We start from the raw sequence: 72,089 nt of genomic DNA, 5'->3' as shown, positions 1-72,089 counted from the left end.
TTGGTGCTGGAATGGATGGATACACTTAACAGAATTTTATTGAGTCTCTAACATGTGCAGGATGCTTAAGCACTATTCCAGGCATTGGTTTGAGGCAACAGGAGATAAAACAGAGCAAAATCCCTGACCTAACAGAGCTTAAATTTTAATAGGTACAGGATCTTGTATATAATTTCTTACATGTCAGATAAACAGATTAATTTGTACCACGCTTTCACTGTTAATTTGCAGTCATGTCTACATCTTGTTAAGTCTGAGCTAATCCATTTATAAACCAGGCAGTGTGTCCTTCCTCGCCTGTCAGGCCACAAGTCATGTCTTCAATTCTTTCAACAGCCACCACAGCACTTAGCTCCTTTTAGGGCCCCCCACACACTCGGAACTCAATGTTGCTGTACTGGGCTCTGCGACAGTTACAAGAAAAGGAGAGATCATGTTCCACCAAGTTGCATCCAGGACTCAGAAACCCAGAGCCCATTTGGATCAAGAGAGGGAAGCTCAGAGAGGGACCTGTGCCCAGGCTAGAATGCGGCTCACATGTGGGAAAGTTACGTAACTGCCCTTTCTTATTCATCTCCCCAACTAGGTTTCAGTTGAAGCATCAAATGTCCGCCCTTGCCTTTTGCATAGCTCTCTCTGCTTTGGAATTGCCTCTGTGGTACTCTCAGGGATAAATGAAGACTCTGGGACAACACTGGGCTTCTTTCTTCAAGTCCACTGAGCTCTCAGCTTAGAGTTAAGGTCCCACTTTCTTCAGAGACCTGCCCCTTTCCTTGTCTCACTGCCAAAGAAACAGACTGCTCCTGCCAAGGTTTCAGAAACTGCAGTCTTTGGATGGTGCAAGAAATCAAACTGTGTTTTGGTACAAGCCTGAGAAAGCTCTGGGGATCCTGCTTAGGAGGAAATCAGCCAAAATAAAGGGGTAGGAGGGGGTGGGGGTGGGGGGAAGTTGTTTGATCCAATATCGAGTCTCACCACTGACTCCTTTGAACAAGGGCTATCAGATGAAGTCCTCTTTTTGTGAGCTGTGTGAATTGGATTCCATTTACTTTCTGCCTCTTAGAATCAGACAAGCCCTCCACACAGCAAGGGTGTGGGCAACCCTTTCTGAGTTGGATGACTTCGTGAAGCAGCTGTGGGGTGGGGGCAGAGGAGGGGGATTTGAAAGGAGGAGGACTTTGCATCCCTCTATCTGCAGTGCTGAAGGGGCTATATTGGTTGGGAAGCAGAGGTAAAAGGGTGTTGCTCCCAAGGCTTTGCTCTCTTTGCCATAGAGTCGTGGGAGCTTTTGAAGAAAGATTCCCCCACCCCATTCCACACCCAAAACCTGGGGAAGGACTTGGCTCAAATCAGTGATCTGGAAACAGTCAAAATCCAGTTGCTGTTTGGCTCTTCACTTCCAGGGAAATGTGAGCTGTCTGTTTTGGATTACGTTGCTCTTATCACATCAGGCTGTTCTTTATTAGAAGCAGCTCCATTTCCAAGAAACCTGTTTTGCTTCTCATCCCTTGCTGTCTGCAGGGCCTCTGCCTCCTGCCTGTCCCCACCCTCTCCCTCACCATTTCCCCCTCACCCCGTCTACCACAGCTCCAGCTCCCTGCTCGCCGAGGAGATGACATGGCCCTAGCTAGCCCCAGACCTAGAGAACTGAAAGGCCGCTGCAGCTAGGGGCTGCTGCTGATGGCGAAACATTCCCCGCTTCCTGTGCCTTTTCTAGGGTACCACCTATGCAGTTGAAGGGACAACAGACTTCAGCCCGTTTTGTGGTCAACAGTGGGCAGCTTGGCCGAAGCAGCCACTGTGCCTGCAAGTAGGAGTCCTTGGGAGAGTCCTGGTGGCCCACCGTCTGAAAGGCAGGATAAAGTACAACATCGAGCTGAGCCCAGCAGCCCCTCTTCTCCCTCAGAACCCACAAATGGCACAAAGACAGAGTGTGTTCTACTGATCCCCATGTTCCACCAGGGGCCGGGCCTGTTCTCAGCCCACGAGGACTGACCCGGGGCCTTTCTCACCTAGCCATCACTCAGGGAGATCCAGGGAGCCCCCATGCCTCCCTGCAAGGCCCTCTCACTTGCACTTTCCTCTGTGTTCTTTCTGTCTCCCTCTCATTTCCTTTCCCCCACACTTTTCCAACTTCCCCCATCTTTTCATAAACTAAAGGGCTTGCTAATTCCTCCCTCACCAGTGTGAGAAATACTTTCACCCAGAGTCCTCTGAAGTCTTTCTGCCCTTAAACTTTAGAGAAGACTGCCTCAACTCCACTCTCTTATGCCCTCCTTACAGAATTCCAAAGTCTACCTCCAACTTTCTGTGCATTTCTTCAAACTCAAGCAGGCTCTTAAATCCTGCTTCCTCTGTGCAGCAACCATGTGGTTGATGATCTTGTTCTTGTCCTGCTATTTATCTCTATACCCAGATCACCCAGATAAGAACTTGGCATCTTCCTTGGTTTAAAAAAAAAAAAAAAAACAGCATGTCTCATCAGGTGCATATGTCTAAGTAGATGGAGAGTTTATATTAGAGCAACACACACAACTTCAAATCATATTTGGAGATCCCTTTATGTTTCATAGACTCCCTGACTCTGTGAGGCTTCAGCCTCATCCCCTCTCACTGCCTCTTCTTGCTCCGTCTCTCCTCTCATCACCTCCTGGCCTAGTCAGTCTTTGTCATTCCAAAAGAGCAATCCATTTTTAGAGATCTATTTTCCTTAGGCAAAAGACCTATAAATTGAAAACTAAAGAGATGGGAAGATATACCATGTTCTTGAATTGAAAAATTAATTTTGTTAAAGATGACTATACTATCCAATGCAATCTACAGATTCAATGCAATCCCTATCAAATTACCAATGGCATTTTTTATAAAATTAGAACCAAAAAAATCTTAGAATTTGTATGGAGACAAAAAAATACTCCAAATAGCCAAAGTAATCCTGAGAAAGAAAAAATGGAGCTGGAGGAATCAGACTTCTTGATTCCAGACTATGCTACAAAGCTACAGTCATAAAAACAGCATGGTACTAGAACAAAAACAAATATATAGATCAATAGAATAGATTAGACCCACTCCAGTGATCTTGCCTGGAGAATCCCAGGGACGGGGAAGCCTGGTGGGCTGCCATCTATGGGGTCGCAGAGTCGGACATGACTGAAGTGACTTAGCAGTAGCAGCAGCAACAGTAGAATAGACCAGAAAGCCCAGAAATAAATCCATGCACCTATGGTCAGTTAATCAATGATAAAGGAGGCAAAATTATACAATGGAGAAAAAACACCCCTTCAATAAATGGTGCTGGGAAAACTGGTCATCTACATATAAAAGAGTGAAATTAGAACATTCTTTAACACCACACACAAAAATAAACTCAACATGAATTAAAGACATAAATGTAAGAATGGACACTATAAAACTCTAAGAGGAAAACATAGGCTGAACACTTTTTTGACATAAATCACAGCAAAATCTTTTTCAACCCATCTCCTAGAATAATGGGATAAAAACAAACAGGATCTAATTAAACTCAAAAGCTTTGCACAGCAAAGGAAATCATACACAACACAAAAAGAAAACCCACAAAATTGGGGAAAATATTTGCAAACAACGTGATCAACAAGGGGTTACTCTCCAAAATTTACAAACAGCTCATATAGCTCAATTAAATATATATATATAATTTAAATTATATATAAAAATTTACAAACAGCTCATATAGCTCAATTAAATATATATATATATATAATTTAAATTATATATAAAAATTTACAAACAGCTCATATAGCTCAATTAAATATATATATGGCAATCCACTCCAGTATTCTTGCCTGGAAAATCACATGGACAGAGGAGCCTGGTTGGCTACTGTCCATGGGGTCGCAAAGAGTCGGACACGACTGATCGACTTCACTATATATATATATATATATATGTATTCCAGTCAAAAGAATGGACAGAAGAGTCAAATAAACCTCTCTCCTAAGAAGACATATAGATGGCCAGGAGGCACATGAAAAAATGCTTAACATCACTAAGTATTAGAGAAATGTAAATCAAAACTACAATAATATATCACCTCATATCAGTCAGAATATCCATCATCAAAAAATCTTCAAACACTTCTGGTTCAAGATGGTGGAGTAAAAGGAAGTTCACTCATCTCCTCCTATGAGAGCACCAAAATCTCAACTATTGAACAGCCATCAACAGGAAAATGCTGGAACCCACCAAAATAAGATACCTCATGTCCAAAGTCAAAGAAGAAGCTGCAACAAGTTGGTACTGCTACTGCTAAGTCGCTTCAGTTGTGTCCGACTCTGTGCAACCCCATAGACGGCAGCCCACCAGGCTCCCCCGTCCCTGGGATTCTCCAGGCAAGAACACTGGAGTGGGTTGCCATTTCCTTCTCCAATGCATGAAAGTGAAACGTGAGAGTGACATCGCTCAGTCATGCCCAACTCTTAGCGACCCCACGGACTGCAGCCTACCAGGCTCCTCCGTCCATGGGATTTTCCAGGCAAGAGAACTGGAGTGGGGTGCCATTACCTTCTCTGAACAAGTTGGTAGGAGGGGTGCAAACACAATAAAATCAAATCTCATACCTGAACAATAATATCAAAGAAGTTCTCCCACTGTTTGTGAAGGTTCTGAATTCCCCCATCAGGCTTCCCAGCCTGGGGATCTGGCAAAAGGACTGGGAATCCCCAGGGAATCAGACTGTGAAGGCCAGTAGGATTTGATTACAGGCCTGGGGGGACAGAGACTTCACTCTTGGAGGACGCAAACAAAATCTTGCATGCACCAAGACCCAGAGGAAAGGAGTGATGACACCACAGGACACTGACCAGACCTCCCTGCTGCTGTTGGAGGGTCTCCTGGGGAGGTGTGGGTCAGCAGTGGCTCACCATGGGCATGGAGGCCCTGGGAGCAGCAGTCCTGGAGGTCACTATCAAAGCTACCATACAGCCCAGTAGACCCCAAGACTGGGCCACCTCAGGGGAAGCGACCAACAGAGAGGGAGCACAACCCCACCCATCAGTGGAGAATTGGATTAAGGTTTTACTGAGCACGGCCCTGCCCATCACAGCAAGACTCAGTTGTTCCCATCACCAGTCCTTCCCATCAGGAAACTTACAGAGGTCTCTTAACCTCATCCACCAGAGGGCAGACAGAAGAAGCCAGAAAGGCCACAATCCCACAGCAGCTAGAACCAAAACCACATCACAGAAAGTTAACCACGATGAAAAAGCAGAGGGTTTTGTTCCAGATGAAGGGACAAGATAAAACCCCAGAAAAATTATCAAATTAAGTGGAGATGGGCAACCTTCCAGAGAAAGAATTCAGAATAATGATAATGAAGATGATCTAGGCTTTCAGAAAAAAATAGAGGAAAAGATTGAAAAGATGTAAGAAATGTTTACCAAAGACCTACAAGAACTAAAGAAAGAACAGAGCTTAACAATACACTAGAAGGAATCAATAGCAAAATAACTGATTCAGAAGAACAGATAAGTGAACTGGAGGACAGAATGGTGGAAATCACTGCTTCAGAATACAGAAAAAAAAGAATGAAAACAACAAATGAAGACATCCTAAGAAACCTCTGGGACAACATTTAACACAAAACTTTTCAGCACAGAGTAAGATGTGCTTCATTTCTTTTGTCTTTCTGTACTGGGATGAAATTAGGGCCAATTCCTCCCCCATAGTTTTCTGAAAAAAGATAGAAAATGACAATCTATATTCAGTTCAGTTCAGTCGCTCAGTCGTGTCTGACTCTTTGCTACCCCATGAATTGCAGCACGCCAGGCCTCCCTGTCCATCACCAACTCCCGGAGTTCACTCAGACTCACGTCCATCGAGTCAGTGATGCCATCCAGCTGTCTCATCCTCTGTCATCCCCTTCTCCTCCTGCCCCCAGTCCCTCCTGGCATCAGAGTCTTTTCCAATGAGTCAGCTCTTCTCATGAGGTGGCCAAAGTACTGGAGTTTCAGCTTTAGCATCATTCCTTCCAAAGAAATCCCAGGGCTGATCTCCTTCAGAATGGACTGGTTGGATCTCCTTGCAGTCCAAGGGACTCTCAAGAGTCTTCTCCAACACCACAGTTCAAAAGCATCAATTCTTCGGCACTCAGCTTTCTTCACAGTCTATATTAGAGCAACATGAATCTTTTGAAGGCCCACTTCCACTGTTACACCCACCTAGGAGTCTTCTAAAAGGTAAGGTCTCATTCCTGAGTCGATCATCTGCCATACCCTATAGAGGATTAGTATTTTCCTAGTAAACTACAAAGGCTTCAAGGGCACGTATGATGTCTGATTAAGACTTCTCTTATCTTGCAAATATGCTCAATAAATATCTTTTGACTACAGTAAATCTTAGAACATAGTGCTTAACCACTGCAGTCAGGTAGACCTGGGTCTCAATCATAACTAAAGCAAATGATTTAACCTATTCAAATCTTGATGCTGTCCTATGAAAAACTAGCATAACACTGCACAAGGCAGGGTTGAAGATTCTTGCTCTAGGCTTGAGCCACTGGTGAACCTTCAGGAAATCAGCCTTCTGTTGGATTTATCAGTTTAGTCACTGCTGCAATTAAATTTAGTCATCATTAGTAACAGACTTTCAGAATGAGGCATATCTAGCCTCATCGTGCTTTTAAATCTTATATATTATGTTGTGTTATTCAAATCACTTTTTTTGTGCTGCACAGCATATGGGATCTTAGTTCTCCAACGAGGGATCAAACCCATGCTCCCTGCAGTGGAAGCATAGAGTCTTAACCATTAGACTGACAGGGAAGTTCCTAAAAGCACCTTTAGTAAATGCCAAGGATCTGTGTAAAAAGGACCTATTTTGTATGACCCACTCAGGGTCAAATCTAATTTCCTATAAGCAGTACACACAAGCTTCTCACAAGCTCTCATCTTGGTGTATGAGGAATACTTAAGACTTCACTTTTTCTTTCAAGACACATGCCCAGAAGTTGGAGCTGAGTAGAGAGTTGCTTTCACCCACTGGGGAGGGAAGCAACTCCAGGGTAGGCTTTTTGGACAGATTCTCTGGACACACAGTTGGCTACTTCACTTTGGAATTCTAAGCAAGCCCATCCCTTGCTAATGTAACCACCCAGCAGGGAGACTGATCTTTCTCTAGACACCTGACCTCAAATCTCAGAGACCTCTTTCAACACTGTACTCTCTCAACCTGCCTTCAAATGTTATCCCTGAGTCATTCACTGCCAGCCACATGCCACAGCACCTCTGTGACCCCATCACTCTCAGCCCAGGAGCCCACATCCAGCTTCACTGACAGTTCTCATCCTATGGGAACTCCCTCATATTCCCATCAGAAAATCTACAGACATAACTGCATCCTCATCTCCTGCCAGTTACCACCCTGATATCCTTTCTCATCCCAAAGGTCAGTCTCTCAGTAAGTGCACTGGGTCTCATCTCCTCAAAGACTTTGATCATCATATGGTTATTTCCTCTCTATTCTGGATCATATCACTCTCTTTATATTGAATTATTCCATTCAGTTCATACAAAATAAGCTCTTGCATCTCCATTTTTAGAAAATCACTCCCTTGAACTCTTAAAACCATCCAGCCACTACTCCATTTTCCTATACTTTTTCATTTGCCTAAGCGTTGTCTACAAATATTATGTTAATTTATTTTTTACTTACTCTTTACTCACTGTACTCTGAATTTCATTTCCACCACTAAACAACCAACTATTCTTGTCTAGGTTACCAGTAATCTCCATATTGCCAAATCCAGTGAACACATTTTATTCTCATCTCAGTTGATTTCAGGGAACCATTGCAATAGTCAACCATTCCTACTATATTGGAACTCCCTTTCATGACACTCTGCAGGCCTGATTTTTATTATATCCCATTGACTACTCCTTGCCTGTCTGTTCACTCACTTAGTTCCCCTACCCCATCCTTAAACAGTGGTACCCCTCAAACTCCAGCAGCCTCACCCTCATCCTCTTTCTCTATCCTCTCTTGCTATTTAAGCCAGTGGTTCTAAACTAATTTGGTCCATTAATGGATGTCTGTCAAGTACACAAGACATTTTTGATTGTTATATCTGGGAGGATGTCACTGGCGTCTAGAAGGTAAAGTATGGCAATGCTGCTAAACTCTGATACATAATCCTATAATACACAGCCTCTCACAACAAAGGATTATTTGCCCAAAATGTTAACTGTACCAGCATTGATAAACCCTGTATAGCCATTCCCTTGACTTCATATATTGTCTGTGTAGTAGAAAATATATATATATATTGCCTTCTGGTATCTATTTTCCTTTTCTTTCCTAAGTGGAATTGACACCTCACCACGTGGTCAGGTTAGAAACTGTATTTATAGCCTCTCTTGCAGCTAAGCAATATATAAAAGTTCTGGGTCAGTTTCTTAAAAAGAATATGCCATCTTTTCTCCTTTTTCCAAATGATGGAATGTGGTCCTGGTGTAGGAAGTGAATGTCAACCATGCAAAGAAAAAATAATATTCAAAGGGATAATGAATCAATAAGATACATTTAAACTGGATCTTTAAATGACCTTGTGGACTAGAGCTATCTACCTCATCCAGACCACCCACCTCCTCTGAACTATTACATGAATGAGAAACAAACTCGATTCACAGTATCGAAGGTCCTCCAGCCAGTCCATTCGGAAGGAGATCAGCCATGGGATTTCTTTGGAAGGAATGATGCTGAAGCTGAAACTCCAGTACTTTGTCCTGCTCATGCGAAGAGTTGACTCACTGGAAAAGACTCTGATGCTGGGAGGGATTGGGGGCAGGAGGAGAAGGGGACAACAGAGGATGAGATGGCTGGATGGCACAGCTGACTCGATGGACTTGAGTCTCAGTGAACTCCGGGAGTTGGTGATGGACAGGGAGGCCTGGCGTGCTGCGATTCATGGGGTCACAAAGAGTCGGACACGACTGAGCGACTGATCTGATCTGATCTGATACTATAACTGACATATCATCTACATATTGATGGAGCTGGAATTTGTCATCACAGCTTTGCGCTCTCCTCTGAACTCCAAACTTATAAAAATCAATTATGTATTTGATTTGTACTGTTGGATTTCTCCCAAACTTAGCATTTTCAAACTGCTGTTGTTGTTCAGTTGCTCAGCCATGTCTGACTCTTTGCCACCCCATGGACTGCAGCACACCAGGCTTCCCTGTCCTTCACTATCTCCTGGAGCTTGCTCAAACTCATGTCCATTGAGTCGGTGATGCCATCCAACCATCTCATCCTCTCTCACCCCCTTCTCCTCCTGCTCTCAATCTTTTCCAGTGCCAGGGTCTTTTCCCATGAGTCAGTTCTTTGCATCAGGTGGTCAGAGCCAGCTGGAAAGCTGGTTACAATGAACACTAAGGACAGCCTCAAACTGTCTTTACACTCAGACAATGTAAAACTTAACAAGCGACTTAATGGGAGATGATTGTACACAGCAGAAGATGTGTGAGAGGGAGGAACATGAGTTTGGCTTGGGAACACAGATCTCTGCTCAAACATCACTCACTTCTAGTAACAGAAAATGCAAAACAAATCCAACTCTTAGAGGTTGTTTAAGATGTAAGTTAATAACAAAGAAAGGAGGGAGGAAGGAAGGGAGGAAAGAAGGGAAGAGAAAGAAAAACAAGGTACAAAATGTTCTTGACATTTTTATTCCTTTGCAATCAAGAGCAAAAATCACCAGGGAAGAGAGAAATCTAATGAAATACTTGGAAAACTTCATTACTGGAACTAAAGTGATTTGTGCTGGTCTTTGACAAAGATCTTGTTAAACAGTTGGCCTCCAGTCTTAGTCCCTAATGACAGGCTTTCTGAGCATAAATTATCCATGTTTTTTTCCAGCAAGAACTGGTCACACTAGTTTCTTCTCCTTTTCCTGATGTTGCCTCTAGGAGTCTGTATCTACCCAGGATCTCCCCAACACTGGACAGGATGTCTCAAATCTGAGACGGATTTCACAGCTTATCAACAAGAGTCCTGGAGATACCAGTGTTTGTTGTACTTCCCTGCTTTTCCTTCAAAGGACAAAAGGACCTTGAGAATAAGGGTTACAAGAAGCCAACGTTATTCTCGTGACTGTTATGCACCAGGTATTTTGAATCAGTTGAACCACTTAGTTCTTTAGAAAACCCAGTGTGAAAAGTATTATTCCCCATTTTGCTCATGGCAAAAGTGAGGAAAGAGAGTTATAAACCTTTTCTCTGTCACACAGCTAAAAGGACACTGTGTCCGGTCCATTTGATTGCAAAGCATGTGAGCTCTTCTGTACATATGGGACCTCAGCTCTAAGGTAGGACAACTTTTGAGTTAAACCAAACTACATTACTAGAGCCAGAGTGATCTTTTTAAAAACATAGACCAAAAATCATGTCACTCCCCTGCTGAAAATGCTTCTTGAAATAGCTCCTGCCCACCTGAAGATTGCACACACACACAAACAGTATGTGGTGTTTCATTGACATGACTACTTTCTCTCCAACCTTCGCTATACCTCAAACCAGTTCTCCAAATTCAGGGCGGACTGCTGTTCATCTTGCCGACTGCGCCGGTTGTATTGCTGATCCTATTCACAGCGCCCATTGTCTCACCATATCTCACGGTCCACACTGCTCGCTGAACCCAGGGTAGGCAAGCTGTGAGCTAAGAGGCTAGAAGAAAATGCAAGGAACCGTAGGAACTGCAGACACGTTTATTCTCTCTGACTGGCGCAGCAGCCATAGTAGCAGGCATAGCATAGCACAACATAACTACACAAACTGTAACTAAGCAAGTACCTCATGAAGCTTACCTGCAGTGCTACAAGTGATCTCATCTGTAACATAATCATTATTTACAAAACATGGGGCAAGAGCAAGAGGCCATAGGGCAAGAAAGCCTGACCACACCATCTTGGCTAATGTGCTCTTTCTCTACACAGGGTGTGTAAAAAAGAATGTGCAAACTGCCACACGGTTGCACTCATTTCACATGCTAGGAAGGCTACGCTCAAAATCCTCCAAGCTAGGCTTCAACAGCACATGAACTGAGAACTTCCAGGTGTACAAGCTGGATTTAGAAAAGGCAGAGGAACCAGAGATCACATTGCCAACATCCATTGGATCATCAAAAAAGCAAGATAATTCCAAAAAACATATCTATTTCTGCTTCATCAACTACACCAAAGCCTTTGACTGTGTGGATCACAACAAACTGGAAAATTCTTAGAGATGAGAATACCAGACCACCTAACCTGCCTCCTGAGAAACCTGTATGCAGGTCAAGAAGCAACAGTTAGAACTGGATATGGAACAATGGACTGGTTCAAAATGGGAAAGGAGTACGTCAAGGCTGTATATTGCCACCCTGTTTGTTTAACTTATATGCAGAGTACATCATGCAAAATGCCAGGCTGGAAGAATCACAAGCTGAAATCAAGATTTCCAGGAGAAATGTCAATAACCTCAGATATTCAGATAATACCATGCTAATGGTAGAATGTGAAGAGGAACTAAAGAGCCTCTTGATGTAGGTGAAAGAGGGGAGTGAAAAAGCTAGTTTAAAACTCAACACTTAAAAACCTAAGATCATGGCATCCAGTCCCATCACTTCACAGCAAATAGATGGGGAAAAAATGGAAACAGTGACAGTGGGTGGTGACTGCAGCCATGAAGTTAAAAGACACAAGGAGGTCAAACCAGTCAATCCTAAAGGAAATCAACCCTGAATATTCATTGGAAAGGCTGATGCTGATGCTGAAGCTCCAATACTTTGGCCACCTGATGCAAAGATGTGGAAAAGACCCTGATGCTGGGAAAGACTGAAGGCAAAGGGAGAAAGGGGTGGCAGAGGAGGTTGGATGGCATCACTGACTCAGTGGACATGAGTTGGAGCAAATTCTGGGAGATAGTGAAGGACAGAGAAGCCTGGAATGCTGCAGTCCCTGGGGTTGCAAAGAGTCAGACATGACTGAATGAACAACAGTAACAACCCTGAGAAATTCAACATCAGTGGATCTGAGGAGGGGATCAAAATCTGCGTATTAAATAATCACCTGAAATGTTTCTGATGCAAGTGGTTCCTATGATTGCATCCTGAGAGGCATTCCAGGTTGTAAAATTCATTATACTATTGCCTTCCTCTTTGCAATTCTTTCATTTCTTTCATTCAACACTCATTTATCTGACAAACAAGTGGCTCAAATGTTAAGGAATCCACCTGCAATGTGGGAGACCTGGGTTCAATCCCTAAGTTGGGAAGATCCCCTGGAGGAGGGCATGGCAACCCACTCCAGGATTCTCCAGGCAAGAAAATCCCCATGGGCAGAGGAGCCTGGCGGGCTAGTCTATGGGGTCGCAAAGAGTTGGACACGATTAAGCAACTAATGTGATTCATAGCACAGCAAAGAACTGTACTCCAGACTTTCTTCTAGGCTTTGGTAACATAGCTGTTAGAAAAGAAACCACAAGGTTCCTGTTCTCATGGAACTTACAGTCTTATTTGAGTAAAACCAAAGAATTTTAAAATACATATATCATACATCAGGTGGCAAAGAGTATTATAAAGAAAAATAAAGCAGGGTAAGGAAGTAGTGATAGGATGCTACTGTATTATGTTTATTTATTTAATGTTTTCTCCTTGAATGAAAAGACCTCATGTGTCTGCTATACTTCTACATCCTAAGCATCAGGCACCTAACTCCCAACAAATATCTGTTGAGGTAGGAATTGAACTACTTTACAGATGCTAGAAATAAAGACCCTTATAGTGATTTTTACAAAATGAAGAGTGATGACATCGTGCCTAATGCTGCCACCTAGAGTGGCCTATGTAAGCATTCCAAAGTAAAACTAAGTAGTTTATACGCAAGAAACTTAAGTTTTATCACAAAAGTAGAATAATAGGATTTCCACCTCCAATAAAGATGGAGTAACACACATCCGGACCTACTCTTCCACTAAACAACTTTTTAAATGGGCAAATATATACTGTATGTCTGTGTGTGTGAGAGAGAGAGAGAGAAAGAGAGAAACGATGCTTTTCAGGCTTCCAGGCACTGGGTATTAGGCAATACGGGGCAGAGATTCCCTTAAAAACAGCAGAGTAAGCCCAGCTGCCCCAGTTTACTACCTACAGGTATTTCCAGGCAGTAGTGCAGGGAGGTGAAACTCAGGTTCAGCTCAGGCATCTTTCTAAATTGAGGAGAGAGAGCTGTGTATCCAAGGAGATAAAAGTGCCTAGAGTTTGTAACGCAAATTATGAGAGACAGCATCTACACAGATAGATTAAATGTTCAAAAGATCCTGTCCAAATTTTCAGCTGAGTTTTGACCAGGAAATGCATGTGGGGAAACCACGTGAGACCATGGAAAGAAAAACCCAAAGAAGCAGAGATGACAATTAGTGGATTCACACATCCAAGAATAATTTTTGTATTCACCAGCCAAAGTGGAAAATTTTGTAATTTGTAAAAAAGGCAGATTCCTTACCAGCTGAGCCACCAAGGAAGCCCATGAACTCTAAAGCATTACACAAAAAATGGACATAGTTAATAAACAAATAAAATGGAATTTTTAAAACACTAAATTAATCTGAAAAATGGCAGAAGACTAGGAAAAGGGAACAAAATATATATGGTACAAATACACAACTAATAGCAAGATGGTATATTTTTTTTTATTTTTATTTATTTATTTATTTTTTTACTTTACAGTATTGTTTTGGTTTTGCCATACATCAACATGAATCCACCACGGGTGTACACGTGTTCCCCATCCTGAACCCCCCTCCCTCCTCCCTCCCTGTACCATCCCTCTGGGTCATCCCAGTGCACCAGCCCCAAGCATCCTGTATCCTGCATCGAACCTGGACTGGCGATTAGTTTCTTATATGATATTATTCATGTTTCAATGCCATTCTCCCAAATCATTCCCCCCTCTCCCTCTCTCTCACAGAGTCCAAAAGACTGTTCTATACATCAGTGTCTCTTTTGCTGTCTCGCATACAGGGTTATCATTACCATCTTTCTAAATTCCATATATATGCATTAGTATACTGTATTGGTGTTTTTCTTTCTGACTTACTTCACTCTGTATAATAAGCTCCAGTTTCATCCACCTCATTAGAACTGATTCAAATGTATTCTTTTTAATGGCTGAGTAATACTCCATTGTGTATACGTACCATAGCTTTCTTATCCATTCATCTGCTGATGGGCATCTAGGTTGCTTCCATGTCCTGGCTATTATAAACAGTGCTGCGATGAACATTGGGGTACACATGTCTCTTTCAATTCTGGTTTCCTCGGTGTGTATGCCCAGCAGTGGGATTGCTGGGTCATAAGGCAGTTCTATTTCCAGTTTCTTAAGGAATCTCCACACTGTTCTCCATAGTGGCTGTACTAGTTTGCATTCCCACCAACAGTGTAAGAGGGTTCCCTTTTCTCCACACCCTCTCCAGCATTTATTGCTTGTAGACTTTTGGATTGGAGCCATTCTGACTGGCGTGAAATGGTACCTCATTGTGGTTATTTAAAACAAACTGTAACAACTGTGAATCATATTAATGTTAGTCTTCTTCACAGAAATGTTTGAACCTAGAAAACAAAGAAGCAATGTCTTCAAAATTCAAATGAATGACTTTCCAAATAGAATTCTACACACACACTACCAACCACACAAGAGAGTAGAATAAAAATACTTTGGGTCATGAAATGCCTTCTGAAGAAACGTCACTGTCTGATTGGTAGCCAAATACTTCACCCAACTTCACCATGAGGGCACTGCCCACTTCCACCCCACCTCGCTTGCAGTCCAGGAACCCCACTTCACTTTAATGCAACCATATTCACTGGGTATCTGTTCCATATCAGGTGTGGTCCTGGGCACTGGAAATCACAGATAGCTAAGTCACCACTCACATCCTAAAGGAGGGGAGCAGATTTATGTATAAACATATCTAGACACAGCAGATGACAATCAAAGCCAAAGCAGAGAGTGGGAATCTCCTGTGGGGAGGTGTGGAATGGAACAACTAATTGTGTCTGGAGCATTTGGGAAAGTTCCTTGAAAAGCTTGAGACTGTATAAGACTAAGATCCTCCATCTGGTATCACCAGGACCACTCTACAATCTGTCCATACTCTACCTACCATCAAGCAACTGATACGTTACCCCCCCGGGCGCAGGACCCCCATTCTACCTGACTCTCCTTGCTCCTCCACAACTCCCTCTGCTCCACTCCATCAGCCCCCAAAATGCCCTGCATGTATGTCAGGCTCATTGGACTCTATTTGTCACCCCAAAGTTGCACCATCTGCATTTAATCATGAAGGTAAATCATAACAGCAAAAGCTTGAGCACCAGCTATGAATGAGGCCATGAAAGAGAGCAGAGAGTAGCAAGGTCCTGCTCTCTGGAGCTCCTGGTCTAAGATGGAAAGGTGAACCTATGGGCTGTTTTATTGTATTACTTGTAGGTTGTCAGTACCTTGAGAGCAAAATCCATTACATCTACTTCTGCAGACCTTCTCACTGTACGAGCAGAAAACTCAGCACTTAACCCCAAGAAATATCAAGATGGCATCGTCCACAAAAAGAAAATGAATAGCAGAGCCCAGTGCTGCGATTCTGAGCAGCTGGGCCAAGACTCTGTGCCTCACTGTCAGGGAGCCCCCAGCAGTTCTGACACCCAGGCCCAGATCTGTTCAGCTTTCTTCGATGCAGTTACAGAGCTAGGCTTTCTTTCTTACCTGTATCAGGCCCTTACATCCTGTTCTGACAGCTCAGGTTAAGGTAAATGACAGTGAGATTATGTGTCCTACAGGGAGCTGATCAAAGTATCTCACTGCCTCCCTGAGATCTAGGGGGGCCAGGTCATGGAGAAACTGCCAAACCCCATCATTTTGAAAAGAAGTCTTAGCATTGCCTCCTTTGCCTGACATGAGCCAAATGCTCCAACATGTCCACCTCTTTGGCTTAAAATAAATGAGCTGACAATTCAAAATGGTAGGAAGGGGATAAATGTAAGACCAAACATCATTTTGATAAGAAAGCAGCCATTCTTTTTGTCCATTAACAGAGCTAAAGAAAAGCCTTTGGTTAAGTTTCCTGACAACTGAAGTATAAGTGTAATCTCATCTCATACCCCTGATGCTCACTTATATCCCTGTAAACACACCACATGCACACTTGACACAGAACTTGGGAGAAGAAATATATACCAGTCTCATCTCAGCTGATTCTCCAAGCTACAGAGCTTACTCTGTCTTAATGAGCAAACAAGAGATTATTATTTACATTCATGTATGACAAACCTAAACAGCATATTAAAAAGCAGGGACATTACTTTGCTGACAAAGGTCCATATAGTCAAAGCTATGGTTTTTGCAGTGGTCATGTGTGGATGTGAGAGTTGGACCGTAAAGAAGACTGAGCACTGAAGAATTGATGCTTTTTTTAATCTATTTACTTTAATTGGAGGATAATTTCTTTACAATATTGTGGTGTTTTTCTGGCATACATCGACATGAATCAGCCATGGGTGCACATGTGTCCCCCCATCCTGAAACCCCCCTCCCACGTCTCTCCCCATCTCATCCCTCTGAGTTGTCCCAGAGCACTGGCTTTGAGTGAATTGGTGCTTTCGAACTGTGATGTTGGAGAAGACTCTTGAAAGTCCCTTGGACTACAAGGAGATCAAACCAGTCAATCCTAAAGGAAATCAACCCTGAATATTGGAGGAATTGATGCTGAAGCTGAAACCCCAGTACTTTGGTCACCTGATGTGAAGAACTGACTCATTGGAAAAGACCCTGATGCTGGGAAAGATTGAAGGTGGGAGGAGAAGCGGATGACAGAGGACAAGATGGTTGGATGGCACCACCGATTCAATGGACATAGGTTTGGGCAAGTTCCAGAAGATGGTGAAGGACAGGGAAGCCTGGAGTGTGCAGTCCATGGGGTTGCAGAGTCAGACACGACTAAGTGACTGAATAGTCAACAGAAACAGTGAAGAACAGTAACCATGCCCTGTGGTTTGGAGGGACCTGACTACCTGACACATCTCCTCACCTGCCCCTTTCCCACCGTATCTCCCCTGGGCCTTTCCAGAGCTCCACCAGGACCCCAGCCTAGGATCATCCCACGGACTTGGACTGAGCACCCTGAGACCACACCTTGAAGACAGAGCTGCAGACTGTAGAAGTGTTGGTAGCCGGTGGGCAGCGTTGCCCCCATTGAAGAGTGTTTGCAGTCACATGTTCAGAGGCACTTAGACCTTCCTTGTCCAGAGGCAGCAAAGAGCTGGGGTCAGGTTCCAGGTCCGCCACTTACCGGCCCTGTGGACTCAAGCAAGTGACTTTACTCCTCCTTGCCACTGCTTCCTCAATGTAGAATGAGAGTAAGAAGGCCAGAAACAGCTCAGATTTATTGTTGAGTGTGAATGAGGCAATACCTGTAAAACACAAGAGCTGGGATCTGCATGGAGCTCACATGCATGGATGCTGGCTCATTTTACCATTGTGTCTGTTACTTGCTTTCCTGGCCTGGCTGTGCCCCAAGCACAGCACAAGGCCAGGCATGGAGCAATAGCAAACGATTCACTATGTGAGCCTGGGACAAAGGCCCCACTCCCTGCCCTCCCTGCAGGCCTGCACACCCCCAGTGCAGGCATCTCCCCCAGGCTGGGGGCTGGCTTAGGGTCAGCAAGCATTCTGCGCAGAAGGAGACAACTGTCCCAACATCAGTTCCAAAACTTCCTAGAATGTCCAGCAAACTCTTGTCTACAGCCCATCATAGAACAGAATACTCAGGATGTTAAAACAGGGCCCAGCTCCCAGGCCCCATGTCACCCCCTCATTCCACTGTGCCCTCAAAGGAGCCAATGCCTGTAGGCCAGGGGTGGGAAGAGGAGGCATTCAGTTCAGCTCCACCATAAAAACCACTTTGGGGCATGAATGACCCTAAGTCGTGATCACCTTTTTTCCGGTGAATATAATGAGACTACAGGAACATAGATCATTTTGTTCTGAATAAATTCACGAATAAAAGTTTAAAAAAAATTTTTTTAATTACATGCCAAGCACCCTTTCTCAACAAATGGCTAGAAAATATACCCCAGAAAATGAGAAAATAGCCCAGTAAAAGGACCCAGAAAACAGAAGATCTGACCCAAGAAGGACAAGAAGTTTTCCAAATGAAGGTAAAGGGATGTCCCAGGATGTTAGCTGGTCATCAAGCCCACAGACCTATCAAGATTGGCACAAGAAGTTAGAAAGTTCCAACATGGGTGACCCCAAGAAAAAAGAACTGATAGATTAACTAAAATCAAACTGAGGGGACTTCCCGTGGTCCAGTGGTTAAGAATCTGCCTTGCAGTGCAGGAGAGGTAGGTGATCGGACCTACCTAGGGAACTAAGATCCCACATGCCAGCAGAGCACCTGAGCCTATGTGCTGCAATTACTGACCCCACAGCCTCTGGAGCCCTTGAGCTAGAGAATCCATGCACTGCAGTGAAAGATCCCACAGGATGCAACAAAGATCCCATGTGCCACAACTGAGACCTGATTCAGCCAAATAAGTACAATAGTGCTAAGAAGAGGCATTCAGTTTCAGTAGAGCATATTAGAATGGATTAATGATGGACGTGTGCAAAACAGGCAAATCAAAAAGTAAGGCAATGATTAATGCTGGGAAAAACAAATCCTTATTCCAAAGAGTAACATGTAATTATGTATTCCTTTGATAAAAATAAATATACATTTTAATTTTTTAAATATATTTATCAAGGAGCAGAGTCTGCCTAGAAGCCTTATTCTTCTCCTTTTATAAACACTTGATTTTTTTTAAATTTTATATCTTATATCATTTGCTGACAATGGAAAAAATGACTTAATGTGTATACTAACATTCCTTGTACATATACACACAAACTTCTACTCCTAGCTCCCAATATTATAACTGGGAAACCCAAAATTCAGTGTTAATAATATTATAACCGTGGAAATATTGTCACAGCTGTAGACCAGAAGAAGAAGAAGAGTTGGGAAAGCTGTGCACAGAGAGTCAGTTGGCAAAATAATATCTAAAATTGAAAAAGTCAATATATTTTTAGCATATTTTAAAACATGGGGAAAAAATTCAGATAAATCAGCTAAGAGTTTAAGGTTTCTCCTCCTGAGGAACACAACCCAATGTTAGGGAGCAGGACTCCTTCAACCCTAGTTTATATTTTATGAGTCTGCTTTTCTTTAATAGTAATTTTAATTAAAATGTTTAAAAAATTATAATCACCAATGTGCTTAGGCTTCCCAGCAAACCCTGCTTTTTTCAGAAAAATAAAGATCTTGAAATTAAAATGAAGATCAACTGCTGCTACTGCTAAGTCACTTCAGTCATGTCCGACTCTGTGCAACCCCATAGACGGCAGCTCACCAGGCTCCCCAGTCCCTGGGATTCTCCAGGCAAGAACACTGGAGTGGGTTGCCATTTCCTTCTCCAACACATGAAAGTGAAAAGTGAAAGTGAAGTCGCTCAGTCATGTCTGACTCTTAGCGACCCCATGGACTGCAGCCCACCAGGCTCCCCCGCCCATGGGATTTTCAAGGCAAGAGTACTGGAGTGGGGTGCCATTGCCTTCTCCGAAAGATAAACTAGAGAAGCAAATATATTATTCTGTAAAATTGAAAAGACAATTAATGCAATGTATATCTAAAACTTGGACAAATTACAATCCAGGAATTCAGAACTCAAACTCCACGCCCCATTTGGTCAAGGGATATTCAGTTCAGTTCAGTTCATTTCAGTCGCTCAGTCCTCTCCGATTCTCTGCGACCCCATGGACGGCAGCACACTGGGCTTCCTGTCCATCACCAACTCCCGGAGCCTGCTCAAACTTATGTCCATCAAGTCAGTGATGCCATCCAACCATCTCATCCTCTGTCATCCCCTCCTCCTCTTGCCTTCAATCTTTCTCAGCATCAGGGTCTCTTCCAATGAGTCAGTCATTCGAATCAGGTGGCCAAAGTATTGGAGTTTCAACTTCAACATCAGTCCTTCCAATGAATATTAAGGACTGATTTCCTTTAAGATGGACTGGTTGGATCTACTTGCAGTCCATGGGACTCTCAAGAGTCTTCTCCAACACGACAGTTTAAAAGCATCAATTCTTTGACGATTTCGCCAATCAAAGGAGATTGGCACATTACATTTAACTTTTTTTTTCAATTTCCTGCTTATTGTCATGCCTCACTTCCCAAATTATTTGGAACTGAGAAGGCATATTAGAATTTAGCATGGCTATCTTTGGATCAGTAGAATCTCTTTAGTCACATTTCCTCTTTGTTCATTGTGGACAATAAAAGGAAAAAGATTGAATAAATATTGTGCACATATAAATCTATGAACCAGTCTACAATTTCTAATTTAAAGCCCAGTTCTTGATCCTGCCCACATGGAATGGAGAAAACAGAAGTAAAAAGGCATTATGACCCATGTATTCTTATGATTCCAAAACACAAAATTATAGTTAAGTAAATTTGTCCTTATAAATTTCTTAACAATTTGTAATGGAAGACAAATGTACTCCAAATTACAGTGTTGGTTTGCTGATATTCCTTCTGCAATTAAAATTTAAACCTAGTGTTCCACCAAAACAAGAGACAGCAAAAATATAAACATTTTTCTCTGTTATTTAATCATCTTCTGCTGTTGGGTTATTGTTATAGGTTAGTTGAATTAGAAAATCCTCCAGAGCATTTACATTCAAGGTATGAAAAAAATTTAGATGGAATAAGTCCAAATGTTACAAAAAATTAATTTAGAAACTAGTGAAAATATAACACCCTAGCAGTGGGTCATTTGTTTTGTGAGTCCTGTTATTAACAGCAGAACATAATAGAAAGACAGGAATCTAGGATTTGAATCCTGGAAATGCCACAGGAATGTCATTAGATAATAGACAAGTCAACTCCCTTTTCTGTGCTTCATTTTTCATCTGTAAAGGAAGATGATCTAACTGGATGATTGCTCAAGTTTCTTTCATGTCTTAGAAGAATACAATAGATACATCAGAGACAAGACAAAAATTTCCTCTTTCTCTACAATGGCATCCCTTAGATTGATTTATGTAATTATATGCAGGCATTTGAAAATCCTACAGTCTCCAAGGATGTGACTATCCATTATGGCAACAACAACAAAAAAAAATGTGGTTGTCTACTTTCAGCTAAATCTTAAACAGCATCAGCAAGACTAAAGCTTGGATACATCTCAATTACCCACACAAATTAAGGGTGTGGTGTCAATAAGACTCCAAAGCTCTTCCTCTTAGCTTTGAGATCCATTATATTTTCTGTTTAACTGCAAACTCAAATTAACATTTTGATTTACTCTGGCTGATTTTCAAATTTTTTGACCTAATTACATACTCAATGATGTAGTCTAAAAAGGTGCCTGGGTGGATAGATAGAAGAGACACTGTCTTTGAATTCTACATAGTCCTTGAATTTCTAAAGGCTGGTTCACACAAAGACCTAGTTGACACGGTAATAGAAGAGACCTCTGTGATGTATGTCCTGCTCACAAGTCCTTTTTTCCTGAGAACAGCTCTCCGCTCTGGTTCTCTAAGCCACGTGTTAGTTACATAAGCACGCTCAGGACTCACTTGATTGGCAGTGGTTGAGCATCAGAGCCAAACTGAGCCAATCAGAGCTCTGTGACTGAGAGAGTGAAACCTCAATATGGGTTTGGGTTCACTTATATGAAAACTACATAAACTTGAGAACTGGGGCACAGCCATTATCGTATGAGTGTTAGTAGCAGAGAGAGCCGATTTGCAAAGACAGACCAAATGAAAGACAAAGAGAGCAAGAGAATTTGCAGAAAGAAATGGAAGCAAAATATAAAGAAAGCTTGCTTTCTGGGCTTCCTTTGGCCTTCTTAGTCCTTTTTTTTTCCTCCTAGTCCTTTTTGAGTCACATGTGCGTTCCTGCTATGGCTCCCAGGTCATTATACTAAATTTTTCCTTTTGGCTTAGAGTAACTTGAACCAATTTCTACCATTAGCATCAAAAATATTTGCTACTGTTAAATTGGCTTTTTTCAACAAAACTGAAAATTGTCACGAGGAAATCTTTTGGATTGCTTTCCCCCCCTCCTTTTTTCTGAATTAACTTGTCATTTGCTCAGAGAGAAAGTAGCTTAGTATCACAAAGCTCCAAAGTATTAAAAGGTGGTTGCACATTTAGAATTTTTGTCTTATTTTCCATGCTAGTCTCTATTCTGTGAAGTTTAGGTTCTAATGTATAACTAGGATGATAGTGTACTTATTAGGTTAATAGAGGGTCATAGTAGTAGAACTTTTTATTGTAATATCCAGCTACATTCCTGAATCAGTCACAAGTGAATCCATAATTAATGATTTTTGAGAACAATGGAAAAATGTTCCTACTAATAGATGAATAAAATAGCCAATGGAGCCCCTTGGTTGCTATTTGTAGACTGCTTCCAGATAGCTGCAAAATACATGCCACATTCTGTAAAAATTAAAGCCCCAAAGCCCTTCAGATAAAGGGGAGCAGATGCTATGATGCAAAATGGACCAAAGTGAATGTCCAAGTCTTTACAACTGTCTCTTCTCTGTGGATCTTAGACTCTTTACATCGTCTGGAACAGTAAAAGTACAATACGAGACCCATAGGCCAAATGAAGCCCAATAGAGTATTTGTTAATTCCTTCCTTCCTTGGAGGGACATTTTGTTGTTTCTCTCCAAGAAATGTTGCTAAACTTTTTGTTCCTCTATTTCCACATCTGCACCATGTGGGTCCCTACTTCATATGGTTTCGGCAAGGAAGCTCTTACACACAAAGTGCTTAGAAGTGTGCCTGGCAAATCAAAATGCTCAATTAATTATAGCCATTGTTGCCAATTTTTATTATTACTGAGGATTTTTTTAACAGACTAGCTAGTTACAGGTGTCTCCTTGCTAGTTCTTTGACTGCTACCAACATAAATTTCATGAGATTTGTTGTACAAGTTTGTAATTGTAATCAAAGCTGAATATATTTAATGATAGTAATTTTGAGACATTCAAGTTAAATTCCACTAAAAATAAATAATTATATTGCATCAAACTTAAAGCATTATTAACTAAGAATAGGGCTGATGATAGCCTGCAAATAGCACATGACTCTGGCTTCCCCAGTGGCTCAGACAGTAAAGAATACACTTGCAATGCAGAAGTCGTGAGTTCAATACCTGAGTTGGGAAGATCCTCTGGAAAAGAGAATGGCTACACACTCCAGTATGCTTGCCAGGAGAATTCCATGGACAGAGGTTCCTGGCAGACTATAGTCCAGTTCAGTTCAGTTCGGTTGCCCAGTGGTGTCTGACTCTTTGCGACCCCATGAACCACAGCATGCCAGGCCTCCCTGTCCATCACCAACTCCCAGAGCTTACTCAAACTCATCTCCATTCAGTCAGTGATGCCATCCAACCATCTTATCCTCTGTCAGCCCCTTCTCCTCCTGCCCTCAATCTTTCCCAGCATCAGGGTCTTTTCAAATGAATCAGCTCTTCGCATGAGGTGGCCAAAGGATTGGAGTTTCAGCTTCAGCATCAGTCCTTCCAATGAACACCCAGGACTGATCTCCTTTAGGATGGACTGGTTGGATCTCCTTGCAGTCCAAGAGACTCTCAAGAGTCTTCTCCAACACCACAGTTCAAAAGCATCAATTCCTCAGTGCTCAGCTTTCTTTATAGTCCAACTCTCATATCCATACATGACTACTGGAAAAACCATAACCTTGACTAGATGGACTTTTGTTGACAAAGTAATGTCTCTGCTTTTTAATATGGTGTCTAGGTTGGTCATAACTTTCCTTCCAAGGAGCAAGCATCTTAATTTCATGGCTGCAGTCACCATGTGCAGTGATTTTGGAGCCCCAAAAAATAGTCTCTCACAGCTTCCATTGTTTCCCCATCTATTTGCCGTGAAGTGATGGGACCAGATGCCATCATTTAGTTTTCTGAATGTTTAGCTTTAAGCCAACTTTTTCACTCTCCTCTTTCACTTTCATCAAGAGTCTCTTTAGTTCTTCACTTTCTGCCGTAAGGGTGGGGTCATCTGCATATCTGAGGTTATTGATATTTCTCCTGGCAATCTTGATTCCAGCTTGTGCTTCTTCCAGTCCAGCATTTCTCATGATGTACTCTGCATACAACTTAAATAAGCAGGGTGACAATATACAGCCTTGACGTACTCCTTTCCCAATTTGGAACCAGTCTGTTGTTCCATGTCCAGTTATAACTGTTGTTTTTTGACCTGCATACAGGTTTCTCAAGAGGCAGGTCAGGTGGTCTGGTATTCCCATCTCTTTCAGAATTTTCCACAGTTTGTTGTGATCCACACAGTCAAAGGCTGACTCTAGTCCATGGGATCACAAAGCATTGAACACAACTGAGCATCTGAAACACACACACAGATCACCTGACTCATTTGGAGGTCATTACCAATATTGACGGAACAAGAGTAGCTAACCATATAACCTTTACACATCTGGATTTCACATCATGAGGGAAAATTGTTGAAAACATATAGACAAAGGAAAATAAAAGACAGATACATCCTGTTCATCTGAGTTCTAATGTTTATTCCAAATTAGATGTTCTGGGCTCCCATGTTTTCAGCTCTATAAAATTCTGAGCCTAGAAAGCAACTGTGGAAAATTCTTAAAGAGATGGGAATACCAGACCACCTGACCTGCCTCCTGAGAAACCTATATGCAGGTCAAGAAGCAACAGTTAGAACTGGACATGGAACAACAGACTGGTTCCAAATTGGGAAAGGAGTACATCAAGGCTGTATATTGTCACCCTACATAACTTCTATGCAGAGTACATCATGTGAAATGCTGGTCTGGATGAAGCACACGTTGGAATCAAGATTGCAGGGAGAAATATCAATAACCTCAGATATGCAGATGACACCACCCTTATGGCAGAAAGTGAAGAACTAAAGAGACTCTTGATGAAAGTGAAAAAGGAGAGTGAAAAATTGCCTTAAATCTCAACATTCAGAAGCTAAGATCATGTCATCCAGTCCCATCACTTCTTGGCAAATAGACAGGAAAACAATGAAAACAGTGAGAGACTATTTTCTTGGTCTCCAAAATCACTGCAGATGGTGACTGAAGCCTTGAAATTAAAAGATGCTTACTCCTTGGAAGAAAAGCTATGACCAACCTAGGCAGCATATTAAAAAGCAGAGACATTACTTTGCCAACAAAGTTCCATCTAGTCAAAGCTATGGTTTTTCCAGTAGTCATGTATGGGATGTGAGAATTGGACTATAAAGAAAGCTGAGCTCCAAAGAACTGATGCTTTTGAACTATGGTGTTGAAGAAGACTCTTGAGAGTCTCTTGGACTTCAAGGAGATCCATTCAGTCCATCCTAAAGGAAATCAGTCCTGAATATTCATTGGAAGGACTGATGCTGAAGCTAAAACTCCAATCCTTTGGCCACCTGATGCGAAGAGCTGATTCATTTGAAAAGACCCTGTTGTTGGGAAAGATTGAAGGCAGGAGGAGAAGGGGGTGACAGAGGATAAGATGGTTGGATGTCATCACCAACTCAATGGACATGAGTTTGAGTAAACTCTGGGAGTTGGTGATGCACAGGGAAGCCTGGCGTGCTGCAGTTCTTGGGGTTGCAAAGAGTCGGACATGACTGAGTGACAAACTGAACTGAACTGAGAAGGCAACTGTTTTTATGGTTACCCAGAAGTAGAATATTACTGCTTAGAGTAGACTGTCTCTTCTATAATCCTGCAGAATAGCATCACATCATAAGAGATGCTGTTCATTTAGAAAAATATGTGCATTGTGTTGAACCTCATTGTGAATGTCCACCCACCCTACCTCCAGCCATAATCTGGAAGGATATGAACAGATTAGAAGTGAATCACTCTTCACAATTAAGTGAGAAGAGCTAAGAATTTCAGCAGGCAACCCAGGCAGGACAATAAGGAATGATAAGCAGAAGGCATGGGCCACAAGAAGGAAGGTCAGCCCTCCACACCACCTCCCTATAACCAGCCAGGAACAGGTAATTTTAGGACAATGAATCTAATGCTCATTTTTAAAGTGCTGTCTACATGATGCTATGCTGTAATCCCTTCAGTTTCCACAAAACTTCAATAAGAAAAAGAAAATAGTAGTAGGAACCAAGAACAGTATTTAGGAAGCGCACTGTAGCACAGATGAAGACAAGTAAACTCCACAAAAATCCACAGCTGGGATTTTCCACAGCAATAGATTATTTGGATTTTAAAATAAAAGTTGACTTCAGAAGGTGAGAGGACTAGGTCATACACACAGCTGACATTGGGGTTGCACATGAATGACTTACTGCTACACAGAGGAGAAATACATCTTCCACTTGACTGCAAATATCTCTGAACATCATCTTGATGTCTTTAACTTTATCTTACCATTGTCTGATTGTTTAGTTCCTACTTGGGTCCCCTTCAGAACTATTGTGTTCTGAAGCTTATTTTTATGGTTACATTCCATTTCTTAAACAATGCCATCTACTGTGGCTCCATGTTTACATAAAATGGTGATTGAATACTGATACGCAGTCACAGTAAAAGCAGTCCATACAAAATAGGGTTGGACTTCAAAGGAAAAACAATTTAAGTGGTGTTTTTTTTACTTCTACATTCATTTCTCTCAATATGTAGCTAATGTGAAATAACATTCCCACTTTACTGAGACCAGAGTTAAGTACCAAGAAATTTATTTATCCCACAAATATTTATTGCCCTCAGCGGTACAACTGATGCTGCTAGGAGGCAAAGTCATAAATATAAATACGAAATGGTCACAATTTAGTTAGGGGAAGAGAAATGAAAACAAAAGTGGAGGCCTGCTTGTCGCACACAAAGAAAACATAAGCAGGTCTAAAGGATCCTGGCTTGGGGAGATGTAAAAAGTCCAAGGAAAAGCGACAACTGGAGCAAGTTTTGAAGGATTCATGGGAGTGCACCAAGACAACAGGAGAGAAAGGGCATTGCAGGAAGGGGCATGAACTTGTGAGCAGCCACCACTCCAAAAGGAAACACGAGAAACTCCATGTGTAGGGAAATCAATCTGCTGGAGAAAAGGGAAAGGCGGGCAGTCTTGGGATTCTGAAGGTCCTTGCATGACTGAGATCTTCTGCCTTTAATCCATGAATGACATAGATCCAGATTGAGAAAGACCAGAGTGATAAAGAGGATACATTGCTTTAAAAGGGTAGGTTGTAGATGTCCATCAGCAGATGAATGAATAAAGAAGTAATGGTTCATATACACAATGGAATATTAGTCATAAAAAGGAACAAAATTGGATCATTTGTAATGCTGTGGATGGACCTAGAGTGTGTCATACAGAGTAAAGTAAGTCAGAAAGAGGAAAATAAATATCATATATTAACATATGTATTTGGAATCTAGAAAAATGGTACTGTTGACCCTATTTGCAGGGCGGGAGCAGAGGCCCAGACACAGAGAACAGACAGGTGGGCACAGAGGGGAGGGGGGTGGGGTGCACTGGGAGAGAGGCTCTGAGGCACACACACACCCATGTGTAAAGCAGAGCGCTAGTGGGAAGCTGCTGTAGAGCGCAGGCAGCTCAGCTCGGGGCTCTGTGATGACCAAGAGGGGCGGGAGGGGGCTCAAGAGGGAGGGGACGCATGTATACATACAGCTCACTCACCTTGTTGTACAGTAGTAACTAACACAGCATTGTAAAGTATTCATTTTCCAATTAAGAATAAATAAAAGAGTGGGTTGGAAGGAAACAGAAATGGAATCTGGAACTCCAGAAGACCTAAACTATGATGACGGCTGTGTGGGGGAGCAAGGACATTAAATCCTTATTATTTGCCAGACCTAAATAGGATGCCTCTACTTTATTCCCTGAGCCTGGCTGCCTACGTTGACCATTAAACTTGTTTAAAGAAGGAGTGAGGCGGGGGGGAAAGGTCATCTTTTTTTTTTTTTTCCTGGATAATTCCCAAATTACATACAAGCAATTCTACATCCAAGCAATTTTTTTATGCATTTTTAACTGCCTCCTGGAACCATCCCCATTAATTAGTTCTACAGCTTGTTAGATTTCCGTCCTGATTTCTAAGCAGAAAACCCTCTAAAAAGAAAGAAGAAGAAGAGAAAACCTTCTGCTCCCACTGAGATTTATATTATTTTTTGTTTGTCATTGTTGTTTCATCATTTTTTAATTGAAACACATTTTTCCAGTTTAACTCTTTCTTTTGGTTTGAAATTTTTTAGGATGGTTTGTTTTGTTGTTTGTTGTTGTCTTTATTTTTTAGTTTTTATTGAAGTACAGTTAATTTACAGTGTTATTTTCAGGTGTACAGCAAAGTCAAGCAGTCGTATATATACATATATTCGCTCTTCTAGATTCTGTTCCCATTACAGGGTACTGAGCAGTTTCCTATACTGTACAGTAGGTCCTTATTATTTATCTATTTTATATGTAGTAGCACCTGACGAGGGAGTAATCTCTAAAATACACAAACAACTCATGTTGCTCAATATCAAAAAAAAAAAAATTACCCAATCAAAAGATGGGCAGAAGATTTAAATAGGCATTTCTCCAAAGAAGATCCATGGATGGCTAAAAGGCACAAGAAAAGGTGCTTAACATCATTGTATCAAAACTTGATACAATGAGGTATCACCTCACATGAGTCAGAAAGGCCATCATGAAAAAATATACAAATAATAAATGCTGGAGAGAATGTGGTGAAAATGGAACCCTCCTACAGTGTTGGAGGGAATGTAAATTGGTGCAGCCACTATGGAGAGCAGCGTGGAGGTTCCTTAAAAAACTAAAAATAGAGCTACCATGTGCCCCTGCAATCCCACTCCTGGACATATATTCTGAGGAAAATATGACCTGAAAGGATACATGTGCCTCAGCGTTCATTGCAGCAGTCTTTACAACAGCCAAGACACAGAAGCAACCCAAATGTCTGTCCATCACACTGACAGAGAAATGTATAAATACAATGGAATATTACTCAGCCATTTAAAAGAGTGAAATGATGCCATTTTCAGCAATGTGAATGGACCTAGAGATTGCCATATTGAGTGAAGTAAGTCAGACAGAGAAGAATATTGTATGACACCCTTTATATGTGGAATCTAAAAAATACATGATGCAAATGAACTTACAAAAGAGAAACACACCCACAGACTTAGATAATGAACTTATGGCTGCCTAGGGGAAGGGATGGTTAGGCAGTTTGGGATGGACATGTACATACTGCTATGTTTAAAATGAATAACCAGCAAGGACCTACTGTACAGCACGGGGAACTCTGCTCAGTGCTGTGTGGCAACCTGGACGGGAGGGGAGTATGTGGTACAACGGATATACGTATGTGTATGGCCAAGTCCCTCCGCTGTTCACCTGAAATTATCACAACATTGTTAATTAGCTGTACTCCAAAACAAAATTAAAAGTTTAAAAAAAAGAAAAGCTACATGCACCCCAGCTTACAATAGCCAAGATATGGAAGCAACCTAAATGTCCATAGATAAAAGAACAGACAAAGATGTGGTACATACATACGATGGAATGCTACTCAGCAAAACAAGGGTTAAATAATGCCATTTTCAGCAACATGCATGGACCTAGAGATTGTCATAGTGAGTGATGTAAGTCATACTGAGTGATGTAAGTCATACTGAGTGATGTAAGTCAGAGAAAGAGAATCCCTTATATGTGGAATTTTAAAGAAATGATACAAATGAACTTACTTACAGAACAGAAACAGACTCACACACTTGGAGAATGAACCTACGGTTACCAGGGGGAAAGGTCAGAGAATGGGTTAGTTAAGGAGTGTGGAATTGACATGTACACACTGCTATATATAAAATGGGTAGCCAGTAAGGACCTACTGCGTAACTCAGGGAACTCTATGTTAGGAGGCAGCCTGGATGGGAGGGGATCTGGTGGACAATGGATACATGTGTATTTATGGCTGAGTCCCCTCAATGTTCGCCTGAAACTGTCACAACATTGTTGTTAATCAGATATATTCCAATTCAAAATAAAAAGTTTTTTAAAAAAATAAAAGATCCACGCACCCCAGTGTTCACTGTAGCACTATTTACAACTGCCGGGACATGGAAGCAACTAAACACCCAGTGAGACTTAGATGGCTAACGGGAGGACCCCAGGACTTGGTCTGTAGATGGCAGTGGAGGGATGAGGTTCTGAGTTCAGGAAGCAACATTAGCTTCACATCCCTGCTGCTGCTGTTGCTGCTGCTAAGTCGTTTCAGTTGTGTCCGACTCTGTGAGATGGAGTGATTTACAGTCCTCACCAGCCTCTTCAAATCACCACCACTGACCTCTACTGCCCCAGACAATCTTGAGAAAGACATGTTGTATTCCTACCATCTTTACATGTGACCAATCCAAATAATCTTTTGCCAAATCCCAATGGAGTGTAGGGATTCTTGTGAAGGATTTGTGAAACTTTGTTGTTTTTAAACCAAGATTTCTCATTTTGTTTCCTTTTTTCCCTTCCTTCTCTCTGGCTTTGGGAGAGAGCTCAGCTTTCAGTTCGATGGTAAGTTGTCAATTCTACACCTCCTCCCCAAAGGGCTGTCCTGGAGTCTTTTATGAATGACAATGGAAACAGTCTCAGCTGACTCAACAAGGTGTACAAGGATGTCCTCAATGAAGACTCATGTGCTATAGCTAGATTGTATTTACATGCATTAACTCATTTCAGAGGAAAATTTAGATGTAAGTATTGTATAAAATACTTTTAATAGAAAATTAGTCATGACTTGATGGATAAAATTCAACTGATGATATTCAAAACCAGCTAGCCTTTTAAAAAGACTATTTTATTTCTTAACATATTATGTTTTTTTAATAACACACCATATTCTGCTTTTTAACATCTGTGTATACTGCAATTAGTGGAAACCTGAAAAGGATGATTCTGAACACTTTCTCTTTTTCCCCAGAATGAATATTAATATCTATGAGTTTTCCTTCAGGCAATTTTAAGAAGTTAGTGCTAGAAAAACCCAGAAAAAAAAACATGTAAAGGGATCCCTTAAAAGTGCAAGTGAGGCCACAGACACCCACAAAGGTTAAGTGACACCCAAGGTCACACAGGAAGAATGTGGTGCAGATTGAACTCTACCCAGGTGTCTTGGTCCAGATATTTTTAGCTACATCTCTTCTTTAAAAAAAAAAAAAAAAGGTTTTTTATTTGTCTTAGGTTTACACCAAAATTCAGAGGAAAGTACAGAGATGCACCATATTCCCCCTGCTGTCCCATGGTAGAATCTGTCTGATTACCAGCATCACTCACCAGAGTGGTACATTTTCTTACTAAGAATAAACCTTAGTAAGAATAAATAAGGATAATCCTTACACTAACACATCATAGTCACCCAAAGTCCATTGGTCTACTGTTTACCTTGGGATTCATCCTCAGTGTTATACATTCTGCAGTTTTATATAAATACATAATGACATGCATCCATCATTATAACATCCTAGGGAATATTTTCACTGCTCTAAAAATCCTCTGTGTTCTGCCTGTTCATTCCTCCCCCAGCCCCCACCCCTCATAATGACTAGCCTTTCCACTGTCTCCATAGTGTTGCCTCTTCCAGAATGTCATACAGTCCAAATCATATCGTATGCAGACTTCTCAGATCCGCTTCTTTCACTTAGTAACATGCGTGTCAGTTTCCTCCTTGCCTTTTCATGGCTTTATCGAGTCATGAAATGCTCATTTCTTTCTAGCCCTGAATAACCTTCCAGAGCTACACTCAGAAGTGGGCCTGGCTGACCATGGCCCCCTACTCAGACTGTTCCGCTGACTTGGTTCTGTTGCTGGGCAGAGCTGCTGGTTGCGTCTTCCGCTTGGGCTCTGCAGGTAGGAACCGGGTCTGACACGATCCTGGCGCTGGTGGTTGCAAGCCCCGCCCCTTTCTCCGTCACAGTCAGATTCCCGGCAGTTCCCATGGGGGCTCCCTAGATGACGGGTCTGGATGTCCCCCCACTGCCAGGCTCTCTCTATCCACTGGAAGGGTCATAGGCTCAGGGGCGACTCCTTGGCGCGATGCTGAGGCGGCCTGGGGCAGGACCTTGCAGTCAGCCCACAGAGGTTCCTCTCACCTTCTAACGCGTCTGTCTTGGTCTCTGAGCTCTCAGTGCTGTTTCAACCTCAACTCTGTGTTCTAAGAGTCTCTCAGTGGTGACTTGTCCTTGAATTGTTGTTAGCTGTTCTTGTGGTGAGGAATGAAGTCAGGAACAACCTGTGTTGCCAAGTTGGTGACATCACTCCTGAATAATAGTTTATTTACCATTTGACAATCGAAGGACATCTTGGTTGCTTCCAAGTTTTGGCATTCATGAATCAAGCTGCTATAAACATCTCTATGAAGGTTTTCATTAGGACATAACTTTTCAGCTCCTTTGGGTGAATACCAAGGAGCACAATTACTGGATCATATGCTAAGAATGGGCTTCCCAGGTGGCGCAGTGGTAAAGAACCAACCTGCCAATACAGGAGGCATAAGAGACACGGGTTTGATCCCTGGGTCAGAACAATTCCTTGGAGGAGGGCATGGCAACCCACTCCAGTATACTTGCTTGGAGAATCCCATGGACAGAGGAACCTGGCAGGCTGCAGTCCATAGCGTCATACGGAGTTGAACACAACCGAAGTGACTTAGCATGCATGCTAAGAATATGTTTAGCCTTGTAACAAACTGCCAAACTGTCTTCCCAAGTAGCTGTAACATTTTGCTTTCCCACCAGCAATGAATGAGAGTTCCTATTAGCTACATCTTCACCAGCATTTGGTGTTAGTGTTGCAGATTTGGGCCATTCTAATAAGTGTGTACTGGTATCTCATTGCTATTTTAATTTTCATTTCCCTGAGGATATATGTGGAGCATCTCTTCATATACTTATTTGCCATCTTTGTACTTTCTTTAGTGAAGTGTCTCTTAAGGTCTCTGATCCAGTTTTCAATTGGTTGTTTGTTAACTTAGTTTGAGTTTTAAGGGTTCTTTGTATATTTTGGATAACAGTCGTTTTCTTTTGCTACATTTTTGTACATGCAAAATATATTTTCTTTGAAATACCTTAGCAAGAAAAATAAAACTAATTAAGCTGTAGGCTTCAGACTGCCTCAGATAATCCCACTCATCTATGATGATATCCTAGTTAGTAAAAAATCATAATTGTATTGATTTATGTATTCATATATTCAACAACACTTCTCAGGCATTTATTATGGACCTTACACAGGGCCAGACACTGAGGATAACAAGAAGATAACATGGTCGAAGCTCCTAAAAGGGTTTCAAAGTCCAGAAAGCAAGACACATTAAAACAATGGTTAATATGTGCTCTAATCCTAGGATGTAAAAAGTTCTGGAATACAGAGGAGGGAAGGTTTGAAAAGTGAAGGGACAATTTAGGACTCTGACCTATGGCTAGGAATTTTCCAGAGGCCGAAGAAAGGAAAAGCATCTCGGGCCGAGACAAGCAGGAGCACACACGTGAAGCTGTGCAGATGCAGACTCAGGAGGAAATGGGTGACAGCCTTCTGGCCAGAGTAGGCAGATCCTGATTCCTGCCCCCCCCCCACCTCCCGCCCCCACTAGGTTGAATACGTTCTGAGGTTAGATACAAGGTTTTCAAGCCTGTGTTGGTAGTTCCCATCTCCAGGGATCTAGTTAGGACTGCCCAACTTTTTCTGACTATAAAATGGTCTAGAAGGGAAATTTCCTGCTCAGAGAGTGCCCTCTATGGGTAAGAAGTCGCATGAGGCATTTCTTTCCAAGAGATACGCAAGTAGATAGATAAATATTTCTGATTAGAATTGCCTCCTTTAAACCAAAAACTACAATGAGGTGCTGCCTCACACCAATCAGAATCATTAAAAACTCTACAAATAACAAATGCTGGAGAGGATGTGAACAAAAGGAAGCCCTCCTACATTGTTGGTGGGAATGTAAAGTGGTTCAGCCACTATGGAGAATCATACGGAGGTTCCTCAGAAAAGAAAAACAGAATTACCAGACAATCCAGCAATCCCACTCCTGGGCATACATCCGGACAAAATTCTAATTCAAAAAGGTCCATGTAGCCTTATGTTCATAGCAGTACCTATTCACAATAGCCAAGACATAGAAAGAACCTAAACATCCATTGATGGATGGATGGATAAATAGGATATGGTAAATATATGCCATGGAATACTACTCAGCCATGAAAAAGAACCAAATAATGTCATTTGTGACAACATGAGCAACTAGAGATTATCACACTAAGTGAATTGAGTCAGATAGAGAAAGACATGTGAAAGTGAAAGTCGCTCTGTCCTGTCTGACTCTTTGCGACCCCATGGACTATACCGTCCAAGAAATTCTCCAGGCCAAAATACTGGAGTAGGTAGCCTTTCCCTTCTCTAGGGGATCTTCCCAACCAGGGATTGAACCCAGGGGTCTCCCACATTGCAAGCGGATTCTTGACCAGCTGAGCCACCAGGGAAGCCCCATCACACTAAGTGAATTAAGTCAGATAAAGACATACCATATTGTATTACTTATACATAGAATCTAGAATATGACGTAAATGAACCTAACCATGAAACAGAAACAGATTCATGAACATAGTGAACAGACTTGTGGTTGTCAAGGGGGAGAAGTTTGGGGAAGGGAAAGAGTAGGAGGTTGGACTGAGCAGATGTAAGCTAGTATCCAGAGAATGGATAAGTAGCAAGGTCCTACTGCATAGCTGATAATATCTGAATCACTTTCCTATACAGCAGAAACCCATACAACATTATAAATCAGTTATACTTCAATAAAGTAATAAATAATTGCCTGCCTTCAGCCTCAGGACAATCTAAGAAATACAATTTCCTTGACAAGTTACCTTAGTCAACAATAAGACAATACGTAGGAGACAGAGACACAGGCTAAAGAAAATTAAGACCCAACAGGCTAAGTGACCTCAGACTTCTGAGCTGTTTTTAAAGTGAGTGAACTGCCTCAGACGACCTTTGCCTCTCCTTTCTCCAAAATTCTCTGACTTCTGAAAAATATGGCTCATTGTATCCTGGATGAACACAAAATGCTTGTATTTGGACGATAGTTGCAGGAATTAATGACTCTGAGTAAACCAGAGAATCCCTACTGGGAAAAAAATGTCGTTTATGGCTGAGGCAGCTTTGGTCTCTGGATTTTCCATAGCAGTCAGGGATAATGGCCCAACAGTTTTTCCTTTTCCTTCCCTTCACGTTGTTTTGGCAGTAAAATGCCTACTTGAGACAGAAAACAAAGTAAATACAGCAGAATCCTGATCCATCCCTAAAACACAGCCCAACCACCATATTAATCTACAAATCTGCCAAACCACACAGCAACCAAAAGACACTTTTTGACTGTATTACAGGATTCAGAGGATATCTTCTTCCTTAACAATTCCATTTTGGGGGCTTTCCATATGATGAGCTTAAGTGAGCCAGCCAACTCAGGTAAGTACAGAGGGGAGCCTCGAAACTTGCGGCAGCTTGGTATTTGGACAGTCCCCACAGATAACCTAACAGATGCATTATGGAGCAAAAACAGCTTTTGTAAGAGGAGAAGACAGTATGAAGAGGAGAGAGAAAGGGGATGGATGCAAACAATGAGTGGTCATGTGGGAAAAATTAGTCTATTTTCTCAGCTTCTGCCAAAAAAAATGTCACCGGCGATATCAAGAGGTGGAAAATGAGAAACTTCCATTATCATCCAAAAACCACGTGACCATTTCCTGCTCAACTTGGGAAGGAAAACGACGGTAAGCCTGACTTCCAAGGGGTTGTGGTCTTCTGGCACCCTCTACTGTCAGGGAGGGAGACTGCAGCCGCCTGCCCCGAGGAAGCGAATGAGACCAAGACAGAATCCGTCCTTGGGCTGAGGATCAACACACTGTTAAATGGTAAGAAGACAGGAGTGTGAGAGGGAGAGAGCGGACAGGAAAGTCTCAAGTTCTTTCCAAGGCTGCAGCCAGGATTGAGGCCGTACTCAGTGGAGAGCACCGCTCTTCAGAGTCCCACAGAGCTGGGTGATTACATGAGTGAAATGCCTAGAAATGCTTCACAGAAGGCAGTTCTTGACATCAAATAGGAGTTCAAAGGAGACTGGACGGATGACAGAGGGCAGTGAAGGCAAAAGAGAGACCTTCAGTGGAACGCGTCATCTTAACCCGTGTGTCTAACTCTGTCACTCATTTAAAAGTTTTTCATAAATCGCATCAATCCTCCAGATTTTTTTAATCCAGATTTAATTTTGATTTAATTTTTAATTTCTTAATTTAATTTAATTAATTAAATTTTAATTTACTTAATTAATTTTTAATTTAATTAATTAATTTTTAATTTAATTAATTATTTAATTTTTTAATTAAAATTTTAATTTTTTATGTTTGAACTACTGACTAAAGTAGCAAGAAGCATTGTAATTTGAATTTTTATAGAACCTTATAAATTCTCAGTTGTTCTATAAGGTATTATGTTTGGGCCATTACAATTCAGAAACTTTAGAAACTGCTGTGCCTGAATCAGGGAATTTTCAATTTAGGGGCAGATGGAAAATGTCTATTCCTCATCACTATAAGAGGTGTTATTCTCCAGTTTGTTTCATTCTACTTAAAAGTGTTTTGTGGCACAATGGACCGTGCATGCTAAATTGCTTCAGTCTCGTCCGACTTTTTGCGATGGGCACTGTAGCCCACCAGGCTTCTCTGTCCATGGGGTTCTGCAGGAAAGAATAATGGAGCGGGTTGCCAAGCCCTTCTCCAACAATCGACCATAGGCTGCCACTAATGAACAGACACTTCTGCTGTTACCCCACCATCTGTGAAATAGAGGCTGCCAGTTTGTGAGTGAGAGGTATTCTAAGACGGTCTTTACATTCCACAGCAAATTCTTGTTCAAGGCTGAGAGCTCTCCGACTCCCTTGCCAGTTCCTAGATTGCAGCAGTTAGGTCAACGAGGCTGCAGTAACAAGTAGGTCCCTCCAATAAGCTCTTCTCTTGCTCATGTCACAATATCAGGGTGGCGTCCCCCTAACAGCAGGCTTCCATGTGGTGATTCAGAGGCCTGGGTTTCTTCCATCGCGTGGCTCTGTCACCTGCAGGGTCACAGCAGCAGCATCTGCATCCTGTCCTGGAAAAGACAAGCTCAGAGACAGACTCCATCCTTTGTGCTCAAACACACTGGCTAAAGCTCAGGCATAAATCCACACCTGACTGCCGTGGTCCAGCTGTGTGCTCAAGAAGAACAGAGAATTTGATGGACAACCAAATTTTCTAGGTTATGTCTACCAGAACTTCCGAGGCCAATTTGCATTCTCCCTTCTGATAACTCTGGTGGCTCAGATGGTGAAGAGTTTGCCTGTAAGACGGGAGACCCAGGTTCGAACCCTGGGTTGGGAAGATCCCCTGAAGAAGGAAATGGCAACCACTCCAGTATTCTTGCCAGGAAAATTCCATGGACGGAGGAGCCTGGTGGGCTACAGTCCATGGGGTCGCAGAGTCAGACACGACTGAGCGACTTCACTTTCTAGTTTTTCTGATAACTCACACTATTTAAATTCCTTATTTTATAAATCCTTCATATTAATCCATCACAGCACTTCCAAATGCTAGCATAACACTTACAAGTTGTATCACTTTGGACAAGCTATACAGTACCTTTAACCTTCATTTCCTTCATCTATAATATAGCGATAATGATACACACTGTAAGGAATAAATGAGTTAATGTATATAATGCATTCAACATGATGCTAGCTGTTAATTAGAATGACATTTATTATCTCCTTCTTCTATCTTGACTGTTTTTGCATATCAAAGCAGATTAATGTCTCTATTTTCAGATTATCATATGGAGTATTTCATCCATGTCCTCGATGAATCAAGTCTATTTTGAAAATGAGACATAAAACTGGTGAAGAGTTAAGATTTGAGAATATTTATACATAATATTGAGCCAAATATAGAAGAATTTTAATTAAAAAGTACATGATTAATTATCAAATTATCTGTGTGTACAATGAAATTTTCAGAGAAGAAAGTAAGACCCTATGGGGGAGTTGGGATTTGGATTTGATCTTTAAGAGTAGGTTCTAGATAAGCATAAGAGGTAAGAATGAGGACAGAGGCTCTATAGGAAGCTAGAATGACCTCAGAAACACAAAGGAGGGAGGCAAAGACCAAGAAAGCAGGAACATGGGGGTGAAGGGGAGAGGGAAAAGTTGAGAGACAAAGGGATGATATGGTTTTTCTAAATGTATATGAGCAAAAAATATTAAGCTGAAAAGGTAGGTTGGTGCTAATAGAAAACTAAACAGATAGACTGGTGACTAGCAAATCTAAATGTGGGGGGAAATCCTCTTGCAGGCATGGGAAGATACATAAAAAGAGGTGGAATGTAGGAGTTCCAAGTTCTGTACAAGTTCCAGAGCCACCGCCTAATTTGAACCTTGGTTCTGCCACTTAAAACCTATGACCTTGGCCAACTTTGCCACCCTGTCTGTGCCTTAGTGTTCTCATATGAAAAATGAGGTGACAAGCTCTCTTGGAGATGCTGGGAGAACCAGGTGGCTCAGTTCATGCAAATCCATTGGAAGGAGACTTGGCACATGGTGGTGGGTCTCCCATTAGGGAAGCCTTTTTTATCCTGAGATTGAAGTCAACCTCAGATCAGATCAGATCAGTCGCTCAGTCGTGTCCGACTGTTTGAGACCCCATGAATCGCAGAACGCCAGGCCTCCCTGTCCATCACCAACTCTCGGAGATCACTGAGACTCACGTCCATCGAGTCAGTGATGCCATCCAGCCATCTCATCCTCTGTCGTCCCCTTCTCCTCCTGCCCCCAATCCCTCCCAGCATCAGGGTCTTTTCCAATGAATCAACTCTGAAGTCAGCCTAGCTCTGTGCAATTTCTACTAGTAGGATACCTTTCTCTCTTAGTGATTACAAACTCCCTGGAATCACTGGACCTTTAAAAACCTTCAATTAGTTTGTGTTTCCTGCTTGGTGTCATATATATAAGCAGACCCAGACATTTGCAAGTCCAACTCAAAATATCACTTGCCTTATTAATTCGCTAGGGCTACCATAGCAAAATACCACAGACTGAGTCATTTAAACAACCCAATTTTTCTTTTCACAGTTCTGGAGGCCAGAAGTTCAAAACCCAGGTCTTGACAGGTTTCACTTCTCCTAAGGTCACCTTCTTACTGAATCCTCACATGGCCTTGCCATGTGTGCACAGCCCTGGTGTCTCCCTGCGTGTCCAAATGTCCTCTCTTCTAAGTACAGCAACCATATTGGATGAGGACCCACTGTAAGGCTTCATTTTAGTTTAATCACCTCTCTAAGGGACCTGTCTCCAAATGCTGTCCTTCTGAGGTACTGGGGGTTAGGGCTTCATCATATGAATTTGAGGGGACACAATTCAACCCACAACACCAGGCCTGACCTTTCCACTCATTGTATGATACTGTCTCTAGTCCCCCATCTAGGAGGTCTCTTTTTATGACCGTTATCTCATAATAAGCAGTGTGAAACTTTACCAAGAAAGCCAAGAGGTATGCTTGTGATGGCCATCCCCAGATACATACTCAGCACCTCCTGTGCCGTGCTCTGGGTGGTGTGCCAGGATCCATCCATATGTGGAACAAGCTGCCTGCCCTTATGAAGCCTGCACTCCAGGAGATCTACATCTAAGAAAATACATAACAGAGCTCGGAGTACATCGGATGTGAACAAGTGCCATGGAGAACAAGAAAGGAAATAAAGGAGAAGGGGAGCCCCCTGAACAGGGTGCAGGGGAGTGACTATTTTGTAAGGAGTGGTCATGCAAAGCCCCTCTCCTATGGTCATGTTTTAGCAATGACATGGGGAAGTCAGGAAACAAGTCATGTGGATAATTGGAGGAAGAACATTTCAAGCCAAGAAAACATCAGGTTCTAAGATTCTGGGGGGAAACTGAGGTTGATGAAGCAAGAGCCTGTTATACAGAGTGAAGTAAGTCAGAAAGAGAAAAACAAATATCATATCAGATCAGATCAGATCAGTCGCTCAGTCGTGTCCAATTCTTTGCGACCCCATGAATCACAGCACGCCAGGCCTCCCTGTCCATCACCAACTCCCAGAGTTCACTGAGACTCACGTCCATCGAGTCAGTGATGCCATCCAGCCATCTCATCCTCTGTCCTCCCCTTCTCCTCCTGCCCCCAACCCCTCCATCAGAGGTTTTTCCAATGAGTCAACTCTTCGCATGAGGTGGCCAAAGTACTGGAGTTTCAGCTTTAGCATCATTCCTTCCAAAGAAATCCCAGGGCTGATACCCTTCAGAATGGACTGGTTGGATCTCCTTGCAGTCCAAGGGACTCTCAAGAGTCTTCTCCAACACCACAGTTCAAAAGCATCAATTCTTTGGCGCTCAGCCTTCTTCACAGTCCAACTCTCATATCTATACATGACCACTGGAAAAACCATAGCCTTGACTAGACGAACCTTTGCTGGCAAAGTAATGTCTCTGCTTTTCAATATGCTATCTAGGTTGGTCATAACCTTCCTTCCAAGGAGTAAGCGTCTTTTAATTTCATGGCTGCAGTCACCATCTGTAATGATTTTGGAGCCCAGAAAAATAAAGTCTGACACTGTTTCCACTGTTTCCCCATCTATTTCCCATGAAGTGGCGGGACTGGATACCATATATGAATGCATAAATATGGAATCTAGAAAAATGGTGCTGATGAACCTATCTGCAGGGCAGGAACGGAGATGCTGACACAGAGAACAGACTTGCGGACACAGCGGGGGAAGGAGAGGGAAGGACAAGTTGGGAGAGCAGCCTTGACACGTACTCTGCCATGTGTAAAGTGGATAGCTGGTGGGAAGCGGCTGACAACCCAGGGAGCTCAGGCCAACACTCTGTGACAACCTAGAGGGGGCTGGGGGGCTGGGAGGGAGGCTAAGAGGGAGGGAACATGAGTATACTCATGGCTTAGAACTCAGCATCCAAAAACGGAAGGTCAGGGCACCCAGTCCCATCACTTCATGGCAAATGGATGGGGTTTTCCATTTTTTAATGGAAACAGTGGTGGATTTTATTTTCTTAGGCTCCCAATCATTGAGGACAGTGACAGCAGCCATGAAATTAAAAGGAAACACTTGCTCCTGAGAAGAAAAGCTATGACAAACCTAGACAGTGTATTAAAAAGCTGAGACATCACTTTGCGGACAAAGACCTGTGTGGTCTAACCTATGGTTATTCCGGTAGTCATGTAAGGATGTGACAGTTGGACCGTAAAGAAGGCTGAGCTCTGAAGAACTGATGCACTTGAACTGTGGTGCTGCAGCCCCTTGGACCCCAAGGAGATCAAACCAGTCAAACTTAAAGGAAATCAATCCTGAATATTCATTGGAAGGATTGATGCTGAAGCTCCAATACTTTGGCCACCTGAAGTGAAGAGCTGACTCACTGGAAAAGACCCTGATGCTGGGAAAGATTGAGGGCAGGAGGAGAAGGGGATGACAGAAGATGAGATGGTTGGATGGCATCACAGACTCGATGACCATGAGTTTGAGGAAGCTCTGGGAGTTGGTGAAGGACGGGAAGCCTAACATGCTGCAGCAAAGAGTCAGACACGACTTACTACAGCAACAACGGTTGATTCACGTTGTGTACACCAGAAACCAGTACAGCATTGTAAAGCAACTTTCTTCCAGTTAGAAAAAAAAAAGCTCCTGAGGTGGAGGTGGCTTGGAATATCCATTTGGCTGGAGCAGAATAGATGAGGAGGAAAGTGCTTGGAAAGGAGAGGAGAGCTAGGTCGGGCCTTATTCTATCATTGTAGGGATGTTGACTTTTGCTGAAGTCAAGTGGGAAATCCCTAGAAGGTTTTGAGCATGGTCTGATTTATGTTTTTAAAGAATCACTCAGATTATCATGTTGACTATAGACTGAGTCAGGGAGTGGGGAATGGTGAGCAATCCAGCTAGTTACAATTGTTACATTGGGAGGTAACAGTAAAGTAGAAATAGTGAAGTTAGTGAGAAAGGCTTAGAATCTTGATGTATTTCCAAAGGAAAACCACCAGGAATTTCTGTTATGACATCTACTGCTTATGATGCCGTCTAGGTTGCATTTGGCATCCTGCCAATCAGCACTGTCAAAGTTTTAGTGCATCAGAGCATTCTCTGTATCCTGGAGACAAGTGTACAGCTTAAATCCATGCACATCCTCCCAAGCTCAATCTCCATATCAAAATAAATGAGCACTAACATTACATAAATCCTGCCTAGGGAACTGGATAAAGCAGCCATCTTTAACCATTATGCTCTGATCATAGGTTATGAAAAGTCCAAAGCCAAAAGGAACGCAGAATGCTTCCAGCTGGTATGATATTCGGATAAAAAAATATAGAATGTCATCATGTCTGTGACACATTCCTAATCAGAAAGGGAAAAGAGAGCAGAAGAAAGGAAGGCAGACCAGGTAAGTGATAGAGTGTGCTGTTCCTAAAGCAAGCTACAAAATTGCTTTCTAATTGCTGACATTAATAATTTGTATCTTGAACTATTTTATTTAAGATGAAGACATTAACATAGTTCTACTAATCTATTCCTTCCCTGATTTCCTCAGATAGACTGAGATCTTTTTGTTGTTGTTCAGTTGTCCAGTCATGCCCAACTCTTTGTGGCCCCATGGACTGCAGCACACCAGGCCCCCCTGTCCCTCACCATCTCCTGAAGTTTGCCCAAGTTCATGTCCATTGCATCTGTGATGCCATCCAGCAATCTCATCCTCTGATGACTTTTTCTCCTTCTGCCCTCAGTCTTCCCAGCATCAGGGACTTTCCAATGACTCGACTGAATACATCAGATGACCAAAACACTGGAACTTCAGCTTCAGCATCAGTCCTTCCACTGAGCATTCAGGGTTGACTTCCCTTAAGATTGCCTGGTTTGATCTCCTTGCTGTCCAAGGGACTTTCAGGAGTCTTCTCCAGCACCACAGTTTCAAGGCATCAATATTTTGGCATTCTGTCATCTTTACAGTCCGGCTCTTGCAACTGTAAGTGGCCACTGGGAACACCATACTCTTGACTATACAGACCAGTGTCAGCAGAATAAGTCTTTGGTTTTCAACACACTGTCTCAGTTCAGTTCAGTAGCTCAGTCATGTCTGACTCTTTGCAACTCCATGAACCACAGCACGCCAGGCCTCCTGTCCATCACCAACTCCCAGAGTTTACTCAAGTCAAAGGCTTTGGCATAGTCAATAAAGCAGAAATAGATGTTTCTCTGGAACTCTCTTGCTTTTTCAGTGATCCAGCGGATGTTGGCAACTTGATCTCTGGTTCCTCTGCCTTTTCTAAAACCAGCTTGAACAGCTTGAACATCTGGAAGTTCACAGTTCACATATTGCTGAAGCCCGGCTTGGAGAATTTTGAGCATTACTTTACTAGCGTGTGAAATGAATGCAATTGTGCAGTAGTTTGAACATTCTTTGGCACTGCCTTTGTTTGGGATTGGAATGAAAACTGACCTTTTTCAGTCTTGTGGCCACTGCTGAGTTTTCCATATTTGCTGACATATTAAGTGCAGCACTTTCACAGCATCATCTTTTAAAATTTGAAATAGCTCCACTGGAATTCCATCACTTCCACTAGCTTTGTTCATAGTGATGCTTCCTAAGTCCCACCTGACTTCACATTCCAGAATGTCCGGCTCTAGGTGAGTGTGATTGATCACACTTTCGTGATTATCTGGGTCGTGAAGATCTTTTTTGTACAGTTCTTCTGTGTATTCTTGCCACCTCTTCTTAAAATATTCTGCTTCTGTTAGGTCTATACCATTTCTGTCCTTTATTGAGCCCATCTTTGCATGAAATTTTCCCTTGGTATGTCTGATTTTCTTGAAGAGATCTCTAGTCTTTCCCATTCTATTCTTTTCCTCTATTTCTTTGCATTGATCAGTGAAGAGGCTTTCTTATCTCTCCTTGCTATTCTTTGGAACTCTGCATTCAGATGGGTATATCTTTCCATTTCTCCTTTGCCTTTTGCTTCTCTTCTTTTCTCAGCTATTTGTAAGGCCCCCTCAGACAGCCATTTTGCTTTCCAGTGGAAAACCATTTCTAGTGGACAACCACTAGACCATTCAGGTATGACCTAAATCAAATCCCTTATGACTGTACAGTGGAAGTGAGAAATAGATTTAAGGGCCTAGATCTGATAGACAGAGTGCCTGATGAACTATGGATGGAGGTTCGTGACATTGTACAGGAGACAGGGAGCAAGACTATCCCCAAGAAAAAGAAATGCAAAAAAAAAAAAAAAACACTGTCTAGGTTTGTCATAGCTTTCCTGCCAAGAAGCTTCTGATTTGATGGCTGCAGTCACCATTTGCAATGATCTTAGAGTCCAAGAAGAGGAAGTCTGTCACTACTTCCACTTTTTCCCCTTCTATTTGCGGTAAAGTAATGGGCCCAGATGCCATGATCTTCAGTTCAGTTCAATCACTCAGTCGTGTCTGACTCTTTGCAACCCCACAGAATGCAGCATGCCAGGCTTCCCTGTCCATCACCAACTCCCAGAGCTTGCTCAAACTCATGTCCATCACATTGGTGATGCCATTCAAACCATCTCATCCTCTGTTATCCACTTCTCCTCCTGCCTTCAATCTTTCCCAGCATCAGGGTATTTTCCAATGAGTCAGTTCATCACATCAGATGGCCAAAGTATTGGAGTTTCAGCTTCAGCATCAGTACTTGCAATGAATATTCAGGACTGATTTCCTATAGGACTGACTGGTTGGATCTCCTTGCCATCCAAGGGACTCTCAAATGTCTTATTCAACACCACAGTTCAAAAGCATTAATTCTTCGGTGCTCAGCTTTCCTTATAGTTGAATTCTCACATCCATATCCATACGTGACTAATGGAAAAACCATAGCTTTGACTATGTGGATCTTTGTCAGCAAACTAATGTCTCTGCTTTTTAATATGCTGTCTAAGTTGGTCATAGCTTTTCTTCCAAGGAGCAAGAATCTTTTAATTTCATGGCTGCAATCACCATCTGCAGTGATTTGGAACACCCAAAAATAAATTCTGTCACTGTTTCCATTGTTTCCCCATCTATTTGCCATGAAGTGATGGGACCAGATATCATGATCTTAGTTTTCTGAATGTTGAGTTTTAAGCCCACTTTTTCACTCTCCTCTTTCACACTCATCAAGGGACTCTTTAGTTCCTCTTCAGTTTTTGCCATAAGCGTGGTGTCATCTGTAAATGTGAGGTTATTGATATTTCTCCTAGCAATCTTGATTCCAGCTTGTGTTTCTTCCAGCCCAGCATTTCTCATGATACACTCTGCATATAAGTTAAATAAGCAGGGTGACAATGTACAGCCTTGACATACTCCTCTCCCGATTTGGAGCCAGTCTGCTGTTCCATGTCCAGTTCTAACTGTTGCTTCTTGACGTGCACACAGATTTCTCAGGAGGCAGGTAGGTGGTCTGGTATTCCCATCTCTTTTCCACAATTTACTGTGATCCACACAGTCAAAGGCTTTGGCATAGTCAATAAAGCAGAAGTAGATGTGGGGTTTTTTTGGGGGGAACTCTCTTGCTTTTTCGATGATCCAGAGGAGGTTTGCAATTGTTCTCTGGTTCCTCTGCTGCTGCTGCTGCTGCTGCTGCTAAGTCACTTCAGTCGTGTCCGACTCTGTGCAACCCCAGAGATGGCAGCCCACCAGGCCCCCCCATCCCTAGGATTCTTCAGGCAAGAACACTGGAGTGGGTTGCCATTTCCTTCTCCAATCCAGCCTGAACATCCGGAAGTTCACAGTTCACATACTGTTGAAGCCTGGTTGGAGAATTTTGAGCATTACTCTGCTAGCGTGTGAGATGAGTGCAATTGTGTGGTAGTTTGAGCATCCTTTGGCATTGCCTTTCTTTGGGATTCGAATGAAAACTGACTTTTCCAGTCCTGTAGCCACTGCTGAGTTTTCCAAATTTGCTATCATAGTGAGTGCAGCACTTTCACAACATCATCTTTTAGGATTTGAAATAGCTCAACTAGAATTCCATCACCTCCACTAGCTTTGTTAGTAGTGGTGCTTCCTAAGGCCCACTTGACTTCACATTCCAGGATGTCTGGCTCTAGGTGAGTGATCACACCATCATGGTTATCTGGGTCATGAAGATCTTTTTTGTATAGCTCTTCTGTGTATTCTTGACACCTCTTCTTAATATCTTCTGCTTCTTTTAGGTCCATACCATTTCTGTCCTTTATTGTGCCCATCTTTGCATGAAATGTTCCCTTGGTATCTGTAACTTTCTTGAAGAGATCTCTAGTCTTTTGCATTCTATTATTTTCCTCTATTTCTTTGCATTGATCAGTGAAGAAGGCTTTCTTATCTCTTCTTGCTATTCTTTGGAACTCTGCATTCAAATGGGTATATCTTTCCTTTTCTCCTTTGCCTTTCACTTCCATGATATTAGGTTTTTTTTTTTTAATATTTAGTTTTAAGCCTGACTCTTTAACTCTCCTCCTTCACCTTCAAGAAGTTCTTTAGTTCCTTCCTCGCTTTCTGCCGCTAGAGTGGTATCATCCGCATATCTGAGATTGTTGATATTTCTCCCTCCTATCTTGTTTCCAGCTTGTAACTCACCCAGCCTGGCATTTCTCATGATGTGCTCAACATACAGGTTAAACAAACAGGGTGAAAGCAGACAGCACTAACATACTCCTTTCTCAATGTTGAACCAATCTGTTGTTCCACACAGGGTTCTAAGTATTGCTTCTTGATCCACATACAGATTTCAGGAGACAAGTAAGATGGTCTGGTATTCTCATCTCTCTGAAAGGTTTCCACAGTTTTTTATGGTCCCCACAAAGACTTTAGTGTAGTTGATGAAACAGAAGTGGATGTTTTTCTGGAATTTCCTTGCTTTCTCTATAATCCAGTGAGTGTTGGCAACTTGATCTCTGGTTCCTCTCCCTTTTCTAAACCCAGCTTAGACATCTGGAAGTTCTTGGTTCACATAACACTGAAGCCTAGCATGAAAGATTTTAAGCATGACCTTACTAGCATGGGAGGTGAGTGCCACTGTCCAGTAGTTAGCACATTCTTTAGTACTACCCTTCTTGGGAATTTTTCTTATTTAGGATGAAGACTTTAGCATAGTTCTACTCATTTATTTCTTCCCTGATTTTTGTTCACATTGTCTGAGATCTTGCTGCTGCTGCTGCTGCTAAGTCGCTTCAGTCGTGTCCGACTCTGTGCGACCCCACAGATGGCAGCCCACCAGGCTCCCCTGTCCCAGGGATTCTCCAGGCAAGAGCACTGGAGTGGGTTGCCATTTCCTTCTCCAATGCATGAAAGTGAAAAGTGAAAGTGAAGTCGCTCAGTCATGTCTGACTCCTAGCAACCCCATGGACTGCAGCCTACCAGGCTCCTCCGTCCATGGGATTTTCCAGGCAAGAGTACTGGAGTGGGGTGCCATTGCCTTCTCCGTCTGAGATCTTAGCTCAAGAGAATTTTTATGAAGTGAAAATTATAGAGTAAGAGGTGGACGGAGGGCACAGGACATGTGTGTGGTTGTGTTTTGCCAGCCCTAAAGGGAAACCGAGCACTGAGGGGACCAGGGACTGAGCATTTCAGATGTGCCCAGTAAACCTGCTGCACCAGCACGCTGGCTGCAAGACTTGTGTGTCTGCGGACACCACCTTCCAGGGCTTTCCACCCAGCTTTCACCTTCCCTATGGTGAAGAATCCCATCGATGGAAGATAACATGAAAAAGAATATGTATGCATATATATTAAAAAACTAAATCACTTTGCAAAAGTCTTACATGACTTAGTGACTAAACAACAACAACACGTGAAACTAATACAGCATTGTAGATCAACTATGCTTCAATAAAATAAATTTAAAAAAAAAGAAAGTGTGAAAAAGTGTTTACAGTATGCTACCCTCTGAGTAAAGAATTAGGGAAGATAATTATATATTTGAATTTGCCAATACCTGCAATAAGAAACACTGAAAGTATATGCAAAAAAAAAAAAATATATATATATATATATGGGTAGGGAATAGACTAAACAAGCACAGAAGTAAAGTGACTTCACAAAGTATACTTTTAAATATAGCTTTTTTTAAAGTGTGAATCATGGACTTATTTTTGTTGTTGAAGTATAGCTGGTTTACAGTATACAGCAAGGTGATTCGGTTATACATATGTATATATATATGTGGATATATGTATGTATTCTTGTTCAGATTCTTTTCCACTGTGGGTTGTGCGATATTGAGTATAGTTCTCTGTGCAATAGAGTAGGTCCTTGTTGTTTATACAAAATTATTCTTTTTATGTAAAGAATTGGAAACAACATGTAAACAATTCTTTGAAAAAAAAAAAATTCCATGACAAAGAATCAGTAGCTCCTAACACCCAGCAGGGAATATGCCACAAAGACAAGAATTGGAATCCAGCATGGGAAAACTGGCCAAGAACTCACGGTGGCAGCTTTGGAACCATCGTTGGAAAAAACATTTTAAATACATCCGATGGGAAGATGTTGGTCTATGAGCTTTGTGTTACTATGGGCTGAGAATGTCTAATGGGATTGGGGCGATTGAAATGGCTGTAATTTAGCCTCAGTAATGGCAACCCACTCCAGTACTCTTGCCTGGAAAATCCCATGGACAGAAGAGCCTGGTAGGCTGCAGTCCATGGGGTCGCACAGAGTCGGACTCGACTGAAGCGACGCAGCAAGAGCAATGTACAAGGATGGGCTTCCTTGGTGGCTCAGAGGTTAAAGTGTCTGCCTGCAATGCAGGAGACCCGGGTTCAATCCCTGGGTTGGGAAGATCCCTTGGAGAAAGCAATGGCAACCCACTCCAGTATTCTTGCTTGGAGAATCCCATGGACAGAGGAGCCTAGTAGGCTACAGTCCTCGGGGTCGCAAAGAGTCGGACACGACTGAGCGACTTCACTTTCACTTTCATGTAAAGGATAGAATTCATTCCACCTATATGTACTTCACAGAAGTATTGGTTTCACAGCTCGTCTTTTCTGGCAGTGAGCAGAACTGCTCTCATGAACTTCATGATGAGAGGCTCGTGTAACAATGGGTGCAGTTTCAATGGCACCTGCTGTCAGCGATGATTGAAGCTGAAGTGTTGGTATTGTTGATATCATATGACTAGAGTCCAGGCCCCAAGCATCTTGCGCGGTTACCGTATCCTGGTGTGATGTGTGCAGTGGTGGCTCCTCTGACTATATTAAGGGGGCCTCTTCTCAGAGCTGAGTGGTACACAGTTGGCATTGTGGGAGGCCTCTTCCCTGTGACCATAGGTGTGTGTGCCCAGTGAGAAGTTTCTGAAAATGGGAGCCCAGGGAGTGGGCCTGGATCTGGTCTGTGTCCTCACTGGGATCTGTGTTTTTTGACCTCCCACTGCGGCTGGTGCCACTCCGTACTCAGTGGCAACTGATGGTGGATTAGTTCTCTGCAGCATGTCTCTTCTGTATGACAAAGAGAAAGTAATCAAGCATGCAGAAGTCACACAGGTGTATGGAGCTCTAAAATATGATCCCATCAGTCTGATGCTGGGAAATCTACCTGGATCCAGTAAACATATTTATGCGCGTTGCCAGTATTCTAACAACTGGAGGCAGTAGAAAGAAGTGAAGTGACCAGCTTCTGACTTCTTAATACATCAAATATCTGGCTTGTTAATAGGGGCAGATATTAAATAGTTTGTGCAAGCAGCTTTTGTTGAAGTTTAGAAGATAAGAATTTGAGACTTCCCTGGTAGTCCAGTGGCTAAGAATCCTCCTGCTAATGCAGAGGACACAGGTTTGACCCCTAGTCTGGGGATATTCCACATGCCATGGGGCGATGAAGCCCCGTGTGACGCAACTGCCGAGTCTGCTCTCCAGAGCCGCGAGCTGCAGCTACTGAAGCCCATGCCCCTAGAGCCTGTGCTCTGCAACAAGAGAAGCCACACAACGAGAGACCTACACTCAGCCACGAAGAGTCAGCACAGCCAAAAATAAATAAATAAATAATTGTTTAAAAAGAGAGCGAGTGCTACCAGTTATAGGGAACAGGATAGTCTCAAAGTATCTAGAGAAAAAAAGAAGGTAAGAACTCATTGCCATATGTAAAACAGATAATCAGTGTAAGTCCATTGCATGAAGCAAGGACCCATAGGCTTAGGGAGAGGGTAGGGAGGGAGGCAGGAGGGGGGTTCAGGATGGAGGGGACACATCTATACCTATGGCAAAAAAAAAATCACAATATTGTAAAGTAATAATCCTCTAATTAAAATTTTAAAAAAAAAGGACTTGTGAGCACTTTTCAAGTGTGCCAGTAATATAATGCTTCAGGCCTGCTTTTTCTTCTAGAGAATAAATTCCATAGTTCTCTGCCAAATAGCACACACACATTTTCAATTCTCATGTTGAGTAACTCGAAAATGTTCTTCGAAGTGGTCAATCAGGAGATGGCAAGAGTGAACATCAACATTTTAGGAATTGGTGAACTAAAATGGACTGGAATGGGAGAATTTAATTCAGATGACTATTATATCTACTACTGTGGGCAAGAATCCCTTAAAAGAAATGGAGTATCCTTCATAGTCAGCAAAAGCAAAATGCAGTACTTGGGTGCAGTCATAAAAATGACAGAAATGATCTCTGTTCGTTTCCAAGGCAAACCATTCAATATCACAGTAATCCAAGTCTATGCCCCAGTCACTAATGCCGAAGAAGCTGAATTTGAACAGTTCTATGAAGACCTACAAGACCTTCTAAAACTAACACACACACACACAAAAATGTCCTTTTCATCATAGGGGACTGGAATGCAAAAGCAGGAAGTCAAAAGATACCTGGAGTAACAGGCAAGTTTGGCCTTGAAGTACAAAATGAAGCAGGGCAAAGTCTAATAGAGTTTTACCAAGAGAACACACTCATCATAGCAAACACCCTCTTCCAACAACACAAGAGACAACTCCACACATGGATGTCACCAGATGGGCAATACCAAAATCAGACTGATTATATTCTTTGCAGCACCAAAGGTGGAGAAGCTCTATACAGTCAGCACAAACCTAAATCAAACCCCTTACAATTACACAGGGGAAGTGACAAATAGATTCAAGGGATTAGATCTGATAAACAGTGCCTGAAGAACTATGGATGGAGATTTATAACACTGTACAGGAGGCAGTGATCAAAACCAGCCCAAGAAAAAGAAATGCAAAAAGGCAAAATGATTGTTTAAGGAGGCCTTACAAATGGCTGTGGAGGAGGAAATGGCAACCCACTCCAGTACCCTTGCCTGGAAAATCTGATGGACGAAGAAGCCTGGTAGGCTACAGTCCATGGGGTCACAAAGAGTTGGACATGACTGAGCGACTTCACTTTCACTTTCACTACAAATGGCTGAGAAAAGAAGAGAAGCAAAAGGCAAAGGAGAAAAGGAAACGCAGAGTTCTGAATCTGCAGAGTTCTGAAGAATAGCAAGGAGAGATAAAAAAGCTTTCCTAAATGAACCATGCGAAGAAATAGAGGAAAACAAAATAATGGGAAAGACTAGAGATCTCTTCAAGAAAATTAGAGATACCAAGGAAACATTTCATGCAAAGATGGACAATATAAGGACAGAAACAGTATGGACCTAACAGAAGCAGATATTAAAAAGAGGTGGCAAGAATACACAGATTGAAAGTCGTTAAGTTGTGTCTGACTCTTTGCAAACCCATGGACTACACAGTCCATGAAATTCTCCAAGCCAGAATACTGGAGTGGGGTAGCCTGTGCCTTCTCCAGGGAATCTTCCCAACCCAGGGATCAAACCCAGGTCTCCTGCATTGCAGGCAGATTCTCTATCAGCTGAGCCACAAAAGAAGCCCAAGAATACTGAAGTGGGTAGCCTATCCCTTCTTTAGCAGATCTTCCTGACTCAGGAACTGAACTGGTATCTCCTGCATTGCAAGCAGATTCTTTACCAACTGAGCTATCAGGGAAGCCCAGCATACACAGAAGAATTATACAAAAAACATCTTCATGATCCAGATAACCACAGTGGTGTGATCACTCACCTAGAGCCAGACATCCTGGAGTGCAAAGTCAAGTGGCCCTTAAGAAGAATCACTATGAACAAAGCTTAGGAACACATCACTTCAGGCATTCTATTTATCAGATCTAATCCCTTGAATCTATTTGTCACTTCCACTGTGTAATTTTAAGGGGTTTGATATAGGTCATACCTGAATAGTCTAGTGGTTTTCCCTACTTTCTTTTAACTCTGAAATTTTCAATAAGCAGTTCATGATCTGAGCCACAGTCAGCTCCCAGTCTTGTTTTTGCTATGAACTAAGCTACCGACTAGATGGACATGAGTTTGAGTAAACCCCCGGAGTTGGTGATGGACAAGGAGGCCTGGCATGCTGCAATTCATGGGGTCACAAAGAGTCGGACATGACTGAGCGACTGAACTGAACTGAAGCTAGTGGAGGTTATGGAATTCCAGCTGAGCTTTTCAAATCCTAAAAAAAATGATGTTGTTAAAATGCTGCACTCAACATGCCAGCAAATTTGGAAAACCTGTCAGCAGTGGCCACAGGACTGGAAAAGGTCATTTTTTTAAATTCCAATCCCAAAGAAAGATAATACCAAAAAATGTTCAAACTCTGGCACAGTTGCACTTATTTCGCCCAAAAGCAAGGCCATGCTCAAAATTCTCCAAGTGAGTCTTCAAAGTACGTGAACCAAGAACTTCCAGATGTACAAGGTGGATTTAGAAAAGCCAGAGGAACCAGAGATCCAATTGCCAGTATCCATTGCATCATAGAAAAAGCAAGGGAACCCCAGAAAAACATCTACTTCTGCTTCATTGACTATGCTAAAGACTTTGACTGTGTGGATTACAACAAACTTTGGAAAATTCTCAAAGAGATGGAAATGCCAGACCACCTTACCTGCCTCCTGAGAAACCTGTATGCAGGTCAAGAAGCAACATTTAGAACCAGACATGGAACAATGGACAGGTTCCAAATAGGGAAAGGAGTACAGCAAGTCTGTATATTGTGACCCTGCTTATTTAACTTACATGCAGAGTATATCATGTGAAATGCCAAGCTAGATGAAGCACAAGCTGGAATCAAGATTGCTTGGAGAAATATCAATAACCTCAGATATGCAGATAAAACCACCCTTATGGCAGAAAGTGACCAGGAACTAAAGAGCACCTTCTTGATGAAGGTGAAAGGGCAGAGTGAAAAAGTTGGCTTGAAACTCAACATTCAACGAATGAAGATCATGGCATTCAGTCCCATCACTTCATGGCAAATAGACGGAGAAACAGTGGAAACAGTGGCAGACTTTATTTGTTGGGGCTCCACAGTCACTGCAGATGGTAACTGCAGCCCTGAAATTAAAAGATGCTTGCTCCTTGGAAGAAAAGCTATGACAAACTTAAACAGGATATTAAAAAGCAGAGACTTTACTTTGCCAACAAAGGTTTGTATAGTCAAATCTATGGTTTTTCCAGTCATGGCATATGGATGTGAGAGTTGGACCATAAAGAAAGTTGAGTGCTGAAGAATTGATGCTTTTGAACTGTGGTTTTGGAGAAGACTCTTGAGGTTCCCTTGGACTGCAAGGAGATCAAACCAGTCAATCCTAAAGGAAATCAACTCTGAAGATTCATTAGAAGAACTGATGTTGAAGCTGAAGCTCCAATACTTTGGCCACCTGAAGGAAAGAGCCGAATCATTGAAAAAGACTGATGCTGGGAAATATTGAAGGCAGGAGAAGGGGACAACAGAGTATGGGGTGGTTGGGTGGCATCACTGACTCAATAAACATGAGTTTGAGCAAGCTCCAGGAGATTCTGAAGGACAGGGAAGCCTGGCATGTTGCAGTCCATGGGGTCCCAAGGAACTGGACACAACTGAACAACTGAGCAACAACATTGAAATGTTCTAATGAATGTGAAAACCAAGGTTTTTGATGCAGGAATTAAGTATTTTATCTATTTTTAAATTTATTTGGTTAAGTGAAATTTAGCAAACTTGTGTACCTACATTTGTTTGTTTGGGGTGTTTTTTTTTTTTTTTTGAATGTGGAATATTAATGAGTAGTGTCCTAAGTGATACAGGGGTTTGGTAAAGGGACCAAAGAGAAGTAAAGGGTCATCTGCAGTCTTTTTTTGAACACTTAGAACTTAGCACTTAACATAATTGTGGTGAGTTGGTGAGGGCTTCTGGATATTTGGGGAAAAGTGATGACTTTACTTCCATTGAACTTAGCAGAAACACCAAACAGAAAACAAAGACATAGGAGTTCTCCACGTTGTCCTCACAGTGCAGATGTTATCATGTTTGGCTTCTCATTGTTCAACATTGTTAGAGCGGCCCACAAAGTTAATTATATGTAAAATTCCTGTTCTATATTAAACTGGCTGTGTTTAGTCGTGTCCAACTCTTTGCGACCCCATGGAGCCCAGTCCGCCAGGCTCCTCTGCCCTTGGGATTCTCCAGGCAAGAAAACTGGAGTGGGTTGCCATGCTCTCCTCCAGGGGATCTTCCCAACCTGGGGATTGAACCCAGGTCTCCTGCATTGCAGGCAGATTCTTTACTGTCTGAGCCACCAGTTCTATATTGTATTTGTATAATTCTTATTTTTGAAACTTCTAGAACAAAATATCCTTAAAACACTTGGGGAAAAAGCTCAAAGCATGAAAATTGTCACTTTTTTTAAATGCATACAAGCAACATATGCATAATTGCTGAATACTTTTGAAAAATGTATTGCAATGTTTAAAGGCATACATGCTTGTCTTTCTCATCTCTTCAAGCTTTAAAGCTTTTATCAGAAAAGCCTGTTTGTTTTACACTTGAAATTATTAAAGTAATTTTTCCCCTTAGATCTGGTTTTTTGCATTGCCTTTCAGAGGAATCACTAAAAAACAGAACAAAAAGTGAGACTTCTTTCATGAACTATATCAATTATGACTGTAATGGAAAGAATGCATTATGAGTTTCCCCTAGCAGAATTGCCTTCTCTACTCCATAGACCATTATTTCTCTCTCTCATGCCATTTGTAAATTTTTGATGCAGAAGAATTACTTTTGAAATTTCTTATGAATGAAATTAAGTGTATGATTATTAAAACAGGTGTTTTGACAAAAGATTTATTTCAGTAATCCAGAAATTCTAACCGCCTCAAGTTACATACATGCTTATTTCTGAAATAATAAAGGTTCCAGCCAGATATTTTAAAGTAAAAATTATCACAATTACTGTTATTAACTACTATCATTTTTATTGAAAAATAACCACCTCTGAAGATACTGGTTCCCCACAGCTTTCTCAAACAAAAGCTGTTTTTTGTTTTTTTTTTTCATACTCCATGTGGTAGGTTAAAAAACGAACTCTAAGAAGAGATCCACATTCTAATTTCTGGAATGTTACTTTGTATGGCAATTTTTGCTGCTGCTGCTGCTGCTAAGTTGCTTCAGTCGTGTCTGACTCTGTGCGACCCCATAGACGGCAGCCCACCAGGCTCCCCCATCCCTGGGATTCTCCAGGCAGGAACACTGGAGTGGGTTGCCATTTCCTTCTCCAATGCATGAAAGTGAAAAGTGAAAGTGAAGTCATTCAGTCGTGTCCGACTCCTAGCGACCCCATGGACTGCAGCCTACCAGGCTCCTCCGCCCATGGGATTTTCCAATCAAGAGTACTGGAGTGGGTTGCCATGCAGATGCCATTAAATTCAGGATCTTGAGATGGGGAGATTATCCTGGATTATCTGGGTAAATTCAGAATGCAATCACATATATCCTAAGAGTGAGGCAGAGAGATTTAACACACACACAGAGGAGACAGTAATAGAAACGTTGTTATTTAGTTCAGATCAGATCAGTCACTCAGTCGTGTCCAACTCTTTGCAACCCCATGAATCACAGCACACCAGGCCTCCCTGTCCATCACCAACTCCCAAAGTTCACTGAGACTCACACCCATCAAGTCAGTGATGCCATCCAGCCGTCTCATCCTCTGTCGTCCCCTTCTCTTCCTGCCCCCAATCCCTCCCAGCATCAGAGTCTTTTCCAATGAGTCAACTCTTCGCATCAGGTGGCCAAAGTACTGGAGTTTCAGCTTTAGCATCATTCCTTCCAAAGAAATCCCAGGGCTGATCTCCTTCAGAATGGACTGGTTGGATCTCCTTGCAGTCCAAGGGACTCTCAAGAGTCTTCTCCAACACCACAGTTCAAAAGCATCAATTCTTTGGCGCTCAGCCTTCCTCACAGTCCAACTCTCACATCCATACATGACCACAGGAAAAACCATAGCCTTGACTAGACGGACCTTTGTTGGCAAAGTAATGTCTCTGCTTTTGAATATGCTATCTAGGTTGGTCATAACTTTCCTTCCAAGGGTAAATGTCTTTTAATTTCATGGCTGCAGTCACCATCTGCAGTGATTTTGGAGCCCAGAAAAATAGTCTGACACTGTTTGCAGTGTTGCCCCATCTATTTCCCATGAAGTGATGGGACCAGATGCCATGATCTTCATTTTCTGAATGATGAGCTTTAAGCCAACTTTTTCACTCTCCACTTTCACTTTCATCAAGAGGCTTTTGAGTTCCTCTTCACTTTCTGCCATAAGGGTGGTGTCATCTGCATACCTGAGACTATTGATATTTCTCCCGGCAATCTTGATTCCAGCTTGTGCTTCTTCCAGCCCAGCGTTTCTCATGATGTACTCTGCATAGAAGTTAAATAAGCAGGGTGATAATATACAGCCTCGACGTACTCCTTTTCCTATTTGGAACCAGTCTGTTGTTCCATGTCCAGTTCTAACTGTTGCTTCCTGACCTGCATACAGATTTCTCAAGAGTCAGGTCAGGTGGTCTGGTATTCCCATCTCTTTCAGAATTTTCCACACTTTATTGTGATCCACACAGTCAAAGGCTTTGGCATAGTCAATAAAGCAGAAATAGATGTTTTTCTGGAACTCTCTTGCTTTTTCCATGATCCAGCGGATGTTGGCAACTTGATCTCTGGTTCCTCTGCCTTTTCTAAAACCAGCTTGAACATCAGGAAGTTCACGGTTCACATATTGCTGAAGCCTGGCTTGGAGAATTTTGAGCATTACTTTACTAGCATGTGAGATGAGTGCGATTGTGCAGTAGTTTGAGCATTCTTTGGCATTGCCTTTCTTTGGGATTGGAATGAAAACTGATCTTTTCCAGTCCTGTGGCCACTGCTGAGTTTTCCAAATTTGCTGGCATATTGAGTGCAGCACTTTCACAGCATCATCTTTCAGGATTTGGAATAGCTCAACTGGAATTCTATCACCTCCACTAGCTTTGTTCGCAGTGATGCTTTCTAAGGCCCACTTGACTTCACATTCCAGGATGTCTGGCTCTAGGTCAATGATCACACCATCGTGATTATCTGGGTCGTGAAGATCTTTTTTGTACACTTCTTCTGTGTATTCTTGCCATCTCTTCTTAATATCTTCCTGCTTCTGCTAGGTCCATACCATTTCTGTCCTTTATTGAGCCCATCTTTGCATAAAATGTTCCTTTGGTATCTCTGATTTTCTTGAAGAGATCTCTAGTCTTTCCCATTCTGTTGTTTTCCTCTATTTTTTTGCATTGATCGCTGAAGAAGGCTTTCTTATCTCTTCTTGCTATTCTTTGGAACTCTGCATTCAGATGCTTATATCTTTCCTTTTCTCCTTTGCTTTTCGCTTCTATTCTTTTCACAGCTATTTGTAAGCCCTCCGCAGACAGCCATTTTGCTTTTTTGCATTTCTTTTGCATGGGGATGGTCTTGATCCCTGTCTCCTGTACAATGTCACAAAGCTCATTCCATAGTTCATCAGGCACTCTATCAGATCTAGGCCCTTAAATCTCTTTCTCACTTCCACTGTATAATCATAAGGGATTTGATTTAGGTCATACCTTAATGGTCTAGTGGTTTTCCCTACTTTCTTCAATTTAAGTCTGAATTTGGCAATAAGGAGTTCATGGTCTGAGCCACAGTCAGCTCCTGGTCTTTTTTTTTGCTGACCGTAGAGAGCTTCTCCATCTTTGGCTGCAAAGAATATAATCAATCTGATTTCGGTGTTGACCATCTGGTGATGTCCATGTATAGAGTCTTCTCTTGTGTTGTTGGAAGAGGGTGTGTGTTATGACCAGTGCATTCTCTTGGCAAAACTCTATTAGTCTTTGCCCTGCTTCATTCCGTATTCCAAGGCCAAATTTGCCTGTTACTCCAGGTGTTTCTTGACTTCCTGCTTTTGCATTCCAGTCCCCTATAATGAAAAGGACATCTTTTTTGGGTGTTAGTTCTAAAAGATCTTGTAGGTCTTCATAGAACTGTTCAACTTCAGCTTCTTCAGCGTTACTGGTTGGGGCATAGACTTGGATTACTGTGATATTGAATGGTTTGCCTTGGAAACGAACAGAGATCATTCTGTCGTTTTTGAGATTGCATCCAAGTACTGCATTTTGGAGTCTTTTGTTGACCATGATGGCTACTCCATTTCTTCTGAGGTATTCCTGCCGCAGTAGTAGATATAATGGTCATCTGAGGTAAATTCACCCATTCCAGTCCATTTGAGTTCTCTGATTCCTAGAATGTCAACATTCACTCTTGCCATCTCTTGTTTGACCACTTCCAATTTGCCTTGATTCATGGACCTGACATTCCAGGTTCCTATGCAATATTGCTCTTTACAGCATCAGACCTTGCTTTTATCACCAGTCACATCCACAGCTGGGTATTCTTTTTGCTTTGGCTCCATCCCTTCATTCTTTCTGGAGTTATTTCTCCACTGATCTCCAGTAGCATATTGGGCACCTACTGACCTGGGGAGTTTCTCTTTCAGTATCCTATCATTTTGCCTTTTCATACTGTTCATGGGGTTCTCAAGGCAAGAATACTGAAGGGGTTTGCCATTCCCTTCTCCAGTGGACCACATTCTGTCAGATCTCTCCACCATGACCTGCCCATCTTGGGTTGCCCCACGGGCATGGCTTAGTTTCATTGAGTTAGACAAGGCTGTGGTCCTAGTGTGATTAGATTGACTAGTTTTCTGTGAGTATGGTTTCAGTGTGTTTGCCCTCTGATGCCCTCTTGCAACACCTACCGTCTTACTTGGGTTTCTCTTACCTTGGGCGTGGGGTATCTCTTCACGGCTGCTCCAGCAAAGCGCAGCAATTGCTCCTTACCTTGGACAAGGGGTATCTCCTCACTGCAGCCCTTCCTGACCTTCAACGTGGGATAGCTCCTCTAGGCCCTCCTGCGCTGGTGCAGCGATGGCTCCTTGGACGTGCGATTGGTCCTCCCAGCCGCAGTCCCTGGCCTCAGGCTTAGGGGAGTGGGGTAGCTCCTCCCGGCCGCCGCCCCGACCTGGTCGCGGGGTAACTCCTCTCGTCGCCACCCCTGACCTTGGACGCTGGGTATCTCCTCTCGGCAGGCCCCCCTGACCTTGGACGCAGGGTAGCTCCTCTTGGCCGTTCCTGCGCCGTCGCAGTCTGGTACTCTCGGCCACTGCCCCTGACCTTGGACGTGGGGTAACTCCTCTTGGCCACCGCCCTTTGGGCATGGGGTCCTCCCGGCTTCTGCCCCTGACCTCGGATGTGGGCTGGCTCCTCTCGGCCGCGCTTAGTCGCTAAGCCATGTCTAATTCCTTGCAATCCCAAGGACTGCAGCACGCCAGGCTTCCCTATTCATCACCAACTCCCAGAGCTTGCTCAAACTCATGTCCATTGAGTTCGTGACACCATTCAAACCATCTCATCCTCTGTCATCCCCTTCTCCTCCTGCCTTCAATCTTTCCCAGCATCAGGGTCTTTTCTAGTGAGTCAGTTCATCGCACCAGGTGGCCAAAGCATTGGAGCTTCAGCTTCAGCATCATCCTTCTAATGACTATTCAGGACTGATCTCCTTTAGGATGGACTGGTTTGATCTCCTTGCAGTCCAAGGGACTCTCAAGAGTCTTTTCCAACACCACAATTCAAAAGCATCAATTCTTTACCTCTCAGCCTCTTTATGGTCCAGCTCTCCCATCTATACATGACTACTGGAAAAACCATGGCTCTGACTACATGGACCTTTGTTGGCAAAATGATGTCTCTGCTTTTTAATATACTGTCTAGGAATATGAAGATAGAGCAGAGAAAGATTTGAAGGTGGTAGCTTTGAAAATTGGAAAGATATAAAGCACAAGCCAAGGAGTGCCAGGAGCCTCCAAAATATGAAAGAGACAAGGAACACATTCTCCCCTAGAATCTCTGGAGGAAGGGCAACACCCTGATTTTGGCCCAGTAATGCTGAGTTTGTACTTCTGACCTCTGTAACTGTGGGAGAATAGATTTCTGCTGTCTCAAACTACAAAGTTTGTATTACTTTGTTATACCACCTACCTGATAGCTACAGATTAAGCAGATGGTTTGTTACCCTGAGTGCTACTTCTAAACGTATCTTTCCCCCCATCCACCAGACACCTCTCCCTTTGACTGTCATTTGGCCACCTCCTGACTACTCCCTGCTCATCACGGGCTTTAGTGCTCATCTGGCTTCATTCTCTTTGCCCTTACCCTTTCAGCCTTCTTGGCAATTTCAATCTTCTCTTTTGCAGACTTTTCACTACTCAGTTAAGAGGATGTGCCCTCCATTCCACTTCAGGCATCCACACTCTCATGATTCTCCCAAAATCTTGAGATCATCACCAGTAAACTTACACCCTCCAAAATTTCAGTTCTAGTCACGCTCCTCTCCACCCACCATCTCCAACCTTCATGGTGAGGACTCATTTATCTGCCTCAGCCCTCTCTTGACCACATAGGAGCTGCCATTGCACTGACCCTACTATATATCACTACTCCACCCCCTTCCATTTCCCTCCAGCTCAAGAAGCTTTGATCTGAGAATCATTTCCTTTTCAACTCCATTACTGGTCCTACCCCCTGTTTTGCTCATCTGATTAAACCTCCAATCGGCTTATCCAAACCATTTACTTACTTTGAGCTAAACACCTCACTTCATTTTTTTTTCATTTATCTTTTTGAATTTATTTTTAAGTGGAGGGTAATTGCTTTACAATGTTGTATCGGTTTCTGCCTTATAACAACGTGGATCAGCCATAAGTATACATATATCCACTCCCTCTTGAGCCTTCCTTCCCCCATCCCACCCACCTGAATCATCTCAGAGTGCCAGGCTGGGCTCCCCGTGTTATACAGCAGCTTCCCGCTAGCTGTCTACTTTACGCGTAGTACTGTGTGTGTGACAGTACTACTTTCTCAATCTGTTCCCCCTCTCCTTGCCCCCGCCATGCCCACAAGTCCATTCTCTACCTCTGCGTCTCCATTTCTGACCTGCAGATGGGTTCATTAGTACCATTTTTATAGTTCCCACGTGTGCGCAAATATTTAAAATGTCTCGTTTTAAATTCACGATGACTAATCTCAACTCAACACTGCCCAACACTCTTACCCCACTTCCCTAGGATATTTGTTTTCTTTCTCCAACGCAAATATTTTAAAACTTCTCGTTTTCAACAGACACACATGTCCCTCACTCAATCTCTGCTGAGGACGTTGACTCATTCTGGAGTGGAAAACAAAACAAAACTCAGGAATCAGATGAAACTAACCTCATCTTCCTACCACTAAAGCTACTCAAAGCCCACTTTTCCTTCTCTATTGATACAACGGAAGAATCGTCCCAGCTCCCAGCAGGGACCCACTCTTCCACGTTTGCACTGGGTCTCTTCCCTGCTAGAGGAATTTGACCCTATAGTCTTCCCTTTTCTCTTGCATTATTGACTGCCCTTTCACAACTGGACTTTCCCCACTGACTCACATACATGTCTTGATATCATTCATCTAAAAAGCTTCTTTTAAACAAATACTTCTTTTTCACTCCCACACTGGTCTCCAGTTACTTCCCATTTCTCTGCAGTCTTTCACAACCAAACTCCTCAAAATTCATTTATACTCACTATCTCTAGTTTCTTACCTTCTTTTCTCAATATGCTTTTTTGGGGTTTTATTCCTCACCCCATCCCCTTCATGAAAAACTCCTACAGTATTTATTAAAGTCCCCAAAAAAACAGTGGTCATTCCCTATTCTCGTATTGCCCAATCACTTAGCAGCTTTTAACCCAGTTGGCTACTTCTTTTTCATACTCACTTTTTCCTGGGTTTCTCTGATACCATGAAAATTGTCAACCTGAGTTCTATTTCTAAACATACCTTTCCCTTTTATCCATCAGTCTTGACCACCAGCTACCTCTTCCTTTCATAGTCATCTGGCCACCTTCTGACTTTTCCTCTTAGCTCACTGGCTACTCCTCTGTTTTGTTTTTTGGCTCTTTCTTCTCTGCTGAGTCTCTAAATGTTGGAATACTCTAGCTCCTATCCTTAGCCTTCTTCTCTTCCCTATCTACACTTTCTTCCAATCTCATCTTGTCCAGTTCCATCACTATGAATACTACCTACATATTGCTAACTTCAAAATTCATACCTGCACCACTGTTTTCCTACTAAGATCCAGACCCATATATCCAGTTACCTCCTCAACATCGAAAGTTTAACTAACCCTAAGGAGAACCACCAGCCACAAGCATGTAATTAAGTGGTAATCCCATATATGTGCTGGGCTGTGCTCAGTCGCTCACTTATGTCTGACTCTTTGCCTCCTCATGGAGTATAACCCACCAGGATCCTCTGTCCATGGGCTTTTTCAGGCAAGAATACTGGAGAAGGTTGCCGTTTCCTAATCCAGGGGATCTTCCCAACCCAGGGATTCAACGTGCATCTCTTGTGTCTCCTGCATTGGCAGGCAGATTTTTTTACCACTGCACCACTTGGGAAGCCTAACACAATATATGTGTATCGCCTTGCTTGTGCTTAGTCACTCAGTCGTGTCTGACTCCCTGCATACGGTACCACCCTAAATTCAGTTGCTCAGGCCAAAATCCTCTTTCAGTCATCACTTACACCCAACCCTCAGCAAGTGCAACATATATTTCTCAAATCCAAGCCACTTAGCATCATCAATATTCTAGTCCGTGCCTTCACCACATCTCACCTGCAGCATTGCAGCAGCCTCCTTTATGCATCCCTCTTCTCCTACTCTTGTTTCTTGATAACTCATTCTCTGAAGATCAGCCATAGCAAGTTTCTCCAAGAGTAAGAGTGATCACTGTCAATCCACTGAAATCTCTCTGATAGCTTCCTGTGGCAATTAGAGTAAAATCCAAATTCTCTAGTAGAGCTTACCACGTCCTCTGTGACCTGACCCTGGTACAGCTTTGTTATAGAGATGGAGCTTTCTTCTGCCCATTGTGCCTTTTCTCAGGGTTCCTGCTATCTTTTTGTTCTCTTTAATCTTCTTTTTCTTTTTTTTCAGCTTTATTGAGATATCCATGATCTATAACCTGTCAAATCATCACACTGTACTCCTGTATCTTTAACTTGTGAGGAGTGGATGCCCGTGATGTTAGGCAGCACCACCTCCACCACCCCTCTTTCATACTCACTTCCCTTGCACTGAAGATGCTGAGGATGGGAAAAGCAATAAAGTTCTATGGGTCCTGGGTCTATAGTACAGGGCCAGATGGGAGGGTTGGTTGGACGAATGTCCAACTATCCTGAAACATTCTTTACTTCATAATGCCCTGGTTATGCCCTGCAGTGAAGACTGTTTAAATACTGATAAATCCAGCTCCGTCTACCTGATGGTTAGTAAAGAGTCTGTCAAACTCTGGTATTAGGTTATCTTTCAATCTTACTTTAATGCCTGTATAACTTACAGGCATAACTCAAGTACACGAAACCTTCATTTTCTATTTTGCTTCATTTCTCTGTTAGTAAGATAAATTAGTTCAGAAGACTCCTCATCTGCCAATAATGAAAACACAATCTTGCCAATAAAAAGCAGTTCAACAACTTCTTGTTTAAAGTTTCATCTTTGGGGAGTGCTATAGTGCTTAGTCACTCAGTTGTGTCCAACTCTTTGTGACCCCATGGACTGTAGCCCACCAGGCTCCTGTGTTCATGGGGACTCTCCAGGCAAGAATACTGGAGTGGGTTGCCTTGTCCTCCTCCAGGGGATCTTCCCAACCCAGAGATCGAATACAGGTCTCCCACATTGCAGGTGTATTCTTTACCATCTGAACCACAGGGGAAGCCCAAGAATACTGGGGTGGGTAGCCTATCCTTTCTCCAGGGGATCTTCCTGACCCAGGAATTGAACTGGGGTCTCCTGCATTGCAGGCAGATTCTTTACCAGCTAAACAACCAGGGTAGCCTCTCATCTTTGGCGAAGTAAATACTGATTCAAGTTCTGGATTCTCACTTGTCTCCTTCTTCCCACATTCTTTCTGGGAGTCATCTAAGTTCCAGAGGTCTTAGGTCCCAGCTTTGGGTAAGGAATATGTGGTCTACGTATTTCCACTTGTCTTCAATGTCCCCCACTGATGTGAAGCTTGCCCCCACCCCCTGTTCCTGGGCATCAGACTCTGCACAGCTACTTCACTGCTCCTCTCCAAGCCTCCAATCCTACCGCTGGCAGTCTGCTCACTCTCTGCCCTTTGGCAGAATCCTTTCAATCAGACATCACTCAACTCTTCCATCGTCATCCATTTTGGAGTTCTGGAAACTCTTGGCTATTTTCCTTGATTTGCTTTTGATTGTAATGTAGCCCTGGCTTGTCCAGTTATCTCCTATTTGGGAAATTGTTCTGTGCTGTTCCAGCACTCTGCTGCTCAGTGTCACATTGAGCATGGGGCTTCCCCAAGAGTCTGAAAGTCTTCAACAGTGATACTATGGAATCAAATCCCCAGCTTTTCTGCTTTGGAGTGCTAAAGCATGAATCAGTTTACAGTCTCTGGTGTGGGGAAAGGGAAGGGCCTTCACAGGGGCACAGTAGCATCTAAGCTCTTGTTACTCCCTCTTGGACTCCCCCTCTCAACTCATTGCCCTAAGAGTAGTAAAGTTCAGTTCAGTTCAGTCGCTCAGTTGTGTCCAACTCTTTGCGACCCCATGAATCGCAGCACACCAGGCCTCCCTGTCCATCACCATCACCTGGAGTTCACTCAAACTCACATCCATCGAGTCGGTGAGGCCATCCAGCCATCTCATCCTCTGTCGTCCCCTTCTCCTCCTGCCCCCAATCCCTCCCAGCATCAGAGTCTTTTCCAATGAGTCAACTCTTCGCATGAGGTGGCCAAAGTACTGGAGCTTCAGCTTTAGCATCATTCCTTCCAAAGAACACCCAGGGCTGATCTCCTTTAGAATGGACTGGTTGGATCTCCTTGCAGTCCAAGGGACTCTCAAGAGTCTTCTCCAACACCACAGTTCAAAAGCATCAATTCTTCGGTGCTTGGCTTTCTTCACAGTCCAACTCTCGCTTCCATACATGACCACTAGAAAAACCATAGCCTTGACTAGACAGACCTTTGTTGGCAAAGTAATGTCTCTGCTTTTGAATATGCTATCTAGGTTGGTCATAACTTTCCTCCCAAGGAGTAAGCATCTTTTAATATCATGGCTGCAGTCACCATCTGCAGTGATTTTGGAGCCCACAAAAATAAAGTCTGATGCTGTTTCTACTGTTTCCCCATCTATTTCCCATGAAGTGGTGGGAGTTACTCAAATTCTTTTCTTTCCCTTTCCTACTTTTGGCCTGTGGTGTAAATTCTATGTTCTTGGTCTCCTGATACACAAAGTCAATATGTTATAATTTTTAAAAATGGTCTTTACTCTCCCCTCAATGCTGGCCCTAAGCCTATGGACTGTGGCATAAATTTACAGAAGTCTACAAAGAAGCTCAAGAATGATTAATTTGCCTCTTTCAGGATGCATCTCTCTTGAAAGTCACTACCTTTAGAAATCCTGGATTATGTACGAGAAGAAAAATGGGTTCAAATAATTCTTGAAAAGGGAAGAGGGGAGAAACAACCCCTTAATATCTTTAAAATATTAACCCCTGCTACACTGCCTTTTTTATTTCTTTTGTAGGCCTTCATAGTTTTCTGTGTCTCCCAAGGATTTTATTGGCAATATATAAAAGGGGGTCATGTCAGGACCTGCCATCCAGTTGCTAATTTTTTTTTAATTTACTTACTTTGAAGGATAATTGCTTTACAGAATTTTGTTGTTTCCTGTCAAACCTCAACATGAAACAGCCATAGGTATACATATATTCCCTCCCTTTTGAACATACCTCCCATGTCCCTCCCCATCCCATCCCTCTAGGTTGATACAGAGCCCCTGTTTGAGTTTCCTGAGACACACAGCAAATTCCCATTGGGATGTATTTTACATACGGTAATGTAAGTTTCCACGTTACTCTCTCCATATACGTTACCCTCTACTCCCCTCTCCCCATGTCCATAAGGCTATTCTTTATATCTCTTTCTCCACTGCTGCCATGTAAATAAATTCTTCAGTACCATTTTTCTAGATTCCGTACATATACATTAGTATACAATATTTATCTTTCTCTTTCTGACTTATTTCACTCTGTATAATGGGCTTTAGGTGCATCCACCTCATTAGACTGACCTAAATGTGCAAGGAGATCCAACCGGTCCTTTCTGAAGGAGCTCAGCCCTGGGATTTCTTTGGAAGGAATGATGCTAAAGCTGAAACTCCAGTACTTTGGCCATCTCATGTGAAGAGTTGACTCACTGGAAAAGACTCTGATGCTGGGAGGGATTGAGGGCAGTAGGAGAAGGGGATGACAGAGGATGAGATGGCTGGATGGCATCACTGACTCGATGGACGTGAGTCTGGGTGAACTCCGGGAGTTGGTGATGGACAGGGAGGCCTAGCATGCTGTGATTCATGGGGTCGCAAAGAGTCAGACACGACTGAGCGACTGAACTGAACTGTGTTCCTTTTTATGACTGAGTAATATTCCATTGTGTATATGTACCACAACTTCTTTATCCATTCATCTGTCGATGGACATCTAGGTTGCTTCCATGCTCTAACTACTGTAAATAGTGCTGCAATGAACAATGGGTTACCTGTGTCTTTTTCAACTTGGTTTCCTAAAGGTATATGCTTAGCAGTGAGATTGCTGAGTCATACAGTGGATTTATTCCTAATTTTTAAAGGAATATCCATGCCATCTTCCATAATGACTGTATCAATCTATATTCCCACCAACAGTGCAAGAGCATTCCCTTCTCTCCACACCCTTTCCAGCATTTGTTGTTTGTAGACTTTTTGATGATGCCCATTCTGACTGATTGCTTTTGAACTGTGATGTTGGAGAAGACTCTTGAGAGTCCCTTGGACTGCAAGGAGATCCAACCAGTCCGTCCTAAAGATCAGTCCTGGGTGTTCACTGGAAGGAGTGATGCTAAAGCTGAAACTCCAATACTTTGGCCACCTGATGAGAAGAACTGACTCATTGGAAAAGACCCTGATGCTGGGAAAGATTGAGGGCAGGAGGAGAAGGAGACGACAGAGGATGAGATGATTGGATGGCATCACCGACTCAATGGACATGGGTTTGGGTGGACTCTGGGAGTTGGTGATGGATAGGGAGGCCTGGCGTGCTGTAGTCCATGGGGTCGCAAAGAGTCGAACACGACTGAGTGACTGAACTGACTAACTAATTCTGACTGATGTGAGGTGGTATCTCATTGTAGTTTTGATTTGCATTTCTCTAATAATGAACAATGTTGAGCATCTTTTCATGTGTTTGTTAGCCATCTATATGTCTTCCTTGGAGAAATGTCTGTTTAGGTCTTTTTCCTACTTTTTGATTGGGTTGTTTGTTTTTCTGGTATTGAGTTGTATGAGTTGCTTGTATGTTTTGGAAATCAATCTTTTGTCAGTTGTTTCATTTGCTATTATTTTCTCCCATTCTGAGGGTTGTTTTTCACCTTGCTTATGGTTTCCTTTGCTGTACAAAAGCTTTTAAGTTCAATCAGGTCCCACTTGTTTACTTTTGTTTTTATTTCCATTGGTCTAGGAGGTGGGTCATAGAGGATCTTGCTTTGATTTATGTCATTGAGTGTTCTGCCTAAGTTTTCCTGTAGAGTTTTATATTTTCTGGTCTTACATTTAGATCTTTAATCCATTTTCAGTTTATCTTTGTGTATGGTGTTAGGAATTGCACTAATTTCATTCTTTTACATGTTCAGTTCAGTTGCTCAGTCGTGTACGCTCTTTGCGACCCCATGAATTGCAGCACGCCAGGCCTCCCTGTCCATCACCATCTCCCAGAGTTCACTCAGACTCACGTCCATCGAGTCAGTGATGCCATCCAGCCATCTCATCCTCTGTCGTCCCCTTCTCCTCCTGCCCCCAATCCCTCCCAGCATCAGAGTCTTTTCCAATGAGTCAACTCTTCGCATCAGGTGGCCAAAGTACTGGAGTTTCAGCTTTAGCATCATTCCTTCCAAAGAAATCCCAGGGCTGATCTCCTTCAGAATGGACTGGTTGGATCTCCTTGCAGTCCAAGGGACTCTCAAGAGTCTTCTCCAACACCACAGTTCAAAAGCATCAATTCTTCAGCCCTCAGCTTCCTTCACAGTCCAACTCTCACATCCATACATGACCACTGGAAAAACCATAGCCTTGACTAGACGGACCTTTGTTGGCAAAGTAATGTCTCTGATTTTCAATATGCTATCTATTTTCTTCCAAGGAGTAAGCGTCTTTTAATTTCATGGCTGCAGTCACCATCTGCAGTGATTTTGGAGCCCAAAAAAATAAAGTCTGACACTGTTTCCACTGTTTCCCCATCTATTTCCCATGAAATGATGTAGCTGTCCAGTTTTCCCAGCACGATTTATTGAAGAGGCTGTCTTTGCCCCATTGCATATTCTTACCTCCTTTGTAAAAAACAAGGTATCCATAGGTGCATGGGTTTATTTCTGGGCTTGCTCTCTTGTTCCATTGGTCTATATTTCTGTTTTTGTGTCAGTACCATATTGCCTTGATGACTGTAGCTTTGTAGTATAATTTGAAGTCAGGAATGTTGATTCCTCCAGCTCCATTCTTATTTCTCAAGACTGCTTTTGCTATTCAGGGCCTTTTGTGTTTCCATATGAACTGTCAAATTTTTTGTTCTAGTTCTGTGAAAAATGACATTGGCAATTTGATAAGGATTGCTTTAAATCTGTAGATTGCATTTGATAGTATAGTCATTTTCACAATATTGATTCTTCCTACCCAGGAACATGGAATACGTCTCCATCTGTTTATGTCATCTTTGATTTCTTTCATCAGTGTCTTATAATTTTCTGTGTACAGTTCTTTTCTCTCCTTAGGTAAGTTTATTCCTATATATTTAATTCTTTTTGTTGCAATGGTGAATGGGATTGGTTCCTTAATTTATCTTTCTGCTTTTTCATTGTTAGTATATAGAAATGCAAGTGATTTCTGTGTATTGATTTTCTATCCTGCGACTTTGCTAAATTCACTGATTAACTCTATAATTTTATGATCATTTATTTAAGATTTTTATTTAAGTAAAGTATATTTAGGTACTAATGTCTATATTTTGGTACAGCATCATGTCATCTGCAAACAGTGAGAACTTTACTTCTTCTTTCTGATCTGGATTCCTTTCTTTCTCTTCTCTGATGGCTGTAACTAGGACTTCCAAAACTATGTTGAACAATAGTGGTATTAAGAAAGTGGACACCCTTTTCTTGTTTCTGATCTTAGGGAGACTGCTTTCAGTTTTTCACCATTGAGAAAAATGTTTGCTGTAGGCTTATTATATATGGCCTTTACTATGTTGAGATGGGTTCCTTCTATGCCCAGTTTTTGAAGAGTTTTAATCACAAATAGTGCTGAACTTTGTCAAAGGCTTTTTCTGCATCTATTGAGATTATCATACTGTTTCTATCTTTCAATTTGTTAATATGGTGTATCACATTGATTGATTTGCATATATTGAAGAATCCTGCATCCCTGGAATAAATCCAACTTGATCATGATGAAGAAAGCAGAGTGCTGAAGAATTGATGCTTCTGTACTGTGGTGTTGGAGAAGACTCTTGAGAGTCCCTTCAACTGCAAGGAGATCAAAGCAGTCCATCCTAAAGGAAATCAGTCCTGAATATTCATTGGAAAGACTGATGCTGAAGCTGAAACTCCAATACTTTGGCCACCTGATGCGAAGAACTGACTCATTGGAAAAGACCCTGATGCTGGGAAAGATTGAAGGCAGGAGAAGGGGACGACAGAAAATGAGATGGTTTGAATGGCATCACCGATTCAACGGGCATGAGTTTGAGCAAACTCCAGGAGTTGGTGATGGACAGGGAAGCTGGCGTGCTGCAGTCCATGGGGTTGCAAAGAGTCAGACATGATTGAGCGACTGAACTGAACCGATCATGGTGTATGAACTTTTTAATGCATTGCTGAATTCTGTTTGCTAAAATTTTGCTGAGGACTTTTGCATCTGTGTGCATCAGTGATATTGGCCTGTAGTTTTCTCTTTTTGTGTTATATTTGTCTGGTTTTGGTATCAGAGTGATGGTAGCCTTGTAGAATGAGTTTGGAAGTGTTCCTTCCTCTGCAATTTTTTGAAAGAATTTTAGAAGGATAGGCATTAGCTCTTCTCTAAATGTTTGATAGAATTCTCCTGTGAAGCCTTCTGGCCCTGGGCTTTTGTATTTTGGGAGACTTGATCACAGCTTCATTTTAGTGCTTGTAATTGGGTTGTTCATAGTTTCTGTTTCTTCCTGATTCAGTCTTGGAAGCTTGAACTTTTCTAAGAATCTCTCCATTTATTCCAGGTTATCCATTTTATTGGCATACAGTTGTTCATAATAGTCTCTTATAATGCTTTGTATTTCTGCATTGTCAGTTGTAACCTCTCCTTTTTCATTTCTAATTTTGTTGATTTGATTCTTCTCTCTTTTTTTCTTGAGGAATAAGGCTAAAGGTTTGTCAATTTTGTTATCTTCCTGAAGAGCCAGTTTTTAGTTTTATTAATCTTTACTATTGTTTCTTTCATTTTTTTTAAATTTATTTCTGCTCTGATATTCATGATTTCTTCCCTTTTGTTAATTTTGTTCTTCTTTTTCCAGTTTTTTTAGGTGTACATTTAGGTTGTCTATTCAATGTTTTTCTTGTTTCTTGAGGTAGGGTTGTATTGTTATAAACTTCCCTCTTAGAACTGCTTTTGCTGCATCCCATAGATTTTGAGATATGTTTTCATTGTCATTTGTTTCTAGAAATATTTTTATTTCCCTGTTGATTTCATCAGTAACCTGTTGGCTATTTAGAAACAAATTGTTTAATCTCCATGTGTTTGTGTTTTTTACAGTTTTTTTTTTCTTGTAATGGATATCTAGTCTCATAGCATAGTGTTCCGACAAGATGCTTGATATGATTTCAATTTTCTCTAATTTCCTGAGGTTTGATATGTGCCCCAAGATGTGATCTATCCTTGAGATGAAGCTGTATTCTTCTGCATTTGGATGGAATGTCCTGAAGATATCAATAAGATCCATCTCATGTAATGTATCATTTAAGACTTGTGTTTCCTTAGTAATTTTCTGTTTTGATGATCTGTCCATTGGTGTGAGTGGGGTGTTAAAGTCTCCTACTATTATTGTGTTACTGTCAATCTCTTCTTTTATGTATGTTAGTGTTGTCTTATGTATTGAGGTGCTCCTATGTTGGGTGCATAGATATTTACAATTGTTATGTCTTCCTCTTGGATTGATCCCTTGATCATTACACAGTGCCCTTCCTTATCTCTTGTAATAGTGTTTATTTTAGGGTCCATTTTGTCTGATATGAGGATTGCTACTTCACTTTCTTTTGCTTTCCATTAGCATGGAATATATTTTTCCATCCTCTCACTTTCAGTCAATATGTTTCTTGAGGTCTGAAGTGGTTTTCTTTTAGACAGCA

General features: G+C 42.2%; 1 pseudogene; it reads left to right on the top strand.

Moving 5' to 3' along the window:
* The first annotated feature begins 31,919 nt into the window (after positions 1–31,919).
* On the top strand, positions 31,920–49,845 carry LOC113877441 (annotated as a pseudogene).
* The last annotated feature ends 22,244 nt before the right edge of the window (positions 49,846–72,089 follow it).

This window comes from Bos indicus x Bos taurus, chromosome 19, assembly GCF_003369695.1.
Source record: "Bos indicus x Bos taurus breed Angus x Brahman F1 hybrid chromosome 19, Bos_hybrid_MaternalHap_v2.0, whole genome shotgun sequence".
NCBI classification, from domain to species: domain Eukaryota; kingdom Metazoa; phylum Chordata; class Mammalia; order Artiodactyla; family Bovidae; genus Bos; species Bos indicus x Bos taurus.
Note: the sequence above shows the minus strand (reverse complement) of the source record. Positions and strands in the feature narration are given on the sequence as shown.